The 72,089-nt window shown below is 45.3% G+C and overlaps 2 protein-coding genes across 2 annotated transcripts; both read right to left on the bottom strand.

Moving 5' to 3' along the window:
• Positions 1-22,594: 22,594 nt before the first annotated feature.
• On the bottom strand, positions 22,595-23,493 carry LOC143817913 (uncharacterized). Its single transcript, XM_077299384.1, has 3 exons — positions 23,254-23,493; positions 22,941-23,168; positions 22,595-22,858 (listed from the first exon to the last, which is right to left on the bottom strand). Exons 1-3 carry the CDS (start codon positions 23,335-23,337, stop codon positions 22,772-22,774), a joined length of 399 nt encoding a protein of 132 aa, XP_077155499.1. The 5' UTR covers positions 23,338-23,493; the 3' UTR covers positions 22,595-22,771.
• A 23,972-nt stretch (positions 23,494-47,465) lies between these two features.
• LOC143817912 (uncharacterized) lies at positions 47,466-49,010 on the bottom strand. The gene is made up of 3 exons (XM_077299383.1): positions 48,124-49,010; positions 47,811-48,038; positions 47,466-47,728 (listed from the first exon to the last, which is right to left on the bottom strand). The coding sequence occupies exons 1-3, from the start codon at positions 48,205-48,207 to the stop codon at positions 47,642-47,644; spliced, it is 399 nt and encodes a 132-aa protein (XP_077155498.1). The 5' UTR covers positions 48,208-49,010; the 3' UTR covers positions 47,466-47,641.
• Between the last annotated feature and the right edge of the window lie 23,079 nt (positions 49,011-72,089).

Below are 72,089 nucleotides of genomic sequence, written 5' to 3'. Positions count from 1 at the left end.
AGGGCCGGCGTCAGCGGACGGCAGGGTCGGGCAGATGCCGGGGCCCCCTGACTTCTGGGGGCCCCCCTAGGATCCGACGGCAATTTTTTTTTATTTTTTTTTTCTTACTTGGGACTGGCCGCCGACTCGCCGATCCAGAGACAGAGGGGACGGAGGAGACGGAGTCCCCGCTGAAAGCCCCGCCCACAGGGGTGGGATTCAGGCTGAATCTTACTAAGTTGCTGTGTGGTCGCTGGGGAGCTGTCACACAGACAGCTCTCTCCAGCGACCAAGCGACTTCGGCATCGCTGAAACTGTCTTCAGCGATGCCGAAGTCCCCATGTAAAAAAAAAAAAAACACTACATACGCACCTTCTGTCGTCCTTCATGTCCCTCGGCGCTTGCCGCACTGACTGTGTCTCAGCACCGGCCGGCCGTAACAGCGGTGCCCAGCGGTGAACCGCTGTTACTGCAGGTTCACCGCTGGGCTCTGCTTTACGGCCGGACGGCGCTGAGACAGTCAGTACGGCAAGCTCCAGGGGACGTGACGGGCAACAGACGGTGAGTATGTAGTGTTTTTTTTTTTTTACTTTTAGGAGGGGGCAGAACGCTGGACACAGGAGGGGGCAGAACGCTGGACACAGGAGGGGGCAGAACGCTGGACACAGGAGGGGGCAGAACGCTGGACACAGGAGGGGGCAGAACGCTGGACACAGGAGGGGGCAGAACGCTGGACACAGGAGGGGGCAGAACGCTGGACACAGGAGGGGGCAGAACGCTGGACACAGGGGGGGCAGAACGCTGGACACAGGGGGGGGGGCAGAGCGCTGGACACAGGAGGGGGCAGAACGCTGGACACAGGAGGGGGCAGAACGCTGGACACAGGGGGGGCAGAACGCTGGACACAGGGGGGGCAGAACGCTGGACACAGGGGGGGCAGAACGCTGGACACAGGAGGGGGCAGAACGCTGGACACAGGAGGGGGCAGAACGCTGGACACAGGAGGGGGCAGAACGCTGGACACAGGAGGGGGCAGAACGCTGGACACAGGAGGGGGCAGAACGCTGGACACAGGGGGGGCAGAACGCTGGACACAGGGGGGGGGCAGAGCGCTGGACACAGGAGGGGGCAGAACGCTGGACACAGGGGGGGCAGAACGCTGGACACAGGAGGGGGCAGAACGCTGGACACAGGAGGGGGCAGAACGCTGGACACAGGAGGGGGCAGAACGCTGGACACAGGAGGGGGCAGAACGCTGGACACAGGAGGGGGCAGAGCGCTGGACACAGGAGGGGGCAGAACGCTGGACACAGGAGGGGGCAGAACGCTGGACACAGGAGGGGGCAGAACGCTGGACACAGGAGGGGGCAGAACGCTGGACACAGGAGGGGGCAGAACGCTGGACACAGGAGGGGGCAGAACGCTGGACACAGGAGGGGGCAGAACGCTGGACACAGGAGGGGGCAGAACGCTGGACACAGGAGGGGGCAGAACGCTGGACACAGGAGGGGGCAGAGCGCTGGACACAGGAGGGGGCAGAACGCTGGACACAGGAGGGGGCAGAGCGCTGGACACAGGAGGGGGCAGAACGCTGGACACAGGAGGGGGCAGAACGCTGGACACAGGAGGGGGCAGAACGCTGGACACAGGAGGGGGCAGAACGCTGGACACAGGAGGGGGCAGAACGCTGGACACAGGAGGGGGCAGAACGCTGGACACAGGAGGGGGCAGAACGCTGGACACAGGAGGGGGCAGAGCGCTGGACACAGGAGGGGGCAGAGCGCTGGACACAGGAGGGGGCAGAGCGCTGGACACAGGAGGGGGCAGAGCGCTGGACACGGGGGCAGAAAGCTGGACACGGGGGCAGAAAGGAGAAACGGCATGATTGGAGACAAGGGGCAGGATGACAGACATGGCGGCATGACTGGAGACACTGGGGCATGACTGGAGACACTGGGGCAGGAATGGAAACAGATGGGGCAGAATTGAGACACAGGGGGCATGATTGCAGAAATGGGGGCCTGATTGGAGACGGGGCAGAATGGTGATACGGGCATGATTGGAGACACTGGAGGCAGGATTGGAGACAGATGGGGCAGGATCATGGGGCAGGATGGATACGATGGAGACAGATGGGGCAGGATGGGGAGATCATATGGTGCAGAAAGGATACTCATGAGGGCAGGATGGGAGAACATATGGCTGACGCCAGGAATGAGACACACGGGGGCCAGGATGGGGAATATTATTACCATAGGCAGGGCCGGCTCCAGGTTTTCATGGGCCCTTGGGCGACAGAACCTCAGTGGGCCCCCTTGTGGAGCAAATCATGTGGCGACAGTAAAACAGCAGGGACCACAGAGACCCAAATATTTTATTTAGAAAAAAACTATGTAAACTTTATAAAAACACTAGTGCAAAATAGAGAAAGTGCAATATATCAGGGAAACTTTTGATAAATTTGCTTCTCTGTAAGTTGTAAAAGACTTTTTTGACTTTTTTGTAAAAGACATTCAAAGACTGCCGCAAGGAACACGGACATGCTGCGATCTTAAAAGAAGCGCCACATGTCCGGAGTCGCAGGGCCGCCGGGTGCGTGTTACCACGCATAGCGGAGACGGGATTTCATAAAATCCCCTTCACTATGCTGGAACATCTGGACGCTGCGTGTTTGACGCTGTGGCCCCACGCAGCGTCAAACACGCAGCGTTTACTTAACGTGGACACATACCCTAACCGTTCCCATCACCAGATCACACATCTAGCCGGCAGCTTTTGTTTTGGCCAAAAGATTTTGTAAGCCGCCACCATAACACGGTAGACTCTTTTGGTGAGGCCCTACTCTGCTGTAACCTATTAAATATTTGTTAAAATATGCAATACAATTTAGGTATATTTTTATTTATTTTTCAATTTTTAAAATGACCAATAATATCACATAAAAAGAACAAATACCGCTACACCATGACCAGATGACATATTACCACCACAGTGATCGAATAATATCACATACAAAGAACAAATACCGCTACACCATGACCAGATGACATATTACCACCACAGTGATCGAATAATATCACATACAAGGGACAAATACCGCAACACCATGTCCAGACCACATATTACCACCACATAGTGACTGAATACTACAATTCTGATCAGTAATAAAAAAAAAGCACCACACTATCACCATCAGTGCCATTATACACAGGAGATCTGTACTTAGTATGCAGTGTCTGTGTAGAGGTAATACAGTGATCACTAGTGAGATTATACACAGGAGCTCTGTATATAGTATACAGTGTATAGTGTCAGTGTATAGGTAACACTGACTTACCAGTGACGTCTCTAGGTTAAGTCCTTCATCTTTCATCCAGCACAGACCGCCATCATGTCTTCCAGCCAGGACTCGTCTCTGCAGGAAATAACAGAGTTATCTCGCGCTCCGCTTGTAGAACACATTACTTAATTTTTCCGAACTTCTACATTACACCGCATAAAGAAAAAGAGGCGACATAGTGTCACTCTACACAGTAACAGGACCGCCCCCTCATTTAAAACAGTGTCCTCAAAAAATAAATACATCACTGCAGTAATAATATCCCTTAATTAGTCCCTATGGTAATAATATTCCCCATCCTGGCCCCCGTGTGTCTCATTCCTGGCGTCAGCCATATGTTCTCCCATCCTGCCCTCATGAGTATCCTTTCTGCACCATATGATCTCCCCATCCTGCCCCATCTGTCTCCATCGTATCCATCCTGCCCCATGATCCTGCCCCATCTGTCTCCAATCCTGCCTCCAGTGTCTCCAATCATGCCCGTATCACCATTCTGCCCCGTCTCCAATCAGGCCCCCATTTCTGCAATCATGCCCCCTGTGTCTCAATTCTGCCCCATCTGTTTCCATTCCTGCCCCAGTGTCTCCAGTCATGCCCCAGTGTCTCCAGTCATGCCGCCATGTCTGTCATCCTGCCCCTTGTCTCCAATCATGCCGTTTCTCCTTTCTGCCCCCGTGTCCAGCTTTCTGCCCCCGTGTCCAGCGCTCTGCCCCCTCCTGTGTCCAGCGCTCTGCCCCCTCCTGTGTCCAGCGCTCTGCCCCCTCCTGTGTCCAGCGCTCTGCCCCCTCCTGTGTCCAGCGCTCTGCCCCCTCCTGTGTCCAGCGTTCTGCCCCCTCCTGTGTCCAGCGTTCTGCCCCCTCCTGTGTCCAGCGTTCTGCCCCCTCCTGTGTCCAGCGTTCTGCCCCCTCCTGTGTCCAGCGTTCTGCCCCCTCCTGTGTCCAGCGTTCTGCCCCCTCCTGTGTCCAGCGTTCTGCCCCCTCCTGTGTCCAGCGCTCTGCCCCCTCCTGTGTCCAGCGTTCTGCCCCCTCCTGTGTCCAGCGCTCTGCCCCCTCCTGTGTCCAGCGTTCTGCCCCCTCCTGTGTCCAGCGTTCTGCCCCCTCCTGTGTCCAGCGTTCTGCCCCCTCCTGTGTCCAGCGTTCTGCCCCCTCCTGTGTCCAGCGTTCTGCCCCCTCCTGTGTCCAGCGTTCTGCCCCCTCCTGTGTCCAGCGTTCTGCCCCCTCCTGTGTCCAGCGTTCTGCCCCCTCCTGTGTCCAGCGTTCTGCCCCCTCCTGTGTCCAGCGCTCTGCCCCCTCCTGTGTCCAGCGTTCTGCCCCCTCCTGTGTCCAGCGTTCTGCCCCCTCCTGTGTCCAGCGTTCTGCCCCCTCCTGTGTCCAGCGTTCTGCCCCCTCCTGTGTCCAGCGTTCTGCCCCCCCTGTGTCCAGCGTTCTGCCCCCTCCTGTGTCCAGCGCTCTGCCCCCCCCCTGTGTCCAGCGTTCTGCCCCCCCTGTGTCCAGCGTTCTGCCCCCTCCTGTGTCCAGCGTTCTGCCCCCTCCTGTGTCCAGCGTTCTGCCCCCTCCTGTGTCCAGCGTTCTGCCCCCTCCTGTGTCCAGCGTTCTGCCCCCTCCTGTGTCCAGCGTTCTGCCCCCTCCTGTGTCCAGCGTTCTGCCCCCTCCTGTGTCCAGCGTTCTGCCCCCTCCTGTGTCCAGCGTTCTGCCCCCTCCTGTGTCCAGCGTTCTGCCCCCTCCTGTGTCCAGCGCTCTGCCCCCGTGTCCAGCGCTCTGCCCCCTCCTGTGTCCAGCGCTCTGCCCCCTCCTGTGTCCAGCGTTCTGCCCCCTCCTGTGTCCAGCGTTCTGCCCCCTCCTGTGTCCAGCGTTCTGCCCCCTCCTGTGTCCAGCGTTCTGCCCCCTCCTGTGTCCAGCGTTCTGCCCCCTCCTGTGTCCAGCGTTCTGCCCCCTCCTGTGTCCAGCGTTCTGCCCCCTCCTGTGTCCAGCGTTCTGCCCCCTCCTGTGTCCAGCGTTCTGCCCCCTCCTGTGTCCAGCGCTCTGCCCCCTCCTGTGTCCAGCGTTCTGCCCCCTCCTGTGTCCAGCGTTCTGCCCCCTCCTGTGTCCAGCGTTCTGCCCCCTCCTGTGTCCAGCGTTCTGCCCCCTCCTGTGTCCAGCGTTCTGCCCCCCCTGTGTCCAGCGTTCTGCCCCCTCCTGTGTCCAGCGCTCTGCCCCCCCCCTGTGTCCAGCGTTCTGCCCCCCCTGTGTCCAGCGTTCTGCCCCCTCCTGTGTCCAGCGTTCTGCCCCCTCCTGTGTCCAGCGTTCTGCCCCCTCCTGTGTCCAGCGTTCTGCCCCCTCCTGTGTCCAGCGTTCTGCCCCCTCCTGTGTCCAGCGTTCTGCCCCCTCCTGTGTCCAGCGTTCTGCCCCCTCCTGTGTCCAGCGTTCTGCCCCCTCCTGTGTCCAGCGCTCTGCCCCCTCCTGTGTCCAGCGTTCTGCCCCCTCCTGTGTCCAGCGCTCTGCCCCCTCCTGTGTCCAGCGTTCTGCCCCCTCCTGTGTCCAGCGTTCTGCCCCCTCCTGTGTCCAGCGTTCTGCCCCCTCCTGTGTCCAGCGTTCTGCCCCCTCCTGTGTCCAGCGTTCTGCCCCCTCCTGTGTCCAGCGTTCTGCCCCCTCCTGTGTCCAGCGTTCTGCCCCCTCCTGTGTCCAGCGTTCTGCCCCCTCCTGTGTCCAGCGTTCTGCCCCCTCCTGTGTCCAGCGCTCTGCCCCCTCCTGTGTCCAGCGTTCTGCCCCCTCCTGTGTCCAGCGTTCTGCCCCCTCCTGTGTCCAGCGTTCTGCCCCCTCCTGTGTCCAGCGTTCTGCCCCCTCCTGTGTCCAGCGTTCTGCCCCCCCTGTGTCCAGCGTTCTGCCCCCTCCTGTGTCCAGCGCTCTGCCCCCCCCCTGTGTCCAGCGTTCTGCCCCCCCTGTGTCCAGCGTTCTGCCCCCTCCTGTGTCCAGCGTTCTGCCCCCTCCTGTGTCCAGCGTTCTGCCCCCTCCTGTGTCCAGCGTTCTGCCCCCTCCTGTGTCCAGCGTTCTGCCCCCTCCTGTGTCCAGCGTTCTGCCCCCTCCTGTGTCCAGCGTTCTGCCCCCTCCTGTGTCCAGCGTTCTGCCCCCTCCTGTGTCCAGCGTTCTGCCCCCTCCTGTGTCCAGCGCTCTGCCCCCGTGTCCAGCGCTCTGCCCCCTCCTGTGTCCAGCGCTCTGCCCCCTCCTGTGTCCAGCGTTCTGCCCCCTCCTGTGTCCAGCGTTCTGCCCCCTCCTGTGTCCAGCGTTCTGCCCCCTCCTGTGTCCAGCGTTCTGCCCCCTCCTGTGTCCAGCGTTCTGCCCCCTCCTGTGTCCAGCGTTCTGCCCCCTCCTGTGTCCAGCGTTCTGCCCCCTCCTGTGTCCAGCGTTCTGCCCCCTCCTGTGTCCAGCGTTCTGCCCCCTCCTGTGTCCAGCGCTCTGCCCCCTCCTGTGTCCAGCGTTCTGCCCCCTCCTGTGTCCAGCGTTCTGCCCCCTCCTGTGTCCAGCGTTCTGCCCCCTCCTGTGTCCAGCGTTCTGCCCCCTCCTGTGTCCAGCGTTCTGCCCCCCCTGTGTCCAGCGTTCTGCCCCCTCCTGTGTCCAGCGCTCTGCCCCCCCCCTGTGTCCAGCGTTCTGCCCCCCCTGTGTCCAGCGTTCTGCCCCCTCCTGTGTCCAGCGTTCTGCCCCCTCCTGTGTCCAGCGTTCTGCCCCCTCCTGTGTCCAGCGTTCTGCCCCCTCCTGTGTCCAGCGTTCTGCCCCCTCCTGTGTCCAGCGTTCTGCCCCCTCCTGTGTCCAGCGTTCTGCCCCCTCCTAAAAGTAAAAAAAAAAAAACACTACATACTCACCGTCTGTTGCCCGTCACGTCCCCTGGAGCTTGCCGTACTGACTGTCTCAGCGCCGTCCGGCCGTAAAGCAGAGCCCAGCGGTGAACCTGCAGTAACAGCGGTTCACCGCTGGGCACCGCTGTTACGGCCGGCCGGTGCTGAGACACAGTCAGTGCGGCAAGCGCCGAGGGACATGAAGGACGACAGAAGGTGCGTATGTAGTGTTTTTTTTTTTTTTACATGGGGACTTCGGCATCGCTGAAGACAGTTTCAGCGATGCCGAAGTCGCTTGGTCGCTGGAGAGAGCTGTCTGTGTGACAGCTCCCCAGCGACCACACAGCAACTTAGTAAGATTCAGCCTGAATCCCACCCCTGTGGGCGGGGCTTTCAGCGGGGACTCCGTCTCCTCCGTCCCCTCTGTCTCTGGATCGGCGAGTCGGCGGCCAGTCCCAAGTAAGAAAAAAAAAATAAAAAAAAATTGCCGTCGGATCCTAGGGGGGCCCCCAGAAGTCAGGGGGCCCCGGCATCTGCCCGACCCTGCCGTCCGCTGACGCCGGCCCTGACCATAGGGACTAATTAAGGGATATTATTACTGCAGTGATGTATTTATTTTTTGAGGACACTGTTTTAAATGAGGGGGCGGTCCTGTTACTGTGTAGAGTGACACTATGTCGCTTCTTTTTCTTTATGCGGTGTAATGTAGAAGTTCGGAAAAATTAAGTAATGTGTTCTACAAGCGGAGCGCGAGATAACTCTGTTATTTCCTGCAGAGACGAGTCCTGGCTGGAAGACATGATGGCGGTCTGTGCTGGATGAAAGATGAAGGACTTAACCTAGAGACGTCACTGGTAAGTCAGTGTTACCTATACACTGACACTATACACTGTATACTATATACAGAGCTCCTGTGTATAATCTCACTAGTGATCACTGTATTACCTCTACACAGACACTGCATACTAAGTACAGATCTCCTGTGTATAATGGCACTGATGGTGATAGTGTGGTGCTTTTTTTTTATTACTGATCAGAATTGTAGTATTCAGTCACTATGTGGTGGTAATATGTGGTCTGGACATGGTGTTGCGGTATTTGTCCCTTGTATGTGATATTATTCGATCACTGTGGTGGTAATATGTCATCTGGTCATGGTGTAGCGGTATTTGTTCTTTGTATGTGATATTATTCGATCACTGTGGTGGTAATATGTCATCTGGTCATGGTGTAGCGGTATTTGTTCTTTTTATGTGATATTATTGGTCATTTTAAAAATTGAAAAATAAATAAAAATATACCTAAATTGTATTGCATATTTTAACAAATATTTAATAGGTTACAGCAGAGTAGGGCCTCACCAAAAGAGTCTACCGTGTTATGGTGGCGGCTTACAAAATCTTTTGGCCAAAACAAAAGCTGCCGGCTAGATGTGTGATCTGGTGATGGGAACGGTTAGGGTATGTGTCCACGTTAAGTAAACGCTGCGTGTTTGACGCTGCGTGGGGCCACAGCGTCAAACACGCAGCGTCCAGATGTTCCAGCATAGTGAAGGGGATTTTATGAAATCCCGTCTCCGCTATGCGTGGTAACACGCACCCGGCGGCCCTGCGACTCCGGACATGTGGCGCTTCTTTTAAGATCGCAGCATGTCCGTGTTCCTTGCGGCAGTCTTTGAATGTCTTTTACAAAAAAGTCAAAAAAGTCTTTTACAACTTACAGAGAAGCAAATTTATCAAAAGTTTCCCTGATATATTGCACTTTCTCTATTTTGCACTAGTGTTTTTATAAAGTTTACATAGTTTTTTTCTAAATAAAATATTTGGGTCTCTGTGGTCCCTGCTGTTTTACTGTCGCCACATGATTTGCTCCACAAGGGGGCCCACTGAGGTTCTGTCGCCCAAGGGCCCATGAAAACCTGGAGCCGGCCCTGACCACAAGAAGTAAAATACATCTATTGATGTAGTAAATTTATGCACCCGCATTCCCAAAGAAAAAGGTATACGAGCAATTCAGATTATTTTACAAAAAACAGATGTAGATCCAGAAATAATCTCTTTCTTTCTAGAAAGTTTAGATTTCATATTGTCTAATAACTCATTCAAATTTATGAATAAATGGTATACACAATTAATTGGGACTGCAATGGGTACACCCATTTCTTGCACATATGCTAATCTCTTTCTAGCAGCCTTTGAGGATATTTATGTCAACAATATCAATAATCCCTTTTTGAAACATATTCGTTTTTATACTAGGTTTGTGGACGATATTATGATAATATGGGATGGTAATGAGGTAGAGTTTAATGAGTTTGTGAAATATTTGAATATTTCTAACAATGATAATATGAAATTTACTTCCTGTTATGGGTATAATGAACTTGAGTATCTGGATGTGAAAATAGAAGTTATCGGAGGTGATATAATGACAAAAGTATTTAGGAAACAAACCGCAATGAATAACATACTGCATTTTGAAAGCGCTCATCCGTCTCATACAAAAAGAGGATTGCCGTACAGCCAAATGGTAAGATTACGAAAAATCAATAATAGTAATAAAATATTTAATGAACAAATTGATGAATTAAAATCTCGATTTACGTAGAGAGGTTACCCCCTACAAATATTAAAAGAAGCTGAAACCTGGATAGATAAATTTACACAACAAGATTTCTTGAAAAGAGAAAGAAAAAGATTTAATTACCGTATATACTCGAGTATAAGCCGAGATTTTCAGCCCAAATTTTTGGGCTGAAAGTGCCCCCTCGGCTTATACTCGAGTCACGGTCGGCGGTGGGGTCGGCGGGTGAGGGGGAGAGGGCGCTGAGGCATACTCACCTAGTCCCGGCGCTCCTGTCGCTCCCCCTGCCCGTCCCACGGTCTCCGGGTGCCGCAGCCTCTTCCCCTGTTCAGCGGTCACATGGGACCGCTCATTAGAGAAATGAATAGGCTGCTCCACCTCCCATAGGGGCGGAGCCGCCTATTCATTTCTCTAATGAAGCGGTGCCGGTGACCGTAGAGGAAGAGGCTGCGGCACCGAAGACCAGCTGTCCGGGGGAAGGAGCGGCACGCCGGGAGCAGGTAAGTATTACATATTCACCTGTCCGCGTTCCACACGCCGGGCGCTGTCTCCATCTTCCCGGCGTCTCTCCTCACTGACTGTGCAGGTCAGAGGGCGCGATGACGCATATAGTGTGCGCGGCGCCCTCTGCCTGATCAGTCAGTGCAGGGAGACGCCGGGAAGATGGCGCCGAGGAGCTGCAAGAGAGGTGAGTATGTGTTTTATTATTTTTATTGCAGCAGCAGCACAGCTATGGGGCAATAATGGACGGTGCAGAGCACTATATGGCAGAGCTATGGGGCAATGGTGCAGAGCACTGTATGGCACAGGTATGGGGCAACGGTGCAGAGCACTATATGGCACAGCTATGGGGCAATGGTGCAGAGCACTGTATGGCACAGCTATGGGGCAACGGTGCAGAGCACTATATGGCACAGCTATGGGGCAATGGTGCAGAGCACTGTATGGCACAGCTATGGGGCAACGGTGCAGAGCACTATATGGCACAGCTATGGGGCAATAATGGTGCAGAGCACTATATGGCACAGCTATGGGGCAATAATGGTGCAGAGCACTGTATGGCACAGCTATGGGGCAATAATGGTGCAGAGCACTGTATGGCACAGCTATGGGGCAATAATGGTGCAGAGCACTGTATGGCACAGCTATGGGGCAATAATGGACGGTGCAGAGCACTATATGGCACAGCTATGGGGCAATAATGGTGCAGAGCACTATATGGCACAGCTATGGGGCAATAATGGTGCAGAGCACTGTATGGCACAGCTATGGGGCAATAATGGTGCAGAGCACTGTATGGCACAGCTATGGGGCAATAATGGACGGTGCAGAGCACTATATGGCACAGCTATGGGGCAATAATGGTGCAGAGCACTGTATGGCACAGCTATGGGGCAATAATGGACGGTGCGGAGCACTATATGGCACAGCTATGGGGCAATAATGGTGCAGAGCACTGTATGGCACAGCTATGGGACAATAATGGTGCAGAGCACTATATGGCACAGCTATGGGGCAATAATGAACGGTGCAGAGCACTATATGGCACAGCTATGGGGCAATAATGGTGCAGAGCACTATATGGCACAGCTATGGGGCCATAATGAACAGTATGGAGCATCTATTTTTATTTTTGAAATTCACCGGTAGCTGCTGCATTTTCCACCCTAGGCTTATACTCGAGTCAATAAGTTTTCCCAGTTTTTTGTGGCAAAATTAGGGGGGTCGGCTTATACTCGGGTCGGCTTATACTCGAGTATATACGGTAATCAGATTCGGAAAAAAACGAGAATTTCGCTTTCTGTTTTAAGCATAGTAATTTAGACAATGTTATCCATTCCTCTATCCGTAAAAATTGGCATGTGTTACAGATTGACAAAGATTTATCATCAATTTATAAAAATGCTCCAAAATTAGCGTATAAGCGTGCCCATAATCTATCGGATTTATTGGTACATAATAGAATATCTGTACCTAGAAATAATTAATACACTAACCGGGAATTATAAATGCGGCAATTGTAGGTTTTGTCATCTCCACATAACAAAAAATCCTTTACAAATAGGCTCTATTACTCATGTAGTAAAAGATTTTATTTCTTGTAAGAGTAAAGTCGTTGTTTATGTTTTGTTCTGCCCTTGCCGATATTTTTATATCGGAAAAACAATAAGACCTTTGATTAAGAGGTTCGGAGAGCATTCTAATTCAATTTCAACTGGTAAAGGCTGTTGTTATAGAAGGGTTAATAGTTTGCCTTTAACTACCTTGCCTTTAAATGCCTTTTGCCTTTAAGTGTTAGAATTACTAGAATCTGTTGACTCAGTAGTCTAACGGTCTCCTCTTCAAGGAGACTACACTTCTTATCATGTATGTTCTCAATAGTCAGTACAACATATTCTGGGTTATGGTAAATAAAGTATGACCCTGGGTGCTGGTGGGGGCTACATGAGTTACATTGAAATGCATTGGATGTAAATGGTATAAAACATTGCTTTGGCTTTTTATATATCAGATAAAAGTGACTTGCTCACGGGATACGTGTGAGGTGTCTTTTGTCTCCAAGCGCTTGTCAACTAAGGGCGTAAATCCACAATTAGGACTCACTGGTGATCTGTCAGCTGACATTTGGGTCAGAATGAAAACAGCTACGACAGTTTGGCGCCCGAACAGGGACCGTGTAACCAGCCGCCTTATTCGGAATCCGTATGTGGGAGCTTCCAGAGAGATTGGATAATGCAAACAACAGCTGCAGCAAGGTGAGAAACGTTATTCTTACAATCTCTTTGCACCTGCAATCTCTCTTCCGGATTTCTCCATACCTCTGGGTAAAGGCTGTAAACACGGTTCAAAGAATCCACACATCACCAGTGAGTTTTGTGTTTGTTTTGTCTGTTTATGTCCGTATGAGAGTTGAATAATAGAGTAATAAGATGATAATTGTGATAATTGTTATCTGTATTATTTGTCAATATCCTAATTGGTTGTGTATTTGTTTAGTGTGTGTAATACAAGAGCTGGGATAGACTCTGTGCAGTGTTGTTATTTTGGTCATTTTGGATTGGCAGTACATTATATGAAGCTGTATTTTGTATAAGGCTGTGGTTTTTGTTGTTTGGCCTTAAAGTGTTTTCAGAGTGTCAGTAGACACTGCTGCAGTTTTATTTATATAGAGTTGTGTTAATTCCAAAGTGCAGAATAGACAGGCTGTGTGAGCCTTGTATGTGTGTATGTCTATGAGAACCTCTGAATGAGATAAGAGGTGGAGTGATTGAGATAAGGGATTTTCTTCTTGTGAAACTCAACTAAAAAGTGAAAGGAAAAGAAAAAAAAAAACAATCCTTGAGCACGTATGAATGAATGATCACATAAGTATCATTACTTATCTAAGTGTTGTTGAGGGTCCAGGATGAATGAGTTGTGGATATTTTTAATGTACATTTAATTTACATCTGAAATTCAGTGAAACCTGTGTTATATATGGTTTGACACTGGATAGGTTTCTATGTATGTCTATATGTGGTTTGGCCGGACGCGGTCAGAATCAGCTTTTTCAAGTTGTGCAGTGATTTGCCTGTATAGAGAAATTGTTTTTAATTCCGAGAGGATGAATGTTTTTGTAAACTGCTTCTGTGTGTGTGAGGCACAAAGCTCTGATCAGCGCGAAATACCAGATGGGAGGAGGGAAGTGCACCCCTGCGCTACTTGCTTGAGTTTTCTCCCCTTTGCGTGTGGGCCAGAGGAAGGGGTGCCATGTATTGCATTCTAAGTTTCTCTGTCCTTGGTTTGGTACACGCTGAGAGATTTGTGTTTAAAGCAATAAGTACTGTATGAAATTGAAAGTGAAAAAGAATTGTGCCTATTTTAGAGGAAACTTGTAAGTGATTGAAAAGACTGGTAAAGAATTCACCTGCTTCAAGTTGAGTGATTGATATAGCAAAGTGAGGATCAACAGAGGAGGTAGCCAACTGCACGGCTAGGTGGATGGAACCTTGCCATTCCATGGAGCTGTGCTAGCCAGCTGATTTACCGGGTGATAGGTGGATGGAACCATCCCCGTTAAATCCTTTAGGTCTATCGGGTAATAGGTGGATGTAACCATTCCCGCTAAATCTTGACACTCGCTCTGACTTGCTACGTGTGGCCGCCCGTAGATGGTAAGGCACACTAAAAAGGGCATTTGCAGAATAAAGGTGAGCTGTCTGAGGAATAAGTTGAAGCCATGGGCAACTTGTTCTGTGTGTGTGCAGTCAGTGCCCCAATGGGATCCGCTATACAGATTGAAAAGGAAGCAGTGAAAGATGTAAAACCAATATTGAAAAAAGGCAAAAATGCCAGTGAGTGGATGTTTTGTTGTTCAAAAAGGCACAGACAAAGGAGGAAAATAGCAAATGAATAAATGGTGTCTGAGAGAGTGCAGCAGGACGGAAGTAAGGTGTATTATGAATGTTTTGATGCTTAAAAGTCCGACTATGACTGACACATTACTGCTACCGTTATACCTTTGTATAACCAGAGACCCAGACAAGACAGATAGACTGTGGTCAGACAAACCCAGACTGGAGAAATACTCGTATGATTTGTGCTGCAACCCGACCTAAGAGAATTACACTGAATCCTGTCCAGACAAGATCACATGTAGTGACATAAGAAGCTGACACAGGATTGTGGTTGGTGGATAGTGGGGACATTAACTTTTGGGAGTAGGCTGACAGTAATCCTTTTGGGAAGGAGCTGTAGACCAGCATGTCATGTCACCCCCAACCGGTCATCTAGTCACCCCCACCACCAGAGAACCAACCACATCAGGTAGGGTAGGACAGATATAGGAGTATTATCCCTGGAGGCTCTCTGACTAGTTAGCTACGCAAAAACAATTGGCTGACCCTAAGAACCAACCTTTCCCATTTTTCAGATAAAGACAATATGATGGACGTATAAGTGCACCTGGGCAGGCCTAGGTAGTTAGTGAGCACAAAAGCAGGTGACTTGCTAGGACACATAATTAAGACACATACAGATGTGACAGAAGAAGAGAGTGTAGAGATGTACTTTAGACGTTTACAGCTTAAATGGGAAGACATGGGGTACAGTCCCATAAACCCACTTGATGTTAAAGTATTGGTAAATACATTCATTGACGGTATGACCAAAGACTTACGAGACGCAGTACAGACAGCTAGACCTGAATGGAGGAATGTAGATCCAAAAGATCTCCTGAAAGTTGCTAAAGGAGTTGAACAAACTAGGACAATAAGACGACGTGTCATGTATGCTGGAGTACAAGGAAAACAGTAGAGACGTAATGAGAGACCTAAAGACTTAGAAACCGTAAAGTGCTGGAATTGTGGAGAAAATGGACACTCAGACCAATCTTCCACCTTCTTCACCTCCAGACTAGGAAACTGACAACCCAGTGATAAATGTGTGCCCTGTTCTTGTCCCCTCCGGACCTGGTCCGTCCTTGATGGCCACCATACCAATGCCAGGAGGGAAAAAGACAGAATTCTTGATTGACACTGAGGCAGCCGGAACTGTGGTACACAAAGACTTGATAATGCCAGACATGATTACTGACGAGACTGTGGAATACGTGAGTGTAGAGGGACAAGCGACTGAAACCCCTATGACTAAAACAAATAAGACTAGAATCACGAGACCGTGCTTAGAAGAGCTGCTTACAAACTTATTGTCAGTGACAATACCCCTATGGATTTGCTGGGAGCAGAGTTGAGTGCTGGCTAGACCACCATACAGTACTCTCCTGAGGGTATTACAGTCACAAGTCCCCTGTCATATAAACACTTGGTGCAGAGAGACGTCAGGGTCTTCCACGTGCACATTATACCACAGGTAAATCATGCCCAATTATAGTTACACTTAATTCCATTCATTTGCCAGTTTAGTAGTTTCCTTACACAAGATGGTATAGTTACCGTGTATTTCTAGGTTGTCTTCATATGATATATAGTTTTTTAGCCATTCATTATATTGGCTCAAACCATAATCACTGTTTATTTGTCCTTTCCACTTCTTATACCTTATCGCAAGCAACTGGTATTGATATTTGGTAGTGTTCAAATCCCTTCTTTTTATATTTGGAACTGTTAGTTATGGATTTACATAGGGCTTCTACCTTCTTAAAATAAGCTTGTGCTTTGCTGTGGCCTATGGCATTGTGCTCTCCCATTTTACAACTCAGTATCTTCCGTAAATATATATATATTTTCATATATATAATTTCTTTTGGTAACATATTTTGTGAATCAAATTTAGTTTTCTTAAGAGGTACTCTACCCAATCAAATACGGGTATAAATAGTATTTGGACATTAATGTGTGATTTATATAAACACTTGTGTAATATTTCACAAATGGTGTATATGGCAAGAGTGGTGAAGGTAATGCCTGACACCAGAATGTCTGAGGACAGGAAAAAGAGTCAGGTGCCAGACACCGTTTGGGCAAGGGGAAAATCTGATGTGGGTCGATTGCCCATTCCCCTTGTTTTGATTAAATTAAAAGAAGGAACCACTCCTCTTTGGTTAAACCAATTCCCCCTTTGTATCCCATTAAGAAGAAAAAGGATCCCAGGGTTCCCCTGACACAGAATAGTTCAGGACTTACAGGCCATTAATGATGTTACAGTGAGTGTCATCTCAATTGTCCCTAATACACACACCGTACGGTCACAAAATGTTTCACAGTCATTAATTTGGCAAATGCATTCTTCTCTGTACCCCTGCACTCTGACTGACAGCATCTTTTCTTTTTTACTTACGAAGGTAAACAAACACTGTTGGACGGTCCTCCCAAAAGGGGGAAAGAACTCCCCAACCATCTATTCAACAGCGATGGCAGGGATTCTTGAGCAGTGGCAACCACCTCATCCACAGACTGTACTATTGCAGTACGTGGATGACCTCTTGCTCTGCTGCCCGGACCAGACGTCCTGCAAGGAAGCTACAGTTTCCTTGCTGTATTTTTTGGCAGAGAAGGGTTGCAAGGTCTCCCGTGACAAATTACAGTATTACAAACAAAAGGTGACATTTTTAGGGACATTGTATTGCTGAATGTACAAGACACCTGACTGAAGACAGAAAACAGGCAATACAAAATCTCCCTTTACCCAGGTCACACCAGCATCTACGTATTTTCCTAGGTTTGGTGACCTACTGTAGGCCTTGGATAAGGTCTGCTTCACGAATGATGCAACCACTCTATGACAGGTTGTCATCAAACCCCTACAATCTCACTCAAGAAGCAATTGATTCTCTGAAGCTGCTCATTGTGCCAGCCCCGGCCTTAGGCATTCCAAACTATGATCAGCCATTTTTCTTATTTTGAACAGAGCAGGGAGGACATGCTACCGCAGTACTGACACAGCAATGTGGAGAGGAACAGAGACTAATAGCTTACTACTCAGCACAATTAGACCCAGTGATTAGAGGGTCTCCTACGTGTGTCCGTGTTGTAGAGCTGCTGTATTACTGCTAGGCATGTGAGCTCACACTGACTTTTTCGTTTGACAATTTGTTCCCCACATGACATTAATGCCATACTTGTACAAGTTCAACCGAAACACCTGTCTATGAATAGACAGATCAGACTCGAATGTGTTCTAATACTAATTCCTGAATACGTCACCCTCAAAAGACATAGTGTTCTGAATCCAGCCACTCATCTGCCTGTGGATTCAGAAAAGGGGGAATTGGTGACAGCATTAGAAAAAAAAAAAGTACACTGGTACGTTGACATGACGCACAAACATGACTGCATAGGAACTGATGAGTCAGGAGACAGTATGTTTTACATATGTTCATGAAAAAAAAAAATGTTCCTAATGCATATTTTGAAGTTTTATTTTTGTAGATGGCTCCAGATACCACCAGGATGGGCGATTCTACACTGGACATACAGTAGTATCCTCACATGAGGTAATCCGAGTTGAACCACTCCCTCCACACATGTTGGTGCAGGAGGCAGAGTTGAAGGCGCTCACTGAGGCGTGTAGAGCTGCTGCAGGTAAAGTCGCTAATATTTACACAGATTCGAATTGTGCATGGGGAATATCCCATGATTATTGCCCTGTCTGGAGAAGCAGAACGTTTCTTACATCAGCCGGTAAGCCCATTAAAAATGCAGAGCTGATGAAACAATTAGTGGAGGTATTGACGTTACCAGTCCAGGTTGGCATCGTCAAGGTAACAGCACACACGGACGGTGACTCTGTGGAGGTAGAGGGCAACAGAAGGGCGGACGAGGCTGCTAAAGTAGCAGCAAGGCGGCCTAGGGAGCAGTGGATGGTGGCGGAGAGTCAGCGTATTCCAGCCACACTGAGCCTAGATGTCCTGAAATCCCTCCAGCTGCCCAAACAGAGAAGGAACACGGGGGAGAATGGGAGCTGAGCTGAACTCAAAAAGAGTTTTGGGAGAATAAGGATAAATTGTATATACCAAGGTCCCTGTTCATAATTATGGCGCAAGCAACAGATGGCCCCACTCACACCTCAAAATGTCACATGCCTTCCGGATCGCTCCTGGTTTCAGTTACGCAGCAGCAAAGCTCGTACGGTCATGCCTCATCTGTGCACAGCACAACCCTGGTAAAACAGTAAAAATCCCTAAGAAAGCGACACCCAGGCCTCTCTACCCGTTTCAGAGACTGCAGACGGGCTACATACAGCTACCCAAGGTAGGAGTGTGTGAAAAATGTCCTAGTATGTGTAGATCTCTTCTCTGGTTGGCTGGAAGCCTATCTGGTAAAATGTGCAAATGCTAAAGCGACTGCAGACAAACTGATGAAAGAACTGATCTGCAGGTATGGTGTCCCAGAAACCACAGAGAGTGATAGGGGTACACACTTGACGGCCCATTGTAAAGTCCAGTTGACCACATTCACTTGAGGGAACGCCCACCTGGATCCATGCCAGTCACTACAAAAAGATCTTTTCACTAACAGAAAGACGGTTGTCCTAATCACCTTGCTGGCAGTAGTAGGATGTCTGCACCTTACAGAGACACTGGATAAACTTTTAAATGTTGACAAGGACAGCAACTTACTCAACATCATGCTTTTCTTATAAAAGACGCGGAAGGACAAACCTGCTGGACTGTTAGATCTGTATACACAGCCCAGTATTTGTAAGGGCTATGCTGTACTTAGCCTTTACCCCTGGAGCCAAGGAAGGTATTAACACCACACAGCATACCCAATGAGACTTGGACTCAGGTTTTCTAGGTTCCTTAAGGCTCTTAATGAGACTAATACAATATAGAGACTTCTTTTTAAATCCAGCCGATTGGCTTAGCGGCCTAGCAGGATGGATTATTTTTGGTATTTTTCAGACTTGTATGCAAATCTTGTTGCTTTGCTTATTGTTTTATGTAGCCGTAAAAGCGCTAATATATGTATTATCTAAGGCTGAACCTTCTGTAGTATATCATAGGCCCCATATGGCCACTGCTGATGGGGAAGTTGAGTGTCCACATTGAGGGTGGATGGGCGAAGCAGGTAGGAAGCCCCCTTGTGGGTACTAGACCCATGAGACAGTAGCTCCTTTGTGGACATCAGCGGACCCCGTAGCAAAGGTTATACCATTTACAAAAGGGGGAAATTGTTATAGAAGGGTTAATAGTTTGCCTTTAACTACCTTGCCTTTAAATGCCTTTTGCCTTTAAGTGTTAGAATTACTAGAATCTGTTGACTCAGTAGTCTAACGGTCTCCTCTTCAAGGAGACTGTACTTCTTATCATGTATGTTCTCAATAGTCAGTACAACATATTCTGGGTTATGGTAAATAAAGTATGACCCTGGGTGCTGGTGGGGGCTACATGAGTTACATTGAAATGCATTGGATGTAAATGGTATAAAACATTGCTTTGGCTTTTTATATATCAGATAAAAGTGACTTGCTCACGGGATACGTGTGAGGTGTCTTTTGTCTCCAAGCGCTTGTCAACTAAGGGCGTAAATCCACAATTAGGACTCACTGGTGATCTGTCAGCTGACATTTGGGTCAGAATGAAAACAGCTACGACACTGTCTAAAACTAATTCAACATATGAAAGAAAAACACGGAGCTAACCCTGATTTACTCAGCTTTGCTGGTATAGAAACCGTGATGTATTCCTCGCAGGGAGGTGATCAAAAAAGATTTCTTTTAAAAAAAGAAGCCAAATGGATTCTAAACGCAAATGCTCAGGGGCCAATTGGCTTAAATGACAAACTGGATATGTCTGTATTTTTATAGGATCCTTTAATATGGTATGACACTGATGATATTTGAGAAGGTTATAAGTTGAGATCGTATATCATATGATGGTTTGATAAAATGTAAAAATGAAGCTTCCAATTTAGATTGTATGTCTGTATGTAGATTATTATTATTTTATTTAACATAATCACAAATTGTTCACAATTGTTGAAAATTTATGTTTCTTATTATGGTTACACGTCTGAGATCCTTTAAAAGGAAATGACGTGGTGTAATCTACCTTCTGGACCCGTCAAAGCACATTTTTGTGTGAAACGGCCGTCGTCCACACTCCAACACCGCACCCTCCTGTAACCCTGATGTCCTGACGGATATTTTTCATGTACTGTCTCCAATAAAGTTCACGAACATCACTGCTATCCTGGGGTGAGTGCCGCATATTCTTTTTCTTTCTGGATTGATTTTGTTATATATGAATGTCACTTTATGTGTTTTTTATATTGGTTATATCTACGTATTTGTATAATTTTGTAACTATTATTCAGATGAAGTTTCTACATTTTTCTCCTTATACCCATGATCAGGCTTTTTTATCTTGATGAGCTCAGAAATATGAGGGTTTTTTATTATTTTATATTCTCTAGTCTTCATTATTGACATTTCTCTTGATTGTTTCACACTCTGGAGCTGAATTTCCTCCTTTATTATCTTTAGATTTATGTTTCATGGACTGATGATGACTTAGAACTAACCATTTTCTTATACGTCTGGTGAAGCTCCTGAAAGTTCTCCTGTGCAGGTAACCTGCACTTATCGGCCTGAGCCGGGCTGGAGACTAATATGAGGACTAGGACAATATTAAGGCACTTTATCATGGTGCTGATGGGCGACGCTCGCTCTCAGGGCAGCAGATTCAGCCTCTTCTTCTCGCTCATACATCTTATCCATCGCTGGATGTTAGTAGGGGATAATTTTCGCTAATGTGCAAACATGAAATAAATGTCCGGAGCTTTTCTGACTTTTCACTACTAACCTTAAACATTTAGCAATTGTGGAAATTAAATGTCATAGAAAATCTTGCGGCAGCAACAGGGTCTGAACTCCGGACTCCGGCATCTTAAGCAGCGGCTCTACCAGTCGGCTATTCTGTCCGGTGTTGGGTGTGGCACCAGTTTAGTTCCTTTCCCTCTAGTAATGAGCGCAGATTTGCCGGTGTTATCGCCTCCAGCGTTCAGCTTCCATATTACACTTATTACTCATTTATCCTGACATTAATCTCCGGCCGATGTACGTATGAGCACAAGAACAACTACAGGAAGCCCGAACCTCATGAATGATCAGGCGGCTACACAGGAGGTGAGGAGGCTGCCGGCGAGAGCTGGAGCTCTACAAGGGAAGGAGGAGACGAGAGGAGGAGGAGAAGCTGCTGATACGGCCGTGTGGTGGCAGCAGGGTTATTGGGGACTTTCTTCATAACGAGGATTTTCAGGTTGATTTAGAACGTTTCAAACATAATAGAGAGCCGGACCGGAGGGGTAACAAATTCTAGAATACGGGGGAAGCACGGGAGGAATCTTATATACAGTTGTGTGAGGATCAGACAAGACACAGAAAACCTTCACATGTTAGATATCCCTGATCTCAGAATGATCTGTACAACAATGTTACTGTGTGAGAAATATTACCGAGTGTTATAGAAGTGATAATAAGTTTGCCAGGTGAAGTTCCATAGAGGAAAGAAAAATATCTAAGTGTAAATTTTCCAAGAATAAATATAAAACAATAAAATGTTAAAGGCAAAAGATTTTTATGTCTAAGAATTGAAAAAGTAAAAACACATGTTTTGTATCACAATGCACATTCCTGTCTAGAGAATATAATGCAGTTTATGGTTATATACTTGTGAAAAAAAGAAGAAAATGTGATGAAAGAGTCATGTATAAGGCAAAGAGATGGGAGAAAAGCAAAAGATGAACCCACAGAACAGACATCATTCGGCGCCCAAGACAGAAAATAAAAAATGTTTTTGATCTTGGAAAATGGCGACACAAGAACAAATGATATTGAAAACAATGTACAATTAGTGTTTAATTGGAAATAAATGAATTGGATGAAGATTATCTGAATTTTCACAGATATTTTTACAGATATCCTGCAGTAAATGCACCTTGATAGCTGCTACAATTTTTTCCTTACACAATGCCAGCAAGCAAGAAAGCATTAAACCACTGATTGTAGATTTAGCACCTAAATCCAACTTCTGAGTCCAAGGCTTGTTTATGCTTGTAAATTAAAGTGTGATTCCTGAGTTTTGAGAAGTGACATTCTTTTTAAAGAAATATCTCCATAATTCTGAAATTTAAACACAAGTGTTCACTAATCACTTACCAAAGTGTGTGGGTTGTGTAAAATATTTTTTAATAGTCGTGAATCTACATGTAGCAACTTGGAAACCTAGCATTTTAGATTTTGCTAAATTACGTTTCATTCTTCTTGAAAGGGGAATTACACTATTTAAAAACAAAAAAATACAAACTGCAAATATTTGGGTTCTATGTCGTCCTAAAAAATAGACAAACATCTTGCTCTTATTACATAGAATGTTACAATACTAAATAATAAAAATAAAAACTAGAAAATCTTTGTTTTTTCACATTTTTATTTTTCCCAGATACAAGAATATAAAATTCTGAGATGTAAAGTCCAATTATTGTATAATTAATGACGAATTCTTCGACGTCCAGTCCACGATTCTCGGGGTTCGGTTCCTCTCCTTGTGTCCCTGCAGGTCTCGTTATCAGTCGTCATCTCCCCGGACGTCTCGTGAAGCTCCTGGACCCACATAACATTCACATGCGGGCGGAGAGTTGGGTCATCAGGTGTAGAAGTCTCGTCATCATTACATCCACCATTAATAGAGGGCAGACGCCATCATTCTAAAAACGGCAGAAAATAAGTAAGTGTCCCCTATTGAGGTGAGAACATGATGGGTCCGGCCATCATCTACAGACATCTTACCTTATTTCTCAGCAGGGACCGCATTTCAGTAAAGTAAGTGGCGATTATCCGCTGACTCCTCCTATCGGCCTTTCCTTCACAAGGAGATGAGAACTCCATCAGACTTTGCAGCATTTCCCTCATCTTCCGCCATTCTTCCTCTTCGCACCGGAGCTCATCACAATATTCATCCAGAAACTGAAGCATTTGGATGAAAAATTCCTGGATGACGACAGCGGCTCGTCTCACCTGGAAGAGAAGAGAAACGTTTCCACCTGAGAAAACACAACAGATGATCCAATCTACAGATGTAACAAGAAGGAAAGCGACAAACCTTGGAGATGCGATTAAGCAATGTATCAATGGACGCATCATGAGAGGAGGCATTGGTGCTGCATACAATATACGGAGGAGACATCCCACCAGAGATCTGAAATCACAAAACACAGGAACATTCACAGACTGGATGGAGATTATAGGAATTTACTTATTTATTAACGTATTGTGAATATTTTATGTTCCACTAGCACATTTTTACTGATATTTCGCCTTTGTTGTCACTGTTATATATGAATGTCACTTTATGTGTTTTTTATATTGGTTATATCTACGTATTTGTATCATTTTGTAACTATTATTCAGATGAAGTTTCTACATTTTTCTCCTTATTATACCCATGATCAGGCTTTTTTTATCTTGATGAGCTCAGAAATATGAGGGTTTTTTTTTATTTTATATTCTCTAGTCTTCATTATTGACATTTCTCTTGATTGTTTCACACACTGGAGCTGAATTTCCTCCTTTATTATCTTTAGATTTATGTTTCATGGACTGACAATGACTTAGAACTAACCATTTTCTTATACGTCTGGTGAAGCTCCTGAAAGTTCTCCTGTGCAGGTAACCTGCACTTATCGGCCTGAGCCGGGCTGGGGACTAATGTGAGGACTAGGACAATATTAAGACACTTTCTCATGGTGCTGATGGGTGACGCTCGCTCTCAGGGCAGCAGATTCAGCCTCTTCTTCTCGCTCATACATCTTATCCATCGCTGGATGTTAGTAGGGGATAATTATTGCTAATGTGCAAACATGAAATAAATGTCCTGAGCTTTTCTGACTTTTCACTACTAACCTTGAACATTTAACAATTGAGGAAATTTAATGTCACAGAAAATCTTGCGGCAGTAACAGGGTCTGAACTCCGGACTCTGGCATCTTAAGCAGCGGCTCTACCAGTCGGCTATTCTGTCCGGTGTTGGGTGTGGCACCAGTTTAGTTCCTTTCCCTCTAGAAATGAGCGCAGATTTGCCGGTGTTATCGCCTCCAGCGTTCAGCTTCCATATTACACTTATTACTCATTTATCCTGACATTAATCTCCAGCTGATATACGTATGAGCACAAGAACAACTACAGGAAGCCCGAACCTCATGAATGATCAGGCGGCTACACAGGAGGTGAGGACGCTGCCGGCGAGAGCTGGAGCTCTACAAGGGAAGGAGGAGACCAGAGGAGGAGGAGAAGCTGCTGATACGGCCGTGTGGTGGCAGCAGGGTTATTGGAGACTTTCTTCATAACGAGGATTTTCAGGTTGATTTAGAACGTTTCAAACATAATAGAGAGCCGGACCGGATGGGAATCAAATTCTAGAGTATGGGGGAAGCACGGGAGGAATCTTATATACAGTTGTGTGAGGATCAGACAAGACACAGAAAACCTTCACATGTTAGATATCCCTGATCTCAGAATGATCTGTACAACAATGTTACTGTGTGAGAAATATTACCGAGTGTTATAGAAGTGATAATAAGTTTGCCAGGTGAAGTTCCATAGAGGAAAGAAAAATATCTAAATGTAAATTTTCCAAGAATAAATATAAAACAATAAAATGTTAAAGGCAAAAGATATTTATGTCTAAGAAGTGAAAAAGGAAAAAAACACATGTTTTGTATCACAATGCACATTCCTGTACTAGAGAATATAATGCAGTTTATGGTTATATAGTTGTGAAAAAAAGAAGAAAAGGTGATGAAAGAGTGATGTATAAGCCAAAAAGATGGGAGAAAAACAAAATCTGAACCCACAGAACAGACGTCACTCGGCTCCCAAGGCAGAAAATGAAAAATGTTTTTGATCTTGGAAAATGGCGACACAAGAACAAATTATATTGAAAACAATGTACAATTAGTGTTTAATTGGAAATAAATGAATTGGATGAAGATTATCTGAATTTTCACAGATATTTTTACAGATATCCTGCAAGAAATGCACCTTGATAGCTGCTACAATTTTTTCTTTACACAATGCCAGCAAGCAAGAAAGCATTAAACCACTGATTGTAGATTTAGCACCTAAATCCAACTTCTGAGTCCAAGGCTTGTTTCTGCTCGTAAATTAAAGTGTGATTCCTGAGTTTTGAAAAGTGACATTTTTTTTAAAGGAATATCTCCATAATTCTGAAATTTAAACACAAGTGTTCACTTACCAAAGTGTGCGCGTTGTGTAAAATATCTTTTAATAGTCATGAATCTACATGTAGCAACTTGGAAACCGAGCATTTTAGATTTTGCTAAATTACTTTTCATTCGTCTTGAAAGGGGGATAACACTATTTAAAAACAAAAATATACAAACTGCAAATATTTGGGTTCTATGTCGTCCTAAAAAATAGACTAACATCTTGCTCTTATTACATTGAATGTTACAATACTAAATAATAAAAATAAAGACTAGAAAATCTTTGTTTTTTCACATTTTTATTTTTCCCAGATACAAGAATATAAAATTCTGAGATGTAAAGTCCAATTATTGTATAATTAATGACGAATTCTTCGACGTCCAGTCCACGATTCTCGGGGTTCGGTTCCTCTCCTTGTGTCCCTGCAGGTCTCGTTATCAGTCGTCATCTCCCCTTACGTCTCGTGAAGCTCCTGGACCCACATAACATTCACATGCGGGCGGAGAGTTGGGTCATCAGGTGTAGAAGTCTCGTCATCATTACATCCACCGTTAATAGAGGGCAGACGCCATCATTCTAAAAACGGCAGAAAATAAGTAAGTGTCCCCTATGGAGGTGAGAACATGATGGGTCCGGCCATCATCTACAGACATCTTACCTTATTTCTCAGCAGGGACCGCATTTCAGTAAAGTAAGTGGCGATTATCCGCTGACTCCTCTGTCATGATCTCAATGGCAAGAGAACATAGCATAAGCATATATAGGAACTAGCTCTTGGAAGATGGGAACTGAGCTGACCATGAACTAAACCTTACGCACAACTAGCAGTGGCCGGGTAGCATGCCTACGTTGATTCTAGATGCCCAGCACCAGCCGGAGGACTAAATAAAGCTAGCAGAGGAAAATATTAGTCCTAGCTCACCTCTAGAGAAATACCCCGAAAGTAGACAGAGGCCCCCCACATGTATTGGCGGTGAGTTGAGATGAAATAACAAACGTAGTATGAAAATAGGTTTAGCAAATTTGAGGTCCACTTACTACATAGCAGAAGACAGAAAGGACACTTTCATGGTCAGCTGAAAACCCTATCAAAAACACCATCCAGAAATTACTTTAAAACTCTGGCATTAACTCATAACACCAGAGTGGCAATTCCTGTTCACAAGAGCTTTCCAGACACAGTAACGAAACTACAGCTGTGAACTGGAACAAAAATGCAAAAACAAACATGGACAAGAGTCCAACTTATCTAGTAGTTGTCTAGGAGCAGGAACAAGCACAGAGAGGCTTCTGATAACATTGTTGACCGGCAAGCAACTAACAGAGCAGCAAGGTTATATAGCGACTCCCACATCTTGATGGGAACAGGTGAACAGAGAAGATGAAGACACCAGTTCAATTCCACCAGAAGCCACCGGGGGAGCCCAGAATCCAAATTCACAACAGTACCCCCCCCTCAAGGAGGGGGCACCGAACCCTCACCAGAACCACCAGGGCGATCAGGATGGGCCCTATGAAAGGCACGAACCAGATCGGAGGCATGAACATCAGATGCATTCACCCAAGAATTATCCTCCTGGCCGTATCCCTTCCACTTGACCAGATACTGGAGTCTCCGTCTGGAAACACGAGAGTCTAAGATTTTCTCCACAACGTACTCCAACTCACCCTCAACCAACACCGGAGCAGGAGGCTCAACGGAAGGCACAACCGGTACCTCATACCTGCGCAATAATGACCGATGAAAAACGTTATGAATAGAAAAGGATGCAGGGAGGTCCAAACGGAAGGAAACAGGGTTAAGAATCTCCAATATCTTATACGGGCCGATAAACCGAGGCTTAAACTTAGGAGAAGAGACCCTCATAGGGACAAAACGAGAAGACAACCACACCAAATCCCCAACAGAAAGCCGAGGACCAACACGACGGTGGCGGTTGGCAAAAAGCTGAGTCTTCTCCTGGGACAACCTCAAATTGTCCACCACCTGCCCCCAGATCTGATGCAATCTCTCCACCACAGCATCCACTCCAGGACAATCCGAAGATTCCACCTGACCAGAGGAAAATCGAGGATGAAACCCCGAATTACAGAAAAACGGGGACACCAAAGTGGCAGAGCTGGCCCGATTATTGAGAGCGAACTCCGCCAATGGCAAAAAAGCAACCCAATCATCCTGGTCAGCAGACACAAAACACCTCAGATATGTCTCCAGGGTCTGATTAATCCGCTCGGTCTGGCCATTCGTCTGAGGATGGAAAGCGGACGAAAAAGATAAATCTATGCCCATCCTAGCACAGAATGCCCGCCAAAATCTAGACACGAATTGGGTCCCTCTGTCAGAAACGATATTCTCAGGAATACCATGCAAACGAACAACATTTTGAAAAAACAGAGGAACCAACTCGGAAGAAGAAGGTAACTTGGGCAGAGGAACCAAATGGACCATCTTAGAAAAACGGTCACACACCACCCAGATGACAGACATCTTCTGAGAAACAGGCAGATCTGAAATAAAATCCATCGAGATGTGCGTCCAAGGCCTCTTAGGAATAGGCAAGGGCAACAATAATCCACTAGCCCGAGAACAACAAGGCTTGGCCCGAGCACAAACGTCACAAGACTGCACAAAGCCTCGCACATCTCGTGACAGGGAAGGCCACCAGAAGGACCTTGCCACCAAATCCCTGGTACCAAAAATGCCAGGATGACCTGCCAACGCAGAAGAATGAACCTCAGAGATGACTCTACTGGTCCAATCATCAGGAACAAACAGTTTATCAGGTGGGCAACGATCAGGTCTATCCGCCTGAAACTCCTGCAAGGCCCGCCGCAGGTCTGGAGAAACGGCTGACAATACCACTCCATCCTTAAGGATACCTGTGGGCTCAGAGTTACCAGGCGAGTCAGGCTCAAAACTCCTAGAAAGGGCGTCCGCCTTAACATTCTTAGAACCCGGTAGGTATGACACCACAAAATTAAACCGAGAGAAAAATAATGACCAGCGCGCCTGTCTAGGATTCAGGCGCCTGGCGGTCTCAAGATAAATCAAATTTTTGTGGTCAGTCAATACCACCACCTGATGTCTGGCCCCCTCAAGCCAATGGCGCCACTCCTCAAAAGCCCACTTCATGGCCAAAAGCTCCCGATTCCCAACATCATAATTCCGCTCAGCGGGCGAAAATTTACGGGAAAAGAAGGCACAAGGCCTCATCACGGAGCAGTCAGAACTTTTCTGCGACAACACTGCCCCAGCTCCGATCTCAGAAGCGTCGACCTCAACCTGAAAAGGTAGAGCAACATCAGGCTGATGCAACACAGGGGCAGAGGAAAAACGGCGCTTAAGCTCCCGAAAGGCCTCCACAGCATCAGGGGACCAATCAGCAACATCAGCACCCTTCTTAGTCAAATCGGTCAATGGCTTAGCAATATCCGAAAAACCAGCAATAAATCGACGATAAAAGTTAGCAAAGCCCAAAAATTTCTGAAGACTCTTAAGAGAAGAGGGCTGCGTCCAATCACAAATAGCTTGAACCTTGACAGGATCCATTTCAATGGAAGAGGGGGAAAAAATATATCCCAAAAAGGAAATCCTCTGTACCCCAAAAACACACTTAGAACCCTTCACACACAAAGAATTAGACCGCAAAACCTGAAAAACCCTCCTGACTTGCTGGACATGAGAGTCCCAGTCATCCGAAAAAATCAGAATATCATCCAGATACACAATCATAAATTTATCCAAATAATCGCGAAAAATATCATGCATAAAGGACTGGAAAACTGACGGAGCATTAGAAAGACCAAAAGGCATCACTAAATACTCAAAGTGGCCCTCGGGCGTATTAAATGCGGTTTTCCACTCATCCCCCTGCCTGATTCGCACCAAATTATACGCCCCACGAAGGTCAATCTTAGAGAACCACTTGGCCCCCTTTATGCGAGCAAACAAATCAGTCAGCAACGGCAATGGGTATTGATATTTAACAGTGATTTTATTCAAAAGCCGATAATCAATACATGGTCTCAAAGAGCCGTCTTTTTTTGACACAAAGAAAAAACCGGCTCCTAAGGGAGATGACGATGGACGAATATGTCCCTTTTCCAAGGACTCCTTTATATATTCTCGCATAGCAGCATGTTCAGGCACAGACAGATTAAATAAACGACCCTTTGGGTATTTACTACCCGGGATTAAATCTATGGCACAATCGCACTCTCGGTGCGGAGGTAACGAACCAAGCTTGGATTCTTCAAAGACGTCACGATAGTCAGACAGGAACTCAGGAATTTCAGAGGGAATGGATGATGAAATGGAAACCACAGGTACATCCCCATGAGCCCCCTTACATCCCCAGCTCAACACAGACATAGCTCTCCAGTCGAGGACTGGGTTGTGAGATTGCAGCCAAGGCAATCCTAGCACCAAATCATCATGTAGATTATACAGCACCAGAAAGCGAATAATCTCCTGGTGATCCGGATTAATACGCATAGTTACTTGTGTCCAGTATTGTGGTTTATTATTAGCCAATGGGGTGGAGTCAATCCCCTTCAGAGGAATAGGAGTCTCCAAAGGCTCTAAATCATACCCACAGCGTTTGGCAAAGGACCAATCCATAAGACTCAAAGCGGCGCCAGAGTCGACATAGGCGTCCGTGGTAATAGATGACAAAGAGCAAATCAGGGTCACAGATAGAATAAATTTAGACGGTAAGGTGCAAATGGAAACAGATTTACCAAGCTTTTTAGTGCGCTTAGAGCATGCTGATATAACATGAGTAGAATCACCACAATAGAAACACAACCCATTTTTCCGTCTAAAATTCTGCCGCTCGCTTCGGGACAGAATTCTATCACACTGCATACTCTCTGGCGACTTCTCAGTGGACACCGCCAGATGGTGCACTGGTTTGCGCTCCCGCAAACGCCTATCGATCTGAATAGCCATTGTCATGGACTCATTCAGACCCGCAGGCACAGGGAACCCCACCATAACATCCTTAATGGCATCAGAGAGACCCTCTCTGAAAGTCGCCGCCAGGGCGCACTCATTCCACTGAGTAAGCACAGACCATTTACGGAATCTTTGGCAGTAAATTTCCGCTTCATCTTGCCCCTGAGATAGGGACATCAAAGTTTTTTCTGCCTGAAGCTCCAAATGAGGTTCGTCATAAAGCAACCCCAAGGCCAGAAAAAACGCATCCACATTGAGCAACGCAGGATCCCCTGGTGTCAATGAAAAAGCCCAGTCTTGAGGGTCGCCCCGGAGCAAGGAAATCACAATCCTGACCTGCTGTGCAGGGTCTCCGGCAGAGCGAGATTTCAGGGACAAAAATAATTTGCAATTATTTCGAAAATTCTGAAACCCGGATCTATTCCCCGAGAAAAATTCCGGCAAAGGAATTCTCGGCTCAGATACAGGTGCATGACAAACAAAATCCTGCAAATTTTGTACCTTCGTGGCGAGATTATTCAAACCTGCAGTTACACTCTGAAGATCCATTACAAACAGGTGGACACAGAGCCATTCAAGGGTTAAGAGGAGGTAAGAAGCAGCTAGACAGCAATTAAGGGCTAGGCAGCAAAAGTCTGAGGGGAAGAAAAAAAAAAAAAAAAATTTCCCTTCAACACTTCTTTTTCTCCTGCTTCAGCCCAAACAATTAACACTTTGTGGGCCGGTCAAACTGTCATGATCTCAATGGCAAGAGAACATAGCATAAGCATATATAGGAACTAGGTCTTGGAAGATGGGAACTGAGCTGACCATGAACTAAACCTTACGCACAACTAGCAGTGGCCGGGTAGCATGCCTACGTTGATTCTAGATGCCCAGCACCAGCCGGAGGACTAAATAAAGCTAGCAGAGGAAAATATTAGTCCTAGCTCACCTCTAGAGAAATACCCCGAAAGTAGACAGAGGCCCCCCACATGTATTGGCGGTGAGTTGAGATGAAATAACAAACGTAGTATGAAAATAGGTTTAGCAAATTTGAGGTCCACTTACTACATAGCAGAAGACAGAAAGGACACTTTCATGGTCAGCTGAAAACCCTATCAAAAACACCATCCAGAAATTACTTTAAAACTCTGGCATTAACTCATAACACCAGAGTGGCAATTCCTGTTCACAAGAGCTTTCCAGACACAGTAACGAAACTACAGCTGTGAACTGGAACAAAAATGCAAAAACAAACATGGACAAGAGTCCAACTTATCTAGTAGTTGTCTAGGAGCAGGAACAAGCACAGAGAGGCTTCTGATAACATTGTTGACCGGCAAGCAACTAACAGAGCAGCAAGGTTATATAGCGACTCCCACATCTTGATGGGAACAGGTGAACAGAGAAGATGAAGACACCAGTTCAATTCCACCAGAAGCCACCGGGGGAGCCCAGAATCCAAATTCACAACACTCCTCCTATCGGCCTTTCCTTCACAAGGAGAGGAGAACTCCATCAGACTTTGCAGCTTTTCCCTCATCTTCCGCCATTCTTCCTCTTCGCACCGGAGCTCATCACAATATTCATCCAGAAACTGAAGCATTTGGATTAAAAATTCCTGGATGACGACAGCGGCTCGTCTCACCTGGAAGAGAAGAGAAACGTTTACACCTGAGAAAACACAACGGATGATCCAATCTACAGATGTAACAAGAAGGAAAGCGACAAACCTTGGAGATGCGATTAAGCAATGTATCAATGGTCGTATCATGAGAAGAGGCATTGGTGCTGCATACAATATACGGAGGAGACATCCCACCAGAGATCTGAAATCACAAAACACAGGAACATTCACAGACTGGATGGAAATTATAGGAATTTACATATTTATTAACTTATAATAAACATAAAGCACGAACCCATTTCCACTAAACCTAGAATGGGAAACACCTCGACATTAATGAAAACATACTGACACTAGAGTTATTAAACTCTCATAGTCATGAAGCGTTTTGAATTATAACAAAAACCTTTATTAATACATAAAATACATAAAGTTAAAAAATGCCTCACAATCACAGATAGTATAAATATAGAGACCAGCGATTTCTTTTGCTTTATGCCAATCCAGGTACATCAAACATTTCCTTGCATAATATGCATAGTTGGTAAAAGTATGCGGCAAACAATTGTAAACAGCACAACAGAATTTTAAAGTGACAGTGCAAACTAAGTAGTTAATAAAGTACCATGGAAATGCATTGACACCTTGCTATGGTCAAGAACCTATAGCAGATAATAACCCTCCTTATGTATAATACATCAAGAACTCAGTATAATCTGGGTTGGCATCTACCGTGTTACTGGGTCTTATTGCCTACCATGGCACTAAATAATCACCTGCGCTTTTACTAAAACTTCATAAGAACAGGCAACCTTACCCAACCAAAAAATGAGGGATACAATCAAGCCGCACTTTCAGCCCAAACTCTTACCATACATGCTCCAAATAGCACATCTCACTGTGGAGACCAACTAAGGAACAATATCCGATGTAATACGTATTACCTGAATGCTCAAGCAGTTCAGACCTCGTGGCACGCTGAGACTCTATTACCCCGACGCGCGTTTCGCACCTGCTTCTTCCTGGGGGCGTGTCATTGGTAAGGCGTCACTACTTCTTAAAAGCAGCAGCAACCAATCAGATTGCCACAGCTGGGGCATACCCCCGGTGAGTCATACTTCACAGAAAACCAATCCCAGCGCTATTACCTCAGCCAATCTAATGCTCCAAAAAAGCCGACTCCCACACCATTGGTAAATCAGCGCATCTTATTGCCGAATCTCTAAAGCCCATCACCATCGCGCTGGTTCATACACGGCAAACATAAACCGCAAGTGCCGGATCAAACATCAAAAAAGTGTAGGAACCAACCACATAGGAACGGACGGATAAACTACCCCCGCAAAGCCGTAACACAGCGAGGCAGGATCATGCAAAGGATAGCGAGGCACCGCCGACGCCTCCCCTGCAGGCTGGGGCATCGACAGTAACCATCGCCCCCGCATGAACCCCCATCCCCTACGCTGTGTTCAGCCTAATAAAACCCAATTAGTATCACTACAACAAGCGGAGATACAAGTTTTGTTCAGCAGATAACGGGATCATATGCAAGATACCAACAAGCAGCGGCACATAACCATTAACCCTTCTAACCCCTGCATACCCACACTAAATGGTGAGCATCCAAAAGGTGATACTCACATACCGGGAATACTAATAGGTGTGTAAAACTACCCTAATGCTTGTAAGTAATGCCCCATTGCTAAACACAAACAAAACACAACCATCATGGAAACTAAATAAATATAGATGGACTTAACACACATTAAATAGTTAATACATAAAAGCAAGAGTCCATTTATCAGAGTGCACCCATGGAGATAGATCCATATCAAAAGGGGATGTATAGTCCTATAAGTCACATCCAATGCTCCTGATATCTTCAGTATTGCACAAATATCCCCTAGGCAAAATCCTTGACAGGCTGCTCCTGTAGTTAAACATGCAGACTCTTCGGACTCTCCAGATCCCATCCTCATCAATGTTGATGTAATCGAAAAGTTGACCATCAATCCAAAGGATCACAATTTGACACTGGATTCTGAAAGTGATAAACTCACAATTAAAAACAATAACAAACAAAACCAAACCAAAAAACCACACGTAAATACAATAAAAACATTGTTAAAAGACCGACTCTGATGTCATGTACACAAAAAGACCAAGGAAAGAATAATTACAAAAACGACCCGAAACCAAAATTTTCATTCAACCCTTGTGGGGCCAGTGTACCCAAACGGTAGATCCACCGACTCTCCACCTGCGCTAGGGCTTTGCCCAAATCTCCCCCCCTAGGGCCTATAGTCACAAGATCTATACCCCTAACTATCATGGCGCGGGGATTGCAATTGTGAAACTTTTTGTAGTGTCTCGGGAGTGTCTTAAGACTGGCAAGATCCTCAACCGTCGCAGCCTTCTCTATATCCCGTATATGTTCTCGAACACGTAGCTTCAATTCCCTAGTTGTAAGGCCCACGTATACTTTCCCACAAGGGCAGGTGGAGTGATAGATCACCCCTTTTGTTGAACATGAAATAAATTTCCGGATCTCGTATACCTTTGAGCCATCAAAATTGGTGAATTTTTTGGTTTTAATACAATTGGCACAGGCCTTGCACCTACCACACGGAAAAAAGCCAACCAAATCCGTAACCCCACTTTTCTTCTTCACAGGCTCGTAGTGGCTGTGCACCAAAATATCCCTAAGGTTTCTTGATCTCTTAGCCACTATGTCTGGTCTTTTGGGAATGATTGATCTTAGAATTGGGTCCGTATATAAAACGTCCCAATGTCTCTCCACAATCTGCCTAAATTCTTGCCATTTGTTGTGATAACCTGTAATAAATCGTATCTGGTTCTTATCCTCCTTCCCTCTACTGCTATTATTACCATACAACAAAACATCCCTTGATGTATTTTTTGCTCTTAAGAGCCCTCTCCTAATGGTCTTCCGACCATACCCACGCTGTGAGAACCTATCAGCTAGATCCTCAGATTGCATTGCAAAGTCAGATTCGTTAGAGCAAATACGGCGAACCCGTAAAAACTGACCTACGGGTATTCCTCTGATTGTAGAGGGCAAATGTGCTGACTTAGCATGAAGCACTGAATTTGTGGCGGTACTCTTGCGGAATACATTAGTGACAATGTCTCCTTCCGGGCGGGCACGTATCTGCAAGTCAAGAAAATCCACAGATCTGCCGTGTTTGAAGGTGAGTCTAATATTTAATTCATTCTGATTCAAGTTGGTCATCAGGGAATTGAGCTCTGCTGTGCTCCCCTCCCATACAAACCAGATATCATCAATATATCTCATCCATTCTTGGATGAGATGACACTGGGGGATGGGATTACTCATAAAGATGTCCCTTTCCCACGCCCCCAGGAAGAGGTTTGCATAGGAGGGGGCACAGCAGGCCCCCATAGCGGTGCCCTGTAACTGCAGATACGTGCCACGCCCAAAAACAAAGACATTGTGTGAAAGCACATATTCCAATAGCTCCAACAGTAGTTGGACTAATTTTCTATCCAAATTACTGCATTCCAAATACCAGGCTACCGCTCTCAACCCATCAGCATGTTTTATTGAGGTGTACAGTGCCTCTACGTCAGCAGTGACCATGACACTGCCGGGACTGAGTTGGAGATTATCCAGTCTGCGTAAAGCAGCTGTAGTGTCTTTAATAAAGGAAGGAAGTTGTGACACCAGAGGTTTCAAATAATAATCCAAGACTTGAGTGATGACCTCACAAAGACCACCGTTGCCGGACACAATCGGTCTGCCCGGAGGATCAACGGGGTCTTTGTGTATCTTGGGTAACAAGTATAATGTGGGCATCCTCGGGTGCATATCTCTAACCAGTTCCCACAGTCTTTTAGGAATTGTGCCCTCCTGGAAAGCCCTTTCCAAGATATCACTCAATTGATCCTGAAAACGCTTCAAGGGGTTACCGACCAGTTTTTTGTAGCAGTCTCCATTATTAAGCAATTTATATGCCTGCTTCTCATATAAAGTATGGGGCCAGATTACTAAATTTCCGCCTTTATCGGCCGGTTTAAAGACAACGTCCCCCCAACCCTTCAGAATATCCAATGCTTTCTTCTCAGACTGTCTAATGTTAGACGGGCCAAAGCCCCTCTGGGCAAGTTTCTCTATATCATTGGTCACCAGCTTCGTAAAGATCTCTACTGCTGGACAGTTATTTAAAGCTGGAAATTTCTTTGGTTTCCCAACCAAATGGTCCGGGAATCCACTCACCTCAATAGGATTACTTTCCAATTCCAACGCTTCTAAGTTAGCCAAAGCCTCCCTCTCTTCCTCCGTGTCAAAGGTGTTGTCACCCTGTCCCTTATGATGGAGCCTCTTTAAAATCAATTTCCTCGAAAAAAGATGTAAGTCCTTCACGGATGTGAAGGGATCTAAGGAAAAGGAGGGGCAAAAGGTAAGACCTTTTTCAAGGATCGATGTCTGCTCATCAGATAGTACATGAGATGACAAATTAATTACCTTCATCCTATCGTTCCTTTGATATGGTCTCTTTTTAAAGAAATCATATGATCTGGAGTTACCGCCATATCTAGTGCGTTTATTCCATGGCACTATATCCGCCCCCTGATTTGAAGTGCCAGCATCAGACATCGAGGACGTGGAGCTAATAGAGGTAGTTCTCATTTCCCTCTTCTCCCTACTCTGGCGAGGCTCCTGCCATTTATACACCCTATTGTTCTCATAATCAGCAACATCCCTGGAATATTTTTTCATTTTGCCAGAACAAATGTCTTTTTCCCACTTTTCCAAATCACTAGTAATTTCTCTGAGGAAGGTCTCAAATTGTTCCTTCTTCAAATCCCTTTTAAGTAGGAGGTCCAGTTTATTAATCTCATCCTCTATTTTGTTGATAGACAGAGTGTTACTGTCAATAATAATTTGTAGAAACTCCAGGGAACAAGCTGAGGCTGCTGCCATCCATCGATCCACCAATTGTTGCTCACCCAAATCAAAGGTGGGGTATAACTGCACCCGCAAACCCCTGGGGATGATTTTCTGACTAACATAGTTCTCCAGGGTGGTCTTGGTCCACCAAACCTTAGTCTTTTTGTGTACATAATTTCTATATTGTTTAATCAAATCTTTATCATTATTAGAAACGTCGGTCACTGACTGAGAGGCATTCATTTGAAAAATAGTAGAAGCTTTCTGGCGCCAGGTCAATTCTCTGGCCGTAAAGTCCATGATAGACCAACCCGTGCACTGCCAAAAGACAGAAAAGTATATAATAAACATAAAGCACGAACCCATTTCCACTAAACCTAGAATGGGAAACACCTCGACATTAATGAAAACATACTGACACTAGAGTTATTAAACTCTCATAGTCATGAAGCGTTTTGAATTATAACAAAAACCTTTATTAATACATAAAATACATAAAGTTAAAAAATGCCTCACAATCACAGATAGTATAAATATAGAGACCAGCGATTTCTTTTGCTTTATGCCAATCCAGGTACATCAAACATTTCCTTGCATAATATGCATAGTTGGTAAAAGTATGCGGCAAACAATTGTAAACAGCACAACAGAATTTTAAAGTGACAGTGCAAACTAAGTAGTTAATAAAGTACCATGGAAATGCATTGACACCTTGCTATGGTCAAGAACCTATAGCAGATAATAACCCTCCTTATGTATAATACATCAAGAACTCAGTATAATCTGGGTTGGCATCTACCGTGTTACTGGGTCTTATTGCCTACCATGGCACTAAATAATCACCTGCGCTTTTACTAAAACTTCATAAGAACAGGCAACCTTACCCAACCAAAAAATGAGGGATACAATCAAGCCGCACTTTCAGCCCAAACTCTTACCATACATGCTCCAAATAGCACATCTCACTGTGGAGACCAACTAAGGAACAATATCCGATGTAATACGTATTACCTGAATGCTCAAGCAGTTCAGACCTCGTGGCACGCTGAGACTCTATTACCCCGACGCGCGTTTCGCACCTGCTTCTTCCTGGGGGCGTGTCATTGGTAAGGCGTCACTACTTCTTAAAAGCAGCAGCAACCAATCAGATTGCCACAGCTGGGGCATACCCCCGGTGAGTCATACTTCACAGAAAACCAATCCCAGCGCTATTACCTCAGCCAATCTAATGCTCCAAAAAAGCCGACTCCCACACCATTGGTAAATCAGCGCATCTTATTGCCGAATCTCTAAAGCCCATCACCATCGCGCTGGTTCATACACGGCAAACATAAACCGCAAGTGCCGGATCAAACATCAAAAAAGTGTAGGAACCAACCACATAGGAACGGACGGATAAACTACCCCCGCAAAGCCGTAACACAGCGAGGCAGGATCATGCAAAGGATAGCGAGGCACCGCCGACGCCTCCCCTGCAGGCTGGGGCATCGACAGTAACCATCGCCCCCGCATGAACCCCCATCCCCTACGCTGTGTTCAGCCTAATAAAACCCACCAGGGGAGGCGTCGGCGGTGCCTCGCTATCCTTTGCATGATCCTGCCTCGCTGTGTTACGGCTTTGCGGGGGTAGTTTATCCGTCCGTTCCTATGTGGTTGGTTCCTACACTTTTTTGATGTTTGATCCGGCACTTGCGGTTTATGTTTGCCGTGTATGAACCAGCGCGATGGTGATGGGCTTTAGAGATTCGGCAATAAGATGCGCTGATTTACCAATGGTGTGGGAGTCGGCTTTTTTGGAGCATTAGATTGGCTGAGGTAATAGCGCTGGGATTGGTTTTCTGTGAAGTATGACTCACCGGGGGTATGCCCCAGCTGTGGCAATCTGATTGGTTGCTGCTGCTTTTAAGAAGTAGTGACGCCTTACCAATGACACGCCCCCAGGAAGAAGCAGGTGCGAAACGCGCGTCGGGGTAATAGAGTCTCAGCGTGCCACGAGGTCTGAACTGCTTGAGCATTCAGGTAATACGTATTACATCGGATATTGTTCCTTAGTTGGTCTCCACAGTGAGATGTGCTATTTGGAGCATGTATGGTAAGAGTTTGGGCTGAAAGTGCGGCTTGATTGTATCCCTCATTTTTTGGTTGGGTAAGGTTGCCTGTTCTTATGAAGTTTTAGTAAAAGCGCAGGTGATTATTTAGTGCCATGGTAGGCAATAAGACCCAGTAACACGGTAGATGCCAACCCAGATTATACTGAGTTCTTGATGTATTATACATAAGGAGGGTTATTATCTGCTATAGGTTCTTGACCATAGCAAGGTGTCAATGCATTTCCATGGTACTTTATTAACTACTTAGTTTGCACTGTCACTTTAAAATTCTGTTGTGCTGTTTACAATTGTTTGCCGCATACTTTTACCAACTATGCATATTATGCAAGGAAATGTTTGATGTACCTGGATTGGCATAAAGCAAAAGAAATCGCTGGTCTCTATATTTATACTATCTGTGATTGTGAGGCATTTTTTAACTTTATGTATTTTATGTATTAATAAAGGTTTTTGTTATAATTCAAAACGCTTCATGACTATGAGAGTTTAATAACTCTAGTGTCAGTATGTTTTCATTAATGTCGAGGTGTTTCCCATTCTAGGTTTAGTGGAAATGGGTTCGTGCTTTATGTTTATTATATACTTTTCTGTCTTTTGGCAGTGCACGGGTTGGTCTATCATGGACTTTACGGCCAGAGAATTGACCTGGCGCCAGAAAGCTTCTACTATTTTTCAAATGAATGCCTCTCAGTCAGTGACCGACGTTTCTAATAATGATAAAGATTTGATTAAACAATATAGAAATTATGTACACAAAAAGACTAAGGTTTGGTGGACCAAGACCACCCTGGAGAACTATGTTAGTCAGAAAATCATCCCCAGGGGTTTGCGGGTGCAGTTATACCCCACCTTTGATTTGGGTGAGCAACAATTGGTGGATCGATGGATGGCAGCAGCCTCAGCTTGTTCCCTGGAGTTTCTACAAATTATTATTGACAGTAACACTCTGTCTATCAACAAAATAGAGGATGAGATTAATAAACTGGACCTCCTACTTAAAAGGGATTTGAAGAAGGAACAATTTGAGACCTTCCTCAGAGAAATTACTAGTGATTTGGAAAAGTGGGAAAAAGACATTTGTTCTGGCAAAATGAAAAAATATTCCAGGGATGTTGCTGATTATGAGAACAATAGGGTGTATAAATGGCAGGAGCCTCGCCAGAGTAGGGAGAAGAGGGAAATGAGAACTACCTCTATTAGCTCCACGTCCTCGATGTCTGATGCTGGCACTTCAAATCAGGGGGCGGATATAGTGCCATGGAATAAACGCACTAGATATGGCGGTAACTCCAGATCATATGATTTCTTTAAAAAGAGACCATATCAAAGGAACGATAGGATGAAGGTAATTAATTTGTCATCTCATGTACTATCTGATGAGCAGACATCGATCCTTGAAAAAGGTCTTACCTTTTGCCCCTCCTTTTCCTTAGATCCCTTCACATCCGTGAAGGACTTACATCTTTTTTCGAGGAAATTGATTTTAAAGAGGCTCCATCATAAGGGACAGGGTGACAACACCTTTGACACGGAGGAAGAGAGGGAGGCTTTGGCTAACTTAGAAGCGTTGGAATTGGAAAGTAATCCTATTGAGGTGAGTGGATTCCCGGACCATTTGGTTGGGAAACCAAAGAAATTTCCAGCTTTAAATAACTGTCCAGCAGTAGAGATCTTTACGAAGCTGGTGACCAATGATATAGAGAAACTTGCCCAGAGGGGCTTTGGCCCGTCTAACATTAGACAGTCTGAGAAGAAAGCATTGGATATTCTGAAGGGTTGGGGGGACGTTGTCTTTAAACCGGCCGATAAAGGCGGAAATTTAGTAATCTGGCCCCATACTTTATATGAGAAGCAGGCATATAAATTGCTTAATAATGGAGACTGCTACAAAAAACTGGTCGGTAACCCCTTGAAGCGTTTTCAGGATCAATTGAGTGATATCTTGGAAAGGGCTTTCCAGGAGGGCACAATTCCTAAAAGACTGTGGGAACTGGTTAGAGATATGCACCCGAGGATGCCCACATTATACTTGTTACCCAAGATACACAAAGACCCCGTTGATCCTCCGGGCAGACCGATTGTGTCCGGCAACGGTGGTCTTTGTGAGGTCATCACTCAAGTCTTGGATTATTATTTGAAACCTCTGGTGTCACAACTTCCTTCCTTTATTAAAGACACTACAGCTGCTTTACGCAGACTGGATAATCTCCAACTCAGTCCCGGCAGTGTCATGGTCACTGCTGACGTAGAGGCACTGTACACCTCAATAAAACATGCTGATGGGTTGAGAGCGGTAGCCTGGTATTTGGAATGCAGTAATTTGGATAGAAAATTAGTCCAACTACTGTTGGAGCTATTGGAATATGTGCTTTCACACAATGTCTTTGTTTTTGGGCGTGGCACGTATCTGCAGTTACAGGGCACCGCTATGGGGGCCTGCTGTGCCCCCTCCTATGCAAACCTCTTCCTGGGGGCGTGGGAAAGGGACATCTTTATGAGTAATCCCATCCCCCAGTGTCATCTCATCCAAGAATGGATGAGATATATTGATGATATCTGGTTTGTATGGGAGGGGAGCACAGCAGAGCTCAATTCCCTGATGACCAACTTGAATCAGAATGAATTAAATATTAGACTCACCTTCAAACACGGCAGATCTGTGGATTTTCTTGACTTGCAGATACGTGCCCGCCCGGAAGGAGACATTGTCACTAATGTATTCCGCAAGAGTACCGCCACAAATTCAGTGCTTCATGCTAAGTCAGCACATTTGCCCTCTACAATCAGAGGAATACCCGTAGGTCAGTTTTTACGGGTTCGCCGTATTTGCTCTAACGAATCTGACTTTGCAATGCAATCTGAGGATCTAGCTGATAGGTTCTCACAGCGTGGGTATGGTCGGAAGACCATTAGGAGAGGGCTCTTAAGAGCAAAAAATACATCAAGGGATGTTTTGTTGTATGGTAATAATAGCAGTAGAGGGAAGGAGGATAAGAACCAGATACGATTTATTACAGGTTATCACAACAAATGGCAAGAATTTAGGCAGATTGTGGAGAGACATTGGGACGTTTTATATACGGACCCAATTCTAAGATCAATCATTCCCAAAAGACCAGACATAGTGGCTAAGAGATCAAGAAACCTTAGGGATATTTTGGTGCACAGCCACTACGAGCCTGTGAAGAAGAAAAGTGGGGTTACGGATTTGGTTGGCTTTTTTCCGTGTGGTAGGTGCAAGGCCTGTGCCAATTGTATTAAAACCAAAAAATTCACCAATTTTGATGGCTCAAAGGTATACGAGATCCGGAAATTTATTTCATGTTCAACAAAAGGGGTGATCTATCACTCCACCTGCCCTTGTGGGAAAGTATACGTGGGCCTTACAACTAGGGAATTGAAGCTACGTGTTCGAGAACATATACGGGATATAGAGAAGGCTGCGACGGTTGAGGATCTTGCCAGTCTTAAGACACTCCCGAGACACTACAAAAAGTTTCACAATTGCAATCCCCGCGCCATGATAGTTAGGGGTATAGATCTTGTGACTATAGGCCCTAGGGGGGGAGATTTGGGCAAAGCCCTAGCGCAGGTGGAGAGTCGGTGGATCTACCGTTTGGGTACACTGGCCCCACAAGGGTTGAATGAAAATTTTGGTTTCGGGTCGTTTTTGTAATTATTCTTTCCTTGGTCTTTTTGTGTACATGACATCAGAGTCGGTCTTTTAACAATGTTTTTATTGTATTTACGTGTGGTTTTTTGGTTTGGTTTTGTTTGTTATTGTTTTTAATTGTGAGTTTATCACTTTCAGAATCCAGTGTCAAATTGTGATCCTTTGGATTGATGGTCAACTTTTCGATTACATCAACATTGATGAGGATGGGATCTGGAGAGTCCGAAGAGTCTGCATGTTTAACTACAGGAGCAGCCTGTCAAGGATTTTGCCTAGGGGATATTTGTGCAATACTGAAGATATCAGGAGCATTGGATGTGACTTATAGGACTATACATCCCCTTTTGATATGGATCTATCTCCATGGGTGCACTCTGATAAATGGACTCTTGCTTTTATGTATTAACTATTTAATGTGTGTTAAGTCCATCTATATTTATTTAGTTTCCATGATGGTTGTGTTTTGTTTGTGTTTAGCAATGGGGCATTACTTACAAGCATTAGGGTAGTTTTACACACCTATTAGTATTCCCGGTATGTGAGTATCACCTTTTGGATGCTCACCATTTAGTGTGGGTATGCAGGGGTTAGAAGGGTTAATGGTTATGTGCCGCTGCTTGTTGGTATCTTGCATATGATCCCGTTATCTGCTGAACAAAACTTGTATCTCCGCTTGTTGTAGTGATACTAATTGGGTTTTATTAGGCTGAACACAGCGTAGGGGATGGGGGTTCATGCGGGGGCGATGGTTACTGTCGATGCCCCAGCCTGCAGGGGAGGCGTCGGCGGTGCCTCGCTATCCTTTGCATGATCCTGCCTCGCTGTGTTACGGCTTTGCGGGGGTAGTTTATCCGTCCGTTCCTATGTGGTTGGTTCCTACACTTTTTTGATGTTTGATCCGGCACTTGCGGTTTATGTTTGCCGTGTATGAACCAGCGCGATGGTGATGGGCTTTAGAGATTCGGCAATAAGATGCGCTGATTTACCAATGGTGTGGGAGTCGGCTTTTTTGGAGCATTAGATTGGCTGAGGTAATAGCGCTGGGATTGGTTTTCTGTGAAGTATGACTCACCGGGGGTATGCCCCAGCTGTGGCAATCTGATTGGTTGCTGCTGCTTTTAAGAAGTAGTGACGCCTTACCAATGACACGCCCCCAGGAAGAAGCAGGTGCGAAACGCGCGTCGGGGTAATAGAGTCTCAGCGTGCCACGAGGTCTGAACTGCTTGAGCATTCAGGTAATACGTATTACATCGGATATTGTTCCTTAGTTGGTCTCCACAGTGAGATGTGCTATTTGGAGCATGTATGGTAAGAGTTTGGGCTGAAAGTGCGGCTTGATTGTATCCCTCATTTTTTGGTTGGGTAAGGTTGCCTGTTCTTATGAAGTTTTAGTAAAAGCGCAGGTGATTATTTAGTGCCATGGTAGGCAATAAGACCCAGTAACACGGTAGATGCCAACCCAGATTATACTGAGTTCTTGATGTATTATACATAAGGAGGGTTATTATCTGCTATAGGTTCTTGACCATAGCAAGGTGTCAATGCATTTCCATGGTACTTTATTAACTACTTAGTTTGCACTGTCACTTTAAAATTCTGTTGTGCTGTTTACAATTGTTTGCCGCATACTTTTACCAACTATGCATATTATGCAAGGAAATGTTTGATGTACCTGGATTGGCATAAAGCAAAAGAAATCGCTGGTCTCTATATTTATACTATCTGTGATTGTGAGGCATTTTTTAACTTTATGTATTTTATGTATTAATAAAGGTTTTTGTTATAATTCAAAACGCTTCATGACTATGAGAGTTTAATAACTCTAGTGTCAGTATGTTTTCATATTTATTAACTTATTGTGAATATTTTTTGTTCTATTTGCACATTTTTACTGATATTTCGCCTTTGTTGTCACTGTTATATATGAATGTCACTTTATGTGTTTTTTATATTGGTTATATCTACGTATTTGTATCATTTTGTAACTATTTTTCAGATGAAGTTTCTACATTTTTCTCCTTATTATACCCATGATCAGGCTTTTTTATCTTGATGAGCTCAGAAATATGAGGGTTTTTTATTATTTTACATTCTCTAGTCTTCATTATTGACATTTCTCTTCATTGTTTCACACACTGGAGCTGAATTTCCTCCTTTATTATCTTTAGATTTATGTTCCATGGACTGACGATGACTTAGAACTAACCATTTTCTTATACGTCTGGTGAAGCTCCTGAAAGTTCTCCTGTGCAGGTAACCTGCAGTTATCGGCCTGAGCCGGGCTGGGGACTAATGTGAGAACTAGGACAATATTAAGGCACTTTATCATGGTGCTGATGGGTGACGCTCGCTCTCAGGGCAGCAGATTCAGCCTCTTCTTCTCGCTCATACATCTTCTCCATCGCTGGATGTTAGTAGGGGATAATTTTCGCTAATGTGCAAACATGAAATAAATGTCCGGAGCTTTTCTGACTTTTCACTACTAACCTTGAACATTTAACAATTGAGGAAATTTAATGTTACAGAAAATCTTGCGGCAGCAACAGGGTCTGAACTCCGGACTCTGGCATCTTAAGCAGCGGCTCTACCAGTCGGCTATTCTGTCTGGTGTTGGGTGTGGCACCAGTTTAGTTCCTTTCCCTCTAGAAATGAGCGCAGATTTGCCGGTGTTATCGCCTCCAGCGTTCAGCTTCCATATTACACTTATTACTCATTTATCCTGACATTAATCTCCGGCCGATGTACGTATGAGCACAAGAACAACTACAGGAAGCCCGAACCTCATGAATGATCAGGCGGCTACACAGGAGGTGAGGACGCTGCCGGCGAGAGCTGGAGCTCTACAAGGGAAGGGAGGAGACGAGAGGAGGAGGAGAAGCTGCTGATACGGCCGTGTGGTGGCAGCAGGGTTATTGGGGACTTTCTTCATAACGAGGATTTTAAGGTTGATTTTGAACGTTGTAAACATAACAGAGAGCCGAACCGGTTGGGTAACAAATTCTAGAGTACGGGGGAAGCACGGGAGGAATCTTATATACAGTTGTGTGAGGATCAGACAAGACACAGAAAACCTTTACATGTTAGATATCCCTGATCTCAGAATGATCTGTACAACAATGTTACTGTGTGAGAAATATTACCGAGTGTTATAGAAGTGATAATAAGTTTGCCAGGTGAAGTCCCATAGAATAAAGAAAAGTGTCTAAGTGTAAAAATGTGTAAAGAATAAAAATGAAATAATAAAATAATAAAAGCAAAAGATTTTTATGTCTAAGAAGTGAAAAATTAAAAAAACACATGTTTTGTATCACAATGCACATTCCTGTAGTAGAGAATATAATGCAGTTTATGGTTATATAGTTGTGAAAAAAAGAAGAAAAAGTGATGAAAGAGTCATGTATAAGGCAAAGAGATGGGAGAAAAGCAACAATGAACCCACAGAACAGACGTCACTCGGCTCCCAAGACAGAAAATGAAAAATGTTTTGATCTCGGAAAATGGATTATATAGAAATCAATCTACAATTAGTGTTTAACTGGAAATTAAGGAATTGGATGAATATTAATTGAATTTTCACCGAATTTTACAAAATATTCGGATTCTCGCCTCCTAGGAATTATAATCTGTATTTTATTCGCACTCAGTATCGGAGTAATCGCACCGACCTCAGAATAACGCTAATATGTCACCTATACTGAGCCGTGAGAGCAAAACCAAATCACTGGGGGAAGTTGTGGTTTTAGGACACAAACAAACAAAAACTTAATAAAAGTTTCACGCTAGAGGTGAGGGGATTAATTTTTGAGGATCAGCAAAAAAATATTGCCTAGCCCCATTTCACACATGCTGTACACTTATTAAATGCATTATTTCCGTCAGGCGCAGAAGCACAGGCTTTCCCATAATGCCCTGCAGCAATCTGATCACATGAAGTAACACAGTCAATCAGGGGGCGATCATAGACGGTATAAAACATAAGATCGGGCATGTGTACAGTGTAGGGATAGGAGCTCAGAGCACACGGCATAGGGATGGAAAAGCTTTTATTTTGATTGTGGCGTATTAATTCAGTGCTAATGTACCAGATGGAAAATTGGAATGAATGGAAGTCTAAGATTCAGGTGATATTCTGGGAAATGTTGCATTTCCTCATCATCATCACTCAGTGTCTGACTGTGAATTATACATCTGTGATCCCCTGCAGTAAATGCACCTTGATAGCGGCTTCCTTTTTATTCCTCACATAATGCCTGGAAGCAAGGGAGCATTAAATCACTGATTGCAAGTTTGGCAACAAAATCCAAATTCTGACTTCTAGGCTTGTTTCTGCTTGTAAATGAAAGTTTGATCCCTGTGTTTTGAGATGCGCCATTTTTTTTGTACAAAAAGATAAATCTCCCCAATTGTGAAATTTATACAGAAGTGTTCCTGAACCAAAGCGTGCACGTTGTTTAAAATACTTTTTTGAGCCTAATTCATTGCTCCAATAGTCTAATATTAGATGCACCAGAATACAGGGGCCAGTACACGAGATACCGTACACACCACGACCACACTGCCGCTGTTATCTCATGTCTGTTAACAGTCGTGAATCTACATGTAGCGACTATAAAACCTAGAAGTTTAGGTTTAATTAAATTAATTTTCATTCCGCTTAAAAGGGGGATTACTACTATTTAAATAAAAAGCCAAACTGCAAAAATTTGAGGTCTCTGCCGTCATAAACAAATGGGCACATTGAATGTTACAACACTAAATAATATTACTAAAAACGTTAAAATCTTTTTTTTCAATTTTATTGTTCGCAGATACAAAATATAAATTTCTGGGTAAAGTCCAATTTATTTATAAACAACAACGAGTTCTTCAATGTCCAGTCCATGATTCTCGGGGTTCGGTTCCTCTCCTTGTGTCCCTGCAGGTCTCGTTATAAGTCGTCATCTCCCCTGACGTCTCGTGAAGCTCCTGGACCCATATAACATTCACATGCTGGCGGAGTGTTGGGTCATCAGGTGTAGAAGTCTCGTCATCATTACATCCACCATTAATAGAGAGCAGACGCCATCATTCTAAAAGCGGCAGAAAATAAGTAAGTGCCCCCTATGGAGGTGAGAACATGATGGGTCCCGCCATCATCTACAGACATCTTACCTTATTTCTCAGCAGGGACCGCATGTCAGTAAAGTAAGTGGCGAATCTCCGCTGACTCCTCCTATCGGCCTTTCCCTCACAGGGAGATGAGAACTCAATCAGACTTTGCAGCTTTTCCCTCATCTTCCGCCATTCTTCCTCTTCGCACCGGAGCTCATCACAATATTCATCCAGAAACTGAAGCGTTTGGATGAAAACTTCCGGGTTGATGACAGCGGCTCGTCTCACCTGGAAGAGAAGAGAAACGTTTACACCTGAGAAAACACAACAGATGATCCAATCTGCAGATGTAACAAGAAGGAAAGCGACAAACCTTGGAGATGCGATTAAGCAATGTATCAATGGTCGTATCATGAGAAGAGGCATTGGTGCTGCATACAATATACAGAGGAGACATCCCGGCAGAGATCTGAAATCACAAAACACAGGAACATTCACAGACTGGATGGAGATTATAGGAATTTACTTATTATAAATATTTTTTGTTCTATTTGCACATTTTTACTGATATTTCGCCTTTGTTGTCGCTGTTATATATTAATGTCACTTTATGTGTTTTTTATATTGGTTATATCTACGTATTTGTATCATTTTTAGCTATTTTTCAGATGAAGTTTCTACATTTTTCTCCTTATTATACCCATGATCAGGCTTCTTTTTATCTTGATGAGCTCAGACATATGAGGGTTTTTCATTATTTTATATTCTCTAGTCTTTATTATTGACATTTCTCCTGATTGTTTCATACACTGGAACTGAATTTCCTCCTTTTTTTATCTTTATCGTTCCATGGACTGACGATGGCTTAGAACTAACCATTTTCTTATACGTCTGGTGAAGCTCCTGAAAGTTCTCCTGTGCAGGTAACCTGCAGTTATCGGCCTGAGCCGGGCTGGAGACTAATGTGAGGACTAGGACAATATTAAGGCACTTTCTCATGGTGCTGATGGGTGACGCTCGCTCTCAGGGCAGCAGATTCAGCCTCTTCTTCTCGCTCATACATCTTCTCCATCGCTGGATGTTAGTAGGGGATAATTTTCGCTAATGTGCAAACATGAAATAAATGTCCGGAGCTTTTCTGACTTTTCACTACTAACCTTGAACATTTAACAATTGAGGAAATTTAATGTCACAGAAAATCTTGCGGCAGTAACAGGGTTTGAACTCCGGACTCCGGTGTCTTAAGCAGCGGCTCTACCAGTCGGCTATTCTACCTGGTGTTGGGTGTGGCACCAGTTTAGTTCCTTTCCCTCTAGAAATGAGCGCAGATTTGTCGGTGTTATCGCCTCCAGTGTTCAGCTTCCATATTACACTTATTACTCATTTATCCTGACATTAATCTCCGGCCGATGTACGTATGACCACAAGAACAACTACAAGAAGCACGAACCTCATGAATGATCAGGCGCCTACACAGGAGGTGAGGACACTGCCGGCGAGAGCTGGAGCTCTACAAGGGAAGGAGGAGACGAGAGGAGGAGGAGAAGCTGCTGATACGGCCGTGTGGTGGCAGCAGGGTTATTGGAGACTTTCTTCATAACGAGGATTTTCATTTTAATTTTGAAGGTCTCAAACATAACAGAGAGCCGGACCGGAGGGGTAACAAATTCTAGAGTACGAGAGAAGTACGGGAGAAATCTTATATACAGTTGTGTGAGGATCTGACAAAAAACAGAAAACCTTTACATGTTAGATATCTCAGAATGATCTGTACAACAATGTTACTGTGTGAGCAATATTACCAAGTGTTGTTGTGAAGTTCCATAGAGGAGAGAAAGATATCGAAGTGTAAAAATGTTCAAGAATAAAAATGAAACAATAAAATGTTAAAGGCAAAATATTTTTATGTCTAAGAAATTAAAATTTTTTAAAAGACATGTTTTGTATAACAATACACATACCAGCAAGCAGGGGTAGTATGTCCTCAACTCTGCTGCCCGGCTAATCCACCTCTCTCCTCGCTACTCCCTTGTTTCTCCCCTCTGTAAATTCCTCCACTGGTTCCCAATTTCCCAACGAATCCAGTTCAAACTACTAACACTGGTCTACAAAGCCATCCACAACCTGTCCCCTCCCTATATCTCTGAACTAATCTCCCAATATCTTCCCTCACGTAATCTTCGATCCTCCCAAGACCTTCTACTCTCCTCCACACTTATTTGTTCCTCACACAACTGCCTCCAAGATTTCTTCTGAATATCCCCTATCCTCTGGAATTCCACGCCTCAACACGTCCGATTATCCACCACCCTCGGATCCTTCAGGCGAAACCTGAAAACCCATCTCTTCAGGAAAGCCTATGCAGCGCCCCAGAGTCCTGGTCGTTGCAGTACTGTGGTCCCGCCACTATGGGGAGCCATGGTACGTCTGATGGCACTGAAGGAGTTCGTCTGACCAGGTATCACAGACACCAATACATTTCACAGCCGGGCCACCAGGGGGAGCTAAGGGTCCTATTCATTAGGCCACTCCTCACACACGGGTAAAACTGGGGGTCAGGCAGGAAGTTAGTTAGAAAGCTGACTGGATAAGAACCGGGCAACACCTTGTGGCAGAGGGTGTTGCGGGAGAGGATTCGGTAGGGCCTCTGTCAGGTTTGGGACCCTGATGGAGACCTGGCTACAGGAAAGAATGTAACGGGACCGTGCCTGCACAGAGAAGCGGCGGTGCCCTAAGGAAGGACTAGAAGAGAGATAGATTGTGCTGAGTGAGAAACGAGATCGAAGCAAATAGGAGAATACCAGTAGGGGTCGTGCCGTGAGATCGAGGCAACATCCTACTGAGGCGTGTAGCCGGCGGCCGGAACGCCGAGGAAGTATACAGAGATCTAGCTTCAAGCAATACTTCAAACCTACGGCAGGACAGTCAGTCTCAGGCGGGCTGTCTCACATTTAATCACCTATGCAGTCTTGGGGGGCAACTTGTGGAGAGGGGCGACTCTAGGGTCCCGGAAGAGCTCCGAGCCTACCCGTCATACGGGTGCCGTTCCAACCAGAACATCGGGAGGGACGGAGGATTAGCAGAACATCAACTAATCGAGTTGTGAGGGAACTTAAGAAACAGACACAACAGTTGTGGGGTACTTTCCGTAAGCACAGCAGGGAAGGACTACAACACATAGCGCTAAGAAGGAAGGCACTGATTTCCACCTGCAAAGTGAACTCTGGAAGTGCCATTGGACCGGCCGGACTTGCGCAGCCTGGTGATCTGTATTCCGGACTGAGGACCCAGAGATCTTCAGTAAAGAGGTAAAGAGACTGCAACCTGGTGTCCTCGTTATTTACCGCGACCTGCACCCCACAACTGCACCACTATCACCGACTTATTTCACCGGATGTCCCCCACTGACCGGCAGGGCCACGGACCGGGTCTAGCCACCGTGACAACCCCAGAGCAGAGACTTAGAGGCCCGGTACCGGGTACCCCTCGGCCCAGCGGTGGTGTGGGGGCGCTCCACCTACAGCCTGCAATAACCATTCTGATGCCTCACCACCACCCAAGTTGCTGCCTCACCAACCACCCGAGTTGTCGCCTCACCAACCACCTGAGCTGCCGCATCACCACCGCCAGAGCTGCCACGTCACCATCCACCTGAGCTGCTGCATCACCACCGCCAGAGCTGCCGCTTCACCACCTCCAGAGCTGCCGCCTCACCACCACCAGAGCTGCCGCACCCCCGACCTTCTGTCTCTTCCCCATTATCCCGTAGAATGTAAGTCCACAAGGACAGGGTCCTCTCCCCTCTGTACCAGTCTGTCATTGTAAATTTGCTTACTGTAAACAATATAACTCTGTACGTAACCCCTTTTCTCATGTACAGCACCATGGAATTAATGGTGCTATATAAATAAATAATAATAATTATAAATAATTCACTTATTGCAAAGTTGCAGCTAAATCCAAATTCTGAATCCAAGGCTTGTTTCTGGTGGTAAATGAAAGTGTGATTCCTGAGTTTTGAGATGTGCCTTTTAAAAAAAAAAAGATAAATCTCCCAATTTCTGAAATTTATACAGAAGTGTTCACTTACCAAAGTGTGCACATTGTGTAAAATTATTTTTTGAGCCTAAATCATTGCTCCAATAGCCTAATATTAGTTGCACCAGAATACAGCGGCCAGTACACTAGATACCGTACACACCATGACCATAGTGCCGCTGTTATCTCATGTCTGTTAACAGTCGTGAATCTACATGTAGCAACTTCAAAACCTAGAAGTTTAGGTTTCATTAGATTAATTTTCATTCCGCTTGAAGGGGGGACTACTACTATTTAAAAAAAAGGCAAACTGCAAAAATTTGGGGTCTCTGCCGTATTAAAAAATGGGCACATTAAATGTTACAACACTAGATAATAAAAATCAAAACTATAAAATCTTTGTTTTTTCATATTTTTATTTCTCCCAGATACAAGAATATAAAATTCTGGGATGTAAAGTCTAATTCATTTATAATTAATGATGAGTTCTTCGATGTCCAGTCCACGATTCTCGGGGTTCGGTTCCTCTCTTTGTGTCGCTGCAGGTTTCGTTATAAGTTGTCATCTTCCCGGACGTCTCGTGAAGCTCCTGGACCCATATAACATTCACATGAGGGCGGAGAGTTGGGACATCAAGTGTAGAAGTCTCATCATCATTACATCCACCAATAATAGAGGACATACGCCATTGATCTAAACATGGCAGAAAATAAGTAAGTGCCCCCTATGGGGGTGAGAACATGATGGATCCTGCCATCATCTACAGACATTTTACCTTATTTCTCAGCAGGGACCGCATTTGAGCAAAGTACAGTGGTGTTCAAAAGTCCTGCATAGGCATAGGATAAATTGATTTTTCAAGTTTTAAACGTTCTGTTGAATATCTTCGATGCTAATATGACATATTATATATGGTTTTGTTCAGAATACAATTTTGCATTGTCTCCCTGTAATATTTTTAGCTTTTGAAGCAGTTTTGCCTGAAATTATTGCAACAATATGGGAATTGAAAGCACGACTAAATATTGTACAGCTTCAGATCCAAAATTAGCCAATCACAGATGAGGTTCTTGTAACCAATCATAACCTGGATATGGCAGCCAATCACATTGCATCACATCTGCTGCTTTGTTTGTTTGTTTTATCTGTTGGTCTATCTAGTGAATCATACTGTAGAGTTTAATGATGGGAGCCTTCAGATTTTTGTCAGCGGAGGGTCGTGGGCATTGAAATATTTAAAATGGAGGAATGTTGTGAATTTGGATTCTGGGCTCCCCCGGTGGCTACTGGTGGAATTGAACTGGTGTCTTCATCTTCTCTGTTCACCTGTTCCCATCAAGATGTGGGAGTCGCTATATAACCTTGCTGCTTTGTTAGTTGCTTGCCGGTCAACAATGTTATCAGAAGCCTCTCTGTGCTTGTTCCTGCTCCTAGACAACTACTAGATAAGTTGGACTCTTGTCCATGTTTGTTTTTGCATTTTTGTTCCAGTTCACAGCTGTAGTTTCGTTACTGTGTCTGGAAAGCTCTTGTGAACAGGAATTGCCACTCTGGTGTTATGAGTTAATGCCAGAGTTTTAAAGTAATTTCTGGATGGTGTTTTGATAGGGTTTTTAGCTGACCATGAAAGTGTTCTTTCTGTCTTCTGCTATGTAGTAAGTGGACCTCAAATTTGCTAAACCTATTTTCATACTACGTTTTGTTATTTCATCTTAATTCACCGCCAATACATGTGGGGGGCCTCTGTCTCCTTTCGGGGTATTTCTCTAGAGGTGAGCTAGGACTTATTTTCCTCTGCTAGCATTATTTAGTCCTCCGGCTGGTGCTGGGCATCTAGAATCAACGTAGGCATGCTACCCGGCCACTGCTAGTTGTGTGTTAGGTTTAGTTCATGGTCAGCTCAGTTCCCATCTTCCAAGAGCTAGTTCCTATATATGCTGATGCTATGTTCTCTTGCCATTGAGATCATGACAGTTTGACCGGCCCACAAAGTGTTAATTGTTTGGGCTGAAGCAGGAGATAGAGAAGTGTTTAAGGGAAATTTTTTTTTTTTTTTTTTTCCCTTCAGAGTTTTGCTGTCTAGCCCTTAATTGCTGTCTAGCTGCTTCTTACCTCCTCTTAACCCTTGAATGGCTCTGTGTCCACCTGTTTGTAATGGATCTTCAGAGTGTAACTGCAGGTTTGAATAATCTCGCCACGAAGGTACAAAATTTGCAAGATTTTGTTTGTCATGTGTTGTGAATTTGGATTCTGGGCTCCCCCGGTGGCCGCTTGTGGAATTGGACTTGTCATCCTCTTTCCTGTTTCACCTGGTTCCATCAGTAGTGGGTGTCGCTATTTAAGCTCATTTCTCTGGTGGTTTCTTGCCGGTCAACAATGTTATCTGATGCCTCTCAGTGCTTGTTCCTGCTTCTAGACTACTACTAGATAAGTTGGACTTTTGTCCTTGTTTTGTTTTGCCTATTTGTTCCAGTTCACAGCTGAAGTTTTGTTACTGTGTCTGGAAAGCTCTCGTTGATCAGGGATTGCTACTCTGGCGTTATGAGTTAATACCAGAGTTTAAGGTAATCTCTGGATGGTGTTTTGTTAGTGTTTTTCTGCTTACCATGAAAGTATACTATCTGTCTTCTGCTATCTAGTAAGCGGACCTCAAATTTGCTAAGACTATTTTCCTGCTGCGTTTGTTGTTTCATCTGAACTCACCGTCATTATATGTGGGGGGCTACTGTCTTCTTTGGAATATTTCTCTAGAGGTGAGCCAGGTCTTATATTTCCCTCTGCTAGCTATTTAGGTCTTAGGCCAGAGCTGGGCATCTAGCGATAAATAGGAAATGCTACCTGGCTATTTCTAGTTGCGCGGCAGGCTTAGTTCATGGTCAGTATAGTTCCATCTTCCGAGAGCTTGTCCCTCTATAGGCTTGCTATGATCTCTGCCTGCAGAGATCATGACAGTTTTGACCGGCCCATAAAGTGTTAAAGACCCAGGTTTAGAAAGGAGAGTTATAAGAAGTCTGCTGGAATTTTTTTTTTTTTTTTTTTTTTTTTTTTTCCTCCAGTCTGCCTTGCTGCAGTCTTTTTTCTCTCTCTCCTCCTAATCTCTGTATGCTCTGTGTGCACCTGACAATAATGGATCTCCAGAGTGTAACTGCGGGTTTGAATAATCTCATCACGAAAGTACAAAATTTACAAGATTTTGTGGTACATGCTCCGGTATCTGAGCCGAGAATTCCTTTGCCGGAGTTCTTCACAGGGAATAGAGCTAGCTTCCAGAATTTCCGAAATAATTGTAAGCTTTATTTGTCCCTGAAGTCTCGTTCAGCTGGAGACCCTGCTCAGCAGGTTAGGATTGTGATTTCCTTGCTCAGGGGTGACCCTCAAGATTGGGCCTTCTCATTGCCAGCAGGGGATCCTGCGTTATGCGATGTGGATGCGTTTTTTCTGGCCTTGGGCTTGCTTTATGAGGAACCTCATTTGGAACTTCAGGCAGAAAAAACTTTGATGGCACTATCTCAGGGGCAAGACGAAGCTGAAGTTTTCTGCCAAAAATTCCGTAAATGGTCTGTGCTTACTCAGTGGAATGAGTGCGCCTTGGCGGCAACTTTCAGAGAAGGTCTCTCTGATGCCATTAAGGATGTTATGGTGGGGTTCCCTTTGCCTGCAGGTCTGAATGAGTCCATGACAATGGCTATTCAGATTGATAGGCGTCTGCGGGAGCGCAAACCGGTGCACCATCTGGCGGTGTCTATGGAAAAGACGCCAGAAAGTATGCAGTGTGATAGAATTCTGTCCAGGAGCGAGCGACAGAATTTTAGACGGAAGAATGGATTGTGTTTCTATTGTGGGGATTCTACTCATGTTATATCGGCATGCTCTAGGCGTACAAAGAAGCTTGATAAGTCTGTTTCCATTGGCACCATTCAGTCTAAGTTTATTTTGTCTGTAACCCTGATTTGCTCTTTGTCATCCATTGCCACGGACGCCTATGTTGACTCTGGCGCCGCTCTGAGTCTTATGGATTGGTCCTTTGCCAATCGTTGTGGTTTTGATTTAGAGCCTTTGGAGACTCTTATTCCTCTGAAGGGGATTGACTCCACCCCATTGGCTAATAATAAACCACAATACTGGACACAAGTAACCATGCGTATCAATCCGGATCACCAGGAGATTATTCGTTTCCTGGTGCTGTATAATTTACATGACGATTTGGTACTGGGATTGCCATGGTTGCAGTCTCACAACCCAGTCTTGGACTGGAGAGCAATGTCTGTGTTGAGCTGGGGATGTAAGGGTATTCATGGGGACGTACCTTTGGTTTCTATTTCGTCGTCCATTCCCTCTGAAGTCCCTGAGTTCCTCTCTGATTATCAAGACGTCTTTGACGAACCCAAGCTTGGGTCGTTACCTCCGCACCGTGAGTGCGATTGTGCCATAGATTTGATACCGGGTTGTAAATATCCAAAGGGTCGTTTGTTTAATTTGTCTGTGCCGGAACATGCTGCTATGCGGGAATATATAAAGGAGTCTTTGGAAAAGGGACATATTCGTCCATCTTCTTCTCCCTTGGGAGCTGGGTTTTTCTTTGTCTCAAAAAAAGACGGCTCTTTGAGACCATGTATTGATTATCGGCTTCTGAATAAGATCACTGTTAAGTATCAATACCCATTGCCATTGCTTACTGATTTGTTTGCTCGTATAGAGGGTGCTAAGTGGTTCTCTAAAATTGATCTTCGTGGGGCGTATAATTTGGTGCGGATCAGGCAGGGGGATGAGTGGAAGACCGCATTTAATACGCCCGAGGGCCACTTTGAGTATTTGGTCATGCCTTTTGGTCTTTCTAATGCCCCTTCAGTTTTCCAGTCTTTTATGCATGATATTTTCCGCGATTTTCTGGATAAATTTATGATAATATATCTGGATGATATTCTGATTTTTTCTGATGACTGGGACTCTCATGTCCAGCAGGTCAGGAGAGTTTTTCAGGTTCTGCGGTCTAATTCTTTATGTGTGAAGGGGTCTAAGTGCGTTTTTGGGGTCCAGAAAATTTCCTTTTTGGGGTATATTTTTTCTCCCTCTTCCATTGAGATGGATCCCGTCAAGGTGCAAGCTATTTGTGACTGGACTCAGCCCTCCTCTCTTAAGGGTCTTCAGAGATTTTTGGGCTTTGCCAACTTTTACCGCCGATTTATTGCTGGTTTTTCGGATGTCGTTAAACCACTGACTGATTTGACCAGACAAGGCGCTGATGTTGCTAATTGGTCCCCTCATGCTGTAGAGGCCTTTCAGGAGCTTAAGCGCCGTTTTGCCTCTGCCCCTGTGTTGCGTCAGCCTGATGTGAATCTGCCTTTTCAGGTTGAGGTTGACGCTTCGGAGATCGGAGCTGGGGCAGTGTTGTCGCAGAAAGGTTCCGACTGCTCCGTCATTAGGCCTTGTGCCTTCTTTTCTCGCAAATTTTCGCCCGCAGAGCGGAATTATGATGTTGGGAATCGGGAGCTTTTGGCCATGAAGTGGGCGTTTGAGGAGTGGCGCCATTGGCTCGAGGGGGCTAGGCATCAGGTGGTGGTATTGACTGACCACAAAAATTTGATTTATCTTGAGACTGCCAGACGCCTGAATCCTAGACAGGCGCGCTGGTCTTTATTTTTTTCTCGCTTTAATTTTGTGGTGTCATACCTACCGGGTTCTAAGAATGTTAAGGCAGATGCCCTTTCTAGGAGTTTTGACCCGGACTCTCCTGGTAATTCTGAACCCACAGGTATCCTTAGGGAGGGAGTAATTTTGTCGGCCGTTTCTCCTGATCTGCGGCGGTCCTTGCAAGAGTTTCAGGCGGATAGACCGGATCGTTGTCCGCCTGATAGACTGTTTGTTCCGGATGATTGGACCAGCAGAGTCATCTCTGAGGTACATTCTTCTGCATTGGCAGGTCATCCCGGAATTTTTGGTACCAGGGATTTGGTGGCAAGATCCTTCTGGTGGCCTTCCCTGTCACGAGATGTGCGAGTCTTTGTGCAGTCATGTGACGTTTGTGCTCGGGCCAAGTCTTGTAGTTCTCGGGCTAGCGGACTGCTGTTGCCCTTGCCTATTCCTAAGAGGCCTTGGACACACATCTCGATGGATTTTATTTCAGATCTACCTGTTTCCCAGAAGATGTCTGTCATCTGGGTGGTCTGTGACCGTTTCTCTAAAATGGTCCATTTGGTTCCTCTGCCCAAGTTGCCTTCTTCTTCTGAGTTGGTTCCTCTGTTTTTTCAGAATGTTGTCCGATTGCACGGTATTCCTGAGAATATTGTTTCTGACAGAGGTACCCAATTTGTGTCTAGATTTTGGCGGGCATTCTGTGCTAGGATGGGCATAGATTTGTCTTTTTCATCTGCTTTTCACCCTCAGACTAATGGCCAGACCGAGCGGACTAATCAGACCCTTGAGACATATCTGAGGTGTTTTGTCTCTGCTGACCAGGATGATTGGGTTGCTTTTTTGCCATTGGCAGAGTTCGCCCTCAATAATCGGGCCAGTTCTTCCACCTTGGTGTCCCCGTTTTTCTGTAATTCGGGGTTTCACCCTCGATTTTCCTCCGGTCAGGTGGAATCCTCGGATTGTCCTGGAGTGGATGCGGTGGTGGAGAGATTGCATCACATCTGGGGGCAGGTTATGGACAATTTGAAGTTGTCCCAGGAGAAGACTCAGCGTTTTGCCAACCGTCATCGTCGTGTTGGTTCTCGGCTTTGTGTTGGAGATTTAGTGTGGTTGTCTTCTCGTTTTGTCCCTATGAGGGTCTCTTCTCCTAAGTTTAAACCTCGGTTCATCGGCCCTTATAGAATATTGGAGATTCTTAATCCTGTTTCTTTCCGTTTGGACCTCCCTGCGTCCTTTTCCATTCATAACGTTTTTCATCGGTCGTTATTGCGCAGGTATGAGGTACCTGTTGTACCTTCAGTTGAGCCTCCTGCTCCGGTGTTGGTTGAGGGTGAGTTGGAGTACGTTGTGGAGAAAATTTTGGACTCTCGTGTTTCCAGACGGAAACTCCAGTATCTGGTTAACTGGAAGGGTTACGGCCAGGAGGATAATTCTTGGGTCAATGCATCTGATGTTCATGCTTCTGATCTTGTTCGTGCCTTCCATAGGGCTCATCCTGGTCGCCCTGGTGGATCTGGTGAGGGTTCGGTGCCCCCTCCTTGAGGGGGGGGTACTGTTGTGAATTTGGATTCTGGGCTCCCCCGGTGGCCGCTTGTGGAATTGGACTTGTCATCCTCTTTCCTGTTTCACCTGGTTCCATCAGTAGTGGGTGTCGCTATTTAAGCTCATTTCTCTGGTGGTTTCTTGCCGGTCAACAATGTTATCTGATGCCTCTCAGTGCTTGTTCCTGCTTCTAGACTACTACTAGATAAGTTGGACTTTTGTCCTTGTTTTGTTTTGCCTATTTGTTCCAGTTCACAGCTGAAGTTTTGTTACTGTGTCTGGAAAGCTCTCGTTGATCAGGGATTGCTACTCTGGCGTTATGAGTTAATACCAGAGTTTAAGGTAATCTCTGGATGGTGTTTTGTTAGTGTTTTTCTGCTTACCATGAAAGTATACTATCTGTCTTCTGCTATCTAGTAAGCGGACCTCAAATTTGCTAAGACTATTTTCCTGCTGCGTTTGTTGTTTCATCTGAACTCACCGTCATTATATGTGGGGGGCTACTGTCTTCTTTGGAATATTTCTCTAGAGGTGAGCCAGGTCTTATATTTCCCTCTGCTAGCTATTTAGGTCTTAGGCCAGAGCTGGGCATCTAGCGATAAATAGGAAATGCTACCTGGCTATTTCTAGTTGCGCGGCAGGCTTAGTTCATGGTCAGTATAGTTCCATCTTCCGAGAGCTTGTCCCTCTATAGGCTTGCTATGATCTCTGCCTGCAGAGATCATGACAGTCATGCACCTGTATCTGAGCCGAGAATTCCTTTGCCGGAATTTTTCTCGGGGAATAGATCTGGGTTTCAGAATTTTCGAAATAATTGCAAATTATTTTTGTCCCTGAAATCTCGCTCTGCCGGAGACCCTGCACAGCAGGTCAGGATTGTGATTTCCTTGCTCCGGGGCGACCCTCAAGACTGGGCTTTTTCATTGACACCAGGGGATCCTGCGTTGCTCAATGTGGATGCGTTTTTTCTGGCCTTGGGGTTGCTTTATGACGAACCTCATTTGGAGCTTCAGGCAGAAAAAACTTTGATGTCCCTATCTCAGGGGCAAGATGAAGCGGAAATTTACTGCCAAAGATTCCGTAAATGGTCTGTGCTTACTCAGTGGAATGAGTGCGCCCTGGCGGCGACTTTCAGAGAGGGTCTCTCTGATGCCATTAAGGATGTTATGGTGGGGTTCCCTGTGCCTGCGGGTCTGAATGAGTCCATGACAATGGCTATTCAGATCGATAGGCGTTTGCGGGAGCGCAAACCAGTGCACCATCTGGCGGTGTCCACTGAGAAGTCGCCAGAGAGTATGCAGTGTGATAGAATTCTGTCCCGAAGCGAGCGGCAGAATTTTAGACGGAAAAATGGGTTGTGTTTCTATTGTGGTGATTCTACTCATGTTATATCAGCATGCTCTAAACGCACTAAAAAGCTTGGTAAATCTGTTTCCATTTGCACCTCACCGTCTAAGTTTATTCTATCTGTGACCCTGATTTGCTCTTTGTCATCTATTACCACGGACGCCTATGTCGACTCTGGCGCCGCTTTGAGTCTTATGGATTGGTCCTTTGCCAAACGCTGTGGGTATGATTTAGAGCCTTTGGAGACTCCTATTCCTCTGAAGGGGATTGACTCCACCCCATTGGCTAATAATAAACCACAATACTGGACACAAGTAACTATGCGTATTAATCCGGATCACCAGGAGATTATTCGCTTTCTGGTGCTGTATAATCTACATGATGATTTGGTGCTAGGATTGCCTTGGCTGCAATCTCACAACCCAGTCCTCGACTGGAGAGCTATGTCTGTGTTGAGCTGGGGATGTAAGGGGGCTCATGGGGATGTACCTGTGGTTTCCATTTCATCATCTATTCCCTCTGAAATTCCTGAGTTCCTGTCTGACTATCGTGACGTCTTTGAAGAATCCAAGCTTGGTTCGTTACCTCCGCACCGAGAGTGCGATTGTGCCATAGATTTAATCCCGGGTAGTAAATACCCAAAGGGTCGTTTATTTAATCTGTCTGTGCTTGAACATGCTGCTATGCGAGAATATATAAAGGAGTCCTTGGAAAAGGGACATATTCGTCCATCGTCATCTCCCTTAGGAGCCGGTTTTTTCTTTGTGTCAAAAAAAGACGGCTCTTTGAGACCATGTATTGATTATCGGCTTTTGAATAAAATCACTGTTAAATATCAATACCCATTGCCGTTGCTGACTGATTTGTTTGCTCGCATAAAGGGGGCCAAGTGGTTCTCTAAGATTGACCTTCGTGGGGCGTATAATTTGGTGCGAATCAGGCAGGGGGATGAGTGGAAAACCGCATTTAATACGCCCGAGGGCCACTTTGAGTATTTAGTGATGCCTTTTGGTCTTTCTAATGCCCCTTCAGTCTTCCAGTCCTTTATGCATGACATTTTCCGCGATTATTTGGATAAATTTATGATTGTGTATCTGGATGATATTCTGATTTTTTCGGATGACTGGGACTCTCATGTCCAGCAAGTCAGGAGGGTTTTTCAGGTTTTGCGGTCTAATTCTTTGTGTGTGAAGGGTTCTAAGTGTGTTTTTGGGGTACAGAGGATTTCCTTTTTGGGATATATTTTTTCCCCCTCTTCCATTGAAATGGATCCTGTCAAGGTTCAAGCTATTTGTGATTGGACGCAGCCCTCTTCTCTTAAGAGTCTTCAGAAATTTTTGGGCTTTGCTAACTTTTATCGTCGATTTATTGCTGGTTTTTCGGATATTGCTAAGCCATTGACCGATTTGACTAAGAAGGGTGCTGATGTTGCTGATTGGTCCCCTGATGCTGTGGAGGCCTTTCGGGAGCTTAAGCGCCGTTTTTCCTCTGCCCCTGTGTTGCGTCAGCCTGATGTTGCTCTACCTTTTCAGGTTGAGGTCGACGCTTCTGAGATCGGAGCTGGGGCAGTGTTGTCGCAGAAAAGTTCTGACTGCTCCGTGATGAGGCCTTGTGCCTTCTTTTCCCGTAAATTTTCGCCCGCTGAGCGGAATTATGATGTTGGGAATCGGGAGCTTTTGGCCATGAAGTGGGCTTTTGAGGAGTGGCGCCATTGGCTTGAGGGGGCCAGACATCAGGTGGTGGTATTGACGGACCACAAAAATTTGATTTATCTTGAGACCGCCAGGCGCCTGAATCCTAGACAGGCGCGCTGGTCATTATTTTTCTCTCGGTTTAATTTTGTGGTGTCATACCTACCGGGTTCTAAGAATGTTAAGGCGGATGCCCTTTCTAGGAGTTTTGAGCCTGACTCGCCTGGTAACTCTGAGCCCACAGGTATCCTTAAGGATGGAGTGGTATTGTCAGCCGTTTCTCCAGACCTGCGGCGGGCCTTGCAGGAGTTTCAGGCGGATAGACCTGATCGTTGCCCACCTGATAAACTGTTTGTTCCTGATGATTGGACCAGTAGAGTAATCTCTGAGGTTCATTCTTCTGCGTTGGCAGGTCATCCTGGCATTTTTGGTACCAGGGATTTGGTGGCAAGGTCCTTCTGGTGGCCTTCCCTGTCACGAGATGTGCGAGGCTTTGTGCAGTCTTGTGACGTTTGTGCTCGGGCCAAGCCTTGTTGTTCTCGGGCTAGTGGATTATTGTTGCCCTTGCCTATTCCTAAGAGGCCTTGGACGCACATCTCGATGGATTTTATTTCAGATCTGCCTGTTTCTCAGAAGATGTCTGTCATCTGGGTGGTGTGTGACCGTTTCTCTAAGATGGTCCATTTGGTTCCTCTGCCCAAGTTGCCTTCTTCTTCCGAGTTGGTTCCTCTGTTTTTTCAAAATGTTGTTCGTTTGCATGGTATTCCTGAGAATATCGTTTCTGACAGAGGGACTCAATTCGTGTCTAGATTTTGGCGGGCATTCTGTGCTAGGATGGGCATAGATTTATCTTTTTCGTCCGCTTTCCATCCTCAGACGAATGGCCAGACCGAGCGGATTAATCAGACCCTGGAGACATATCTGAGGTGTTTTGTGTCTGCTGACCAGGATGATTGGGTTGCTTTTTTGCCATTGGCGGAGTTCGCTCTCAATAATCGGGCCAGCTCTGCCACTTTGGTGTCCCCGTTTTTCTGTAATTCGGGGTTTCATCCTCGATTTTCCTCTGGTCAGGTGGAATCTTCGGATTGTCCTGGAGTGGATGCTGTGGTGGAGAGATTGCATCAGATCTGGGGGCAGGTGGTGGACAATTTGAGGTTGTCCCAGGAGAAGACTCAGCTTTTTGCCAACCGCCACCGTCGTGTTGGTCCTCGGCTTTGTGTTGGGGATTTGGTGTGGTTGTCTTCTCGTTTTGTCCCTATGAGGGTCTCTTCTCCTAAGTTTAAGCCTCGGTTCATCGGCCCGTATAAGATATTGGAGATTCTTAACCCTGTTTCCTTCCGTTTGGACCTCCCTGCATCCTTTTCTATTCATAACGTTTTTCATCGGTCATTATTGCGCAGGTATGAGGTACCGGTTGTGCCTTCCGTTGAGCCTCCTGCTCCGGTGTTGGTTGAGGGTGAATTGGAGTACGTTGTGGAGAAAATCTTAGACTCTCGTGTTTCCAGACGGAGACTCCAGTATCTGGTCAAGTGGAAGGGATACGGCCAGGAGGATAATTCTTGGGTGAATGCGTCTGATGTTCATGCCTCTGATCTGGTTCGTGCCTTTCATAGGGCCCATCCTGATCGCCCTGGTGGTTCTGGTGAGGGTTCGGTGCCCCCTCCTTGAGGGGGGGGTACTGTTGTGAATTTGGATTCTGGGCTCCCCCGGTGGCTACTGGTGGAATTGAACTGGTGTCTTCATCTTCTCTGTTCACCTGTTCCCATCAAGATGTGGGAGTCGCTATATAACCTTGCTGCTTTGTTAGTTGCTTGCCGGTCAACAATGTTATCAGAAGCCTCTCTGTGCTTGTTCCTGCTCCTAGACAACTACTAGATAAGTTGGACTCTTGTCCATGTTTGTTTTTGCATTTTTGTTCCAGTTCACAGCTGTAGTTTCGTTACTGTGTCTGGAAAGCTCTTGTGAACAGGAATTGCCACTCTGGTGTTATGAGTTAATGCCAGAGTTTTAAAGTAATTTCTGGATGGTGTTTTGATAGGGTTTTTAGCTGACCATGAAAGTGTTCTTTCTGTCTTCTGCTATGTAGTAAGTGGACCTCAAATTTGCTAAACCTATTTTCATACTACGTTTTGTTATTTCATCTTAATTCACCGCCAATACATGTGGGGGGCCTCTGTCTCCTTTCGGGGTATTTCTCTAGAGGTGAGCTAGGACTTATTTTCCTCTGCTAGCATTATTTAGTCCTCCGGCTGGTGCTGGGCATCTAGAATCAACGTAGGCATGCTACCCGGCCACTGCTAGTTGTGTGTTAGGTTTAGTTCATGGTCAGCTCAGTTCCCATCTTCCAAGAGCTAGTTCCTATATATGCTGATGCTATGTTCTCTTGCCATTGAGATCATGACAGAGGAAGGAGGAGTGGGAAAAAGTGCCATTTAGTGATGAAAGCACTTTTTGCATTCTAGGAAATGATGGCAAGTCTTATGTGAGAAGGTTCCCACATTATGAGTACAAGCCAGAGTGTTTGAGCTTCTCTGTGAAACATCCGTCTGGGGCTGTATGGCAGCGAATGGTGTTGGAAGGCTTCATATTGTGGAGGGTATGGTTAATGCAAAAAAATACATAGACATCCTTAATAAGAAAATGCTGCCTTCTGCTCAACACCTGTTTTCAGGGGATTATATCTTCCAGGATGATAATGCCCCTTGTCACAGAGCTAAGACAGTAACGGAATGGGAAAAAAAAGAACAAGGTGGCTGCTATTGACTGGCCAGCTCAGTCCCCGGACCTCAATCCAATTGAAAATTTGTGGCACAATGTATCATTAGAGATATCTAGAAAACAGCCAAGGACCAAGAGTGAGTTGATTGAGGCTCTGATACAGGCCTGGAACCAAATCATCACTCGTGAACATCTGCAGAAGCTTGTTCACTCAATGCCACAGAGATGCAAGCTGGTTCTCAAGAGCAAAGGCTGGCCAATAAGTATTAGAAGCTAAAGATGCACTCAAAAGGCCCTTTTCAGGACTCTGAATTAAATAAAAAATAATAAATCTTAAAAAGTAAAATTTAAGTCTGTGTGAATTTGCATTGGAAGTTAATGAACTTAGAAACCTGTTCACCATTCTACACACTGTACTGGTGTAGGTATGGTTATGCTGTAAAAAAAATTATCATAAATGCGCATACCATAACAATTTATACACTTGGGACATTCAAAAATGAGTATGGCATACAATGAGGGATTACAAAAACATATATGTTCCACCAGTTTCACTGTAGAGATGCAGAAGTATGAAACATATAGTTTTCTTGACGCCTATGCAGGACTTTCGAACACCATTGTAAGTGGCGATTATCCTCTGACTCTTCTAGAAGAAACACGAACCTCGTGAATTATCAGGTGGCTACACAGGAGGCAAGGACGCTGGCGGCGAGAGCTGGAGCTCTACAAGGGGAAGGAGGAGATGAGAGGAGGAGGAGAAGCTGCAGATACGGCCCTATGGTGGCAGCAGGGTTATTGGAGACTTTCTTCAACACAAAGACTTTCAGGTTGTTTTGGATGTATTCAAACGTAGTAGAGAGCCGGATCGATTAAGGTTGTGAAAGTGAATTCTAGAGTGTGGGAGAAGCACGTGAGGAATCTTATATACAATGCAAATCGTAAGGAATGAAAGACCGACACTGTTCAGACAGCATACCTTTAGCTGTGATCAGTGGAGACTTGCTTGGAGCTGGCCAACGCTGTGACAAACAGGTGCTCAACCGTAAGGAAGTGAATCCTGGATGTAGATGGTAAGAGCAAAAAAGGTGGCGCTCGGAAACATAATGGGCGAGATGGATTATGTACCATTGCAGAAACTGATAGACATCAGAAGCAGAATTCTACCATGTGCACAGCCTGGTTCAGCCGTATATAGACTGCATACTTGTTTGACAATACTAGATTGTGCTACTGATGCTAAGAAACTTACTCACATGCTTTTGTACCCTCAAGAAACAGCTCTCAATAGAGATGAGCAAGTGTACTCGTTGTTCGGGTTTTCCCGAGCACACTCGGGTGGTCTCCAACTATTTGTAACTGCTTGGTGATTTAGTTTTCATTGCCTCAACTGTAAGATTTACAGCTGATAGACAGCTTGAATACATGTGGGAATTCCCTAGCAACCAGGCAACCCCCACATGTGCTCAGGCTGGCTAGCAGCCGTAAATCATGCAGCTGCGTCAACAAAAACTAAATCTCCGAGCGGTTAGAAATAGTCGGAGACCAACCGAGCGTGTTCAGGAAAACCCGAGCAACGACTATACTCGCTTATCACTAGCTCTCAACATATGGCTTATTTTTTTTAAAGGCTTACTGATAGCAAACAATATTTTCTTCATGTTTATAACAGTTCAATTGTTTTGTCTCCAGATAAAAGGGGATAATTTTTGGACTGTTTGGTGTGACTTGGTACAAAGTCTTTGTAATTGTATAAACATTTTCTGATTAGTAATTCAGTTGCGTACCCCAAAAATTGGAAAAACAATTTCACTTCTAGTTCAGAGGCCATTACTTCTTCACATTCAAAATAGTGCAACTGTTTTGTCGCCTTATTGAATGGATAATTTATGGATGACTTATGAAAAAATGATCGCTTCTTCATTTAGCAAAGTGCAAAGCATCCCAACAGGAATAATGCAAAGGTTTCATCCATTTGTACTGACTCGCTATAAGTAACACATGCAACTCCCCCTGAAAGGGATAATTTTTAGAACATTTATACAACTTAGGTAGCCTAAAAATTCTCATATTGCATTGTGTAATTAAATATGCTGTTGGTAACCTCATGTTAGCATCCAGATAGGTTGAAGTCATTTGAACAATAAAAAGGATGTGTTTGCATTATAGAGCTCAAAGCATGTTCAATTGGCTGCAAGGTGAACTCACAGTGTTCTACTCATATTTTTACAGGCGATTAGAAGCTTTGTAATTATGCAATTCATGTAAATGTATTCACAGAAAATCTCAATTACTGGGGAAAGTTTGACGAAGGCGGCAAATTCATATTTTAAAAGATCTGCTCTTCTTTATATTAAATACTATATATTAAGGTTCAGAAATATTTGAACTTAGACACAAATTTTGGAATTTTTGCTGTCTGTAAAAACATATTCAAGACACAGTTATATAATAAACATGCGCTTAAAGTGCAGACTCTTAGCTTTAATTTGTGTGGATTCACATCCTAACTGGAGTAAGGGTTTAGGAATTACATCTCTTTAATATGTAGCTGCCTCTCTAAAGGGACCAAAAGTAATTGGACAATTATGTCAAAAGTCCTTTAATGGACTGCATGAGCGTTTCCCTTAATCCATCATCAATTAAGCAGATAAATGGTCTAGAGTTGATTCCAGGTGTGGCATTTGAATTTGAAAGCAGTTACTGTGAACCCACAACATGCAGTCAGAGGATCTCTCAATTGAAGAGAAGCAGATCATCATTAGGTTGAAAAAAAACAGAAGAAATCCATCAGAGAGATAGAAGAAATGTTAGAAGTTGCCAAATCAACAGTTTGAAACGTACTGCAAAAAAAAGAGCACTGATGAGCTTGGGAACTGAAAAAGGCCTGGACATCCACGGAAGACAACAGTGGTGGATGATTGCAGAATCCTTCCTTAGGTGAAGAAAAACACTTCACAACATCCACCCAAGTGAAGATCACTCTCCAGGAAGTCGGTGTCTCAGTATCTAATGCTACTATAAAGAGAAAACTTAATGGGAGCAAATACAGAGGGTTCAAGACAAGGTGCAAACCATCAATCAGCCTTCAAAATAGAAAGACCAGATTACATTTTGCCCCCAAAAATCTAAAGAAGCCACTTAGTTCTGGAAAAGCAAAAGCAAAACTACGACCAGCCTGTATCAGAATGAAGGGAAGAAGAAAGTATGGGGAAGGCTTGGATCTGTTAGGCTCACCAGGTGAGATGGATCCTCTAAGTCAGGGCAGCCATCAGGGCATTACTGCCCTTACTGGCGTATGGGGCCCGGTGAGCAGTGGGGGGGGGGCTGTGTTCGGCCCCCTCTGCTCACCGGGCCTCAGCGGCAGGATTTGACTGGCTCAGGTACTGAACATGTGTCCTCGGATCCACATTCAGTTCTAATCTATTACAGTGCAGGAGCCCAACAAATAACAGCTGACAGCCAATCAGAGGCAGGCAGGTGATGCCGGTGTGTGAGGTAATTGGGAATAGGCAGCTGACCGTCACCTAGCATGTAATTTGTAGCTGTTCTATTTTGGTAGTAATGTAGAATTTACAATATTATTGCCTGTTGTACTGATCACCAGCCACAAGAGGCCGCTGTTTCCCCTGTAATTGCTTGATGACTCTGGCTTAAACTGGTTTGTGCAGGATTTTGATTCTGAGGTGGCGACTCCAGTTCTGGGAGGAGAAATAAAAGCAGCGATTCTGTGGTAGAGACCAGTGTTATGTGTTACACTCGACAGAAACTGCACTCATCAAAGTGACCAACAACCTTCTGACAGCAAAATGTAACGGTGACCACTCTCTGCTCATTCTTCTCGATCTTTCTGCAGCTTTCGACACTGTTGACCACCCTCTCCTACTCTCTAGGCTCCAGTCACTAGGCATTAAGGACACTGCTCTCTCCTGGTTCTCCTCCTACTTTTCTGATCGCTCCTTCAGTGTTCTGTTCTCCGACTCCACTTCATCTCCTCTTCCTCTCACTGTCGGGGTACCTCAGGGCTCAGTCCTTGGCCCCCTTCTCTTCTCCCTCTACACGGCCCCAATTGGACAGACCATCAACAGATTTGCCTTTCAGTACCATCTTTATGCCGACGACACACAACTATACACGTCAGCCCCTGACCTTACCCCCGCTGTACTACAGAACGCCACTGACTGTCTGTCTGCAGTCTCCGACATCATGTCCGCTCTCTATCTGAAACTCAAAACTCCAAAACTGAACTTCTTCTGCTCCCGCCTTCTACTAACCTCCCTAAATCTGACATTTTCCTCTCTGTGGGTGGCACAATAATAACACCCCGGCAGCAGGCACGCTGTCTGGGTGTTATGTTTGACTCCGATCTCTCCTTCACCTCCCATATACAATCTCTTGCCCGCTCGTGCCGCTTACACCTAAAGAACATCTCTAGAATCCGCCCTTTTCTCACTATAGAAACAACAAAAACCCCTCACTGTCGCCCTGATCCACTCCCGTCTGGACTACTGTAACGTTCTATTAATTGGCCTCCCCCTCACGCGACTTTCCCCTCTCCAGTCTATCCTTAATACAGCAGCCAGGGTCGTCTATCTAGCTAATCGTTACTTAAACGCGTCCGCTCTTCGCCAGTCATTACACTGGCTGCCCATTCATTACAGGATACAATTCAAAGTACTTGTTCTCACCCACAAAGCTCTCCACAGTGCGGCCCCCCTTACATCTCCTCCCTCATTTCTGTCTATCGGCCTAACCGACCTCTGCGCTCTGCAAATGACTTTCGACTAACCTCTGCACTAATCCGTACCTCCCACTCCTGATTCCAAGACTTCTCCCGTGCTGCGCCAATCCTCTGGAATTCTCAACCCCAAGATATTAGGACCATCCACAACTTGCATAGTTTTAGGCGCTCCTTCAAAACACATTTGTTCAGAGCGGCCTATCACGTTCCCTAATCAGTTATTTTGTTTGTTTGTAGCCCTTTCACCATCTCCATCTATCCCCCACCCCCTGAAGATGGCTGGACCATCATTGTAAATACATCATTGTAAACACACACCTGTACTTTGTATCTCCCCACCTCATTGTAGATTGCAAGCTCTCACGAGCAGGATCGTCATGTGTTGCTTTAATTATTGTATAGTTAACATTGTTACTTATGACTGTTGTGTTTGAAGCTGTTAAACTGTGAAGCGCTGCGGAATATGTTGGCGCTATATAAATAAAGATTATTATTATTGTTATTATTATTGTTATGTTAAATGGACTCTGTTCTGCTGGTTTGAACAGAACCAGAGAGAGCCTCTGGCTAGTGGAAAGTACAAGCAATTTGGAAGCAGTGCCTGACAGGAAGGGGTTGGTTCGGTTGCCATCTTGTGAAAGCTTGGTGGGATCTGGAAGGAGTGGGATGTGTGACGTCAAGTGCCATCTGCGGAGCCAAAATCCCTAGGATCTGACACCCGTGACACACCCGGAGGGCCCTCCAGCAAGTCAGCTGTGGTACTGTAATGACCAGAGGTCCGAATAAGATCCAGTGAGTCACAAACCAAGACTAAGGCAGAAATCTCCAACGGTATTTACTCAAAGGCAAAATAATAAAGGTAATATGGAGAATATTAAAGTAGATGCACCCCAAAGATACACCAGCTCAGCAGCAGCTGAAATCACTGTGCCACTCCAAGGTCTCCTGAGAACTGTATGCTACAACAGACTAGTAAGAAATTTACCTAACAGGGCAACTAAACAGGAACAAGTGTAAATTGATTGTATTGTTATAAAGGGAGTCCCTGGAACGGCACACTGAGTATAACTTACACAACTCTAATATAAGATACACCTCTAAGTAACAATTAAACACTCTGATCAGAGATACCCGGGTATCTATAACTTATGGTACCGTATCCTGAGATGGATCTCCTCTCAGGTAAGAATCTGCACAGGCTGCAGCCCAGTCTATATCTTCAGCGCCAATAAGTCACAGCAAGCTCCTCTTGTCTGATCGGCGGATGCTGAGCCCAAACGCCGGGGACTTAGTTAGTGGCCTCACGATATTGTCTCTTCTTCTGTAGCTCCTAGGAATGCTTCCACGACAACCCGTCCGTTTCTGTATCAGCAGTCTGTCAGACTTGTTTCTCCAATCAATGCACAGGTAATCCAGACTCTCAAACACGTAGTGGGTATGCAGTAAAGTTTCAGTCTTTCAAAATAAAGGTTAGCTCCTCTCCAGGAAAACGTTAGGAACAAAAGGTCTCTCACAGAGTTGAACAAAACGTTAGCTTTTCTCCAGGGAAACGGCAGCAATGAAAAGTCTCTCAATAGCTTCTTTTTCTCCAACAAACTCGCAGTAAAATCCTCACACAGTCTCTTTGCTATATTACGGCAGCTTCTGCTGTTTCTTCCCGCCTTTTCTCTTCCTCTCACTTCCTTGTTTCACTTTACACACGAGATACTAGACCCCACCCCCCAGCACACATTGTCTCTCGGAGTCTTGCAGGGTCTGTTCTCTGCTGCAGCAGGCAAAGACCACAGGGTCCTAGTGCCCTCTCAGTGGGACTACAGTTCACCCTCTTACATGCCACCCCACTAGAGGTTGGCGTCCTCGACATACCTTCCCACTCAAATTCATCTTGAGCATATCGCTGAGGCGGTATTCCTGCCGTAGATCGTGTAGTTCTCCTGAGTCCTACATCAACAGGTGCAACCTTAGAGGGAGCTAAAGTCTCTTCCGTGGTCGTATTAGTGGGCGCAAGTGGAGTTGTCTCCTCCTGCGGCTCGATGTCCTGTGATACAGCGTCAGGACCAAGCAGTTGACCTGATGCACTCTCCTCAACAACATCCTCCATATTCCCAACATTCTCATCACCCGAGGCCAGATCGGTCACAGGGGGCAAATAAGCAGGCGCAGGAGTAAGCACACCATCAAACTCAAGATCATTCAGAGTTCCCGCCCCTTGGAACATGGCCTCTGACTCTAGGGGGGTAGGCGCCGAATCTTCAAACCAGCACCGTTGTAACATATTACGATGCAAATTACGGGTTGGCCCCCCTGTCCCCACCGGTTCGACCTCGTACACTGGAATCTCAGGGTTCACCTGTTTTTTTATCAGATACGGTTTCGCCTCCCATCGGTCACTCAGCTTTCCTGATCGTCGTTTTGTCCTCACCAACACTCTGTCTCCCGGAGAGAACAGCTCTGTTTGTACAGGTCGCGTGTCTCTATGGACCACCTGGCGAAGGCGGTCGCCCACCACCTGATGCACCACCCTCAACTGCCGCCGATGCTCTCGTACCCACTCGGATGCAGTCTGAGGGGGGGGGGACGGAGGAGGGATCTGGCATGTTCAAATCCTCAATGTCTCGGCCAGGTCTA

The sequence above is a fragment of the Ranitomeya variabilis genome, chromosome 3, assembly GCF_051348905.1.
Source record: "Ranitomeya variabilis isolate aRanVar5 chromosome 3, aRanVar5.hap1, whole genome shotgun sequence".
NCBI classification, from domain to species: domain Eukaryota; kingdom Metazoa; phylum Chordata; class Amphibia; order Anura; family Dendrobatidae; genus Ranitomeya; species Ranitomeya variabilis.
The sequence above is the reverse complement of the archived record's forward strand: the minus strand, read 5'-3'. Positions and strand labels throughout refer to the sequence as shown.

Excerpts from the sequence above, each read along its gene's own strand:
- LOC143817913 (XM_077299384.1), bottom strand. The coding sequence starts at position 23,337 with ATGTCTCCTCCGTATATTGTATGCAGCACCAATGCCTCCTCTCATGAT. Across the intron at positions 23,169-23,253 it reads TGCTTAATCGCATCTCCAAG|GTGAGACGAGCCGCTGTCGT; the intron begins GTTTGTCGCTTT and ends CTTCTCTTCCAG. Across the intron at positions 22,859-22,940 it reads GGTCCCTGCTGAGAAATAAG|AATGATGGCGTCTGCCCTCT; the intron begins GTAAGATGTCTG and ends TGCCGTTTTTAG.
- LOC143817912 (XM_077299383.1), bottom strand. The coding sequence starts at position 48,207 with ATGTCTCCTCTGTATATTGTATGCAGCACCAATGCCTCTTCTCATGAT. Across the intron at positions 48,039-48,123 it reads TGCTTAATCGCATCTCCAAG|GTGAGACGAGCCGCTGTCAT; the intron begins GTTTGTCGCTTT and ends CTTCTCTTCCAG. Across the intron at positions 47,729-47,810 it reads GGTCCCTGCTGAGAAATAAG|AATGATGGCGTCTGCTCTCT; the intron begins GTAAGATGTCTG and ends TGCCGCTTTTAG.